The sequence below is a fragment of the Lygodium microphyllum genome, chromosome 13, assembly GCF_053477565.2.
Source record: "Lygodium microphyllum isolate KBCC chromosome 13, Lygodium_microphyllum_v1.1.10, whole genome shotgun sequence".
Taxonomy (NCBI): Eukaryota; Viridiplantae; Streptophyta; class Polypodiopsida; order Schizaeales; family Lygodiaceae; genus Lygodium; species Lygodium microphyllum.
Genome location: NC_141147.1, coordinates 113,238,321 through 113,310,409, shown reverse-complemented (window position 1 = coordinate 113,310,409; position 72,089 = coordinate 113,238,321). Strand labels below are relative to the sequence as shown.

At 41.2% G+C, this 72,089-nt stretch overlaps 1 pseudogene; it reads right to left on the bottom strand.

The window, feature by feature from the left end:
- Positions 1 to 27,439: 27,439 nt before the first annotated feature.
- On the bottom strand, positions 27,440 to 29,562 carry LOC148027082 (protein CELLULOSE SYNTHASE INTERACTIVE 1 pseudogene; annotated as a pseudogene).
- Between the last annotated feature and the right edge of the window lie 42,527 nt (positions 29,563 to 72,089).

Sequence of the window (72,089 nt, the reverse complement as noted above, 5' to 3'; positions counted from 1 at the left end):
GATAGTGCTTGGGATTTACAGTTATGGCTTTCTTGCTCCTCTGTTGTCTAGCTTCTATGCTAGTTGGGCTCCTGTTTCCCGTCCATGTTAGAGAGCAGATGCTATGTATGCTTACCAGTGTATGCACATGGTCTACTATTGTATACCTTAGAGAGCCACTTATTTGGATGTTGTTGTATAGATGTTTGGGCTTCACCTGGAGCTTGACTCTTGTAGGATGCTTTTCCACTTGTCGGTCTTTACTTGACTTGGATGTTCCTTGGTGGCATGATGTACTTCAGAGCTATGCGTATGCATATGGTTATAGGCTAATTTCATGGCTGAATATCATATGCTCTTATGACAGATGTCTTATGCTTTACTGTACTGTGGTTGGTTATGTCATGTAGTTGGCTACGACTCTTCTTCATGTGGGAGCTTTTGCATCCTTGATTGATGCCTTTATGTCCTCCCATCCATTGAGGTTTCATGAGCATTTGCAGCATGCTTCTACCATTGATGTACTAGCAGATGATTGTCTTTATGAGCAAGTTCCCTATGTTGGGACAGCCCTCGACTGCTTGAGCTTCGTGGATGCTATGGATAGCCCTATTCATGATGACTTGGATTCCTTGTCATCTTCTACAGGTTCTTCTACTTCAGATGTTGTTTGCTTCCATTGTGGGAAGCTTGGGCATGTTCAAAGAAAATGCTTTAGACGGATTAGAGAGTAGTAGAGATAGAGATAAACTCGACATGAGCAGAGAGTGAGTGATGCAGCAGGTATTACCACTCTTTCTAGTAGTGAGGTACATGCAGTTACCCATGATGATGCAGTTGAGCATGTCCTCCTGTCATCTAGTTACTTGCTCAATGATCAGGCCCATGCCTTTGATTGGCTTTTCGACTCTATGGCATCTTGTCATGTTACCCCTCATAGAGCATGGTTCTCTTCTTATAGGGAGTTGATAGATGTATTGATTTGGGCCTTAAGCAGACTTATGCTATTGTTGGTACAGGGAACATACACCTAGCTTTGCCTAATGGGACTTCTCTTATGCTCAAGGATGTTCTACATGTTCCCTTGCTCAGTAAGAGCCTGATTTCTGTCAATCAGTTGCATGATGCAGGTTACTCTATTTCTCTTTAGGATAGGTCCATGCAAGATCTGTCATAGTTGCTTGGTTTTGGCCAGAGGTTCTCGAGTTGGTTCTCATTACCCAATGCATGTCTCTCATGTGGGAGATTCTATGGTTGTAGTTATTCGGATACCACATGCATTGTTATGGCATTATCGCCTAAGCCATATACACCATAGAGAGACGGAGATCTTGTCTCGTTCAGACTCATTGTTGCCTCCTATGTCACTTATACATCTTGATGCTTTCCCTAATTGTACTCTTGGTCCTTGCAGAGCCCCCTTGGCTTATGGCAATCGTATGAGGCATGCTCCTCTAGATCTTGTCAATTGTGTAGTATATGGACCTATGCCTTCCCAGTCACTTGGTGGAGCATCATACTTTGCGACCTTTGCTGATCATGCTACCCATCGTGTTTGGGCTTTTCCCTTGGTGACTGCTCTCTGCTGTCTTATATGCGCCACGTTGATGCTATGCGTGACTCTGATGCTTTATAGCTGTATGCTGATGAGTTGTGCTTGCTTCATGAGAAGCATTCTTGGATTGCTCTGTTGTATGGAGCTGCGTGATCGCTTATCTCCTAGATGTCATGAACTCGAGGATGCTTGAATCTTATTCTACAGAGGTTCCCGACACTTCTTGCACAGCTCGCTTTTCGATTGGGCGTTGGGTGAGATGTTATGATTCCTCACCTTATCTTTTTTTTTTCTTTTCTTTGTTTTCACTCCCTAGCCACATTGGCCTTTTAGTGGGAGGTTGTTGGGGTAAAAGGCCTTTGGGCCTACCCGTGTATACTGTGATCGCCCATTCTTTATTCATATATAATATGATAGTGCAATAAGGCTATCAGTTTAGTTGGATATCACCTACATTGTGTGTGCTCTTCTCTCCCGCATCTTCCTCTTCTCCTTCTCCACTACCATTGCATCCCCTTCATCCAATAATTCTTTGAGAACGAGGTGGACTCATCCTTTTGTGGTGACATGTCTATCGAACTTCTAGTGTATGCCGAGTTGTGTCAGGAGATTGACATGGGACCATAGGATACTTCATACTTGGAGCATCCACTTACTCAATTCGTTGACTAATCGCTTATAAGGGTACATAAGATATGCATTTTAAGTGAGATTATTTTTTTAGGATTTATATTACCGTGCTTTGTATGATTTAAATTGATTATGCTAACATCATTTTTTGTCTGTGCAGGTGACCTTTTCAGGATGAATCAAGGGATGAGCGATGAGGAGTTGCAGGATATCTTCACGCGCATGTCTCTAGATCAAATGGTGAGATTCAGAGACATGGCAGACCAGGAGCTGTCTCAGACATCGTCAGGCCGCTCTATTAGATCTACTTTGGCATGATCAGATGCTTTAGCTTCGAGCAGATGTGGTCAACGCTCCAGACTTGGGCCAGAGGGAGGGAGTGCTTCAGGGTCAGGGGGATGCTGTAGAGATACGGAGGCAGTGAGCTCGTGGTCGGCATGGGATATAGGTGCGACTCCTAGCTCTTGTGGCAGTTCCAGGGAGCGTGGCTCAGGTGGTTGTTGTGGAGGCACGGCGCGGTGTCTCCGTCTCATTGTTCTACTGGAGTTGAGTCATCTCTAGGATTTTTCACACCTATGGGGACATCAAATCTAGTTACTTCAGCTTTTGCCCAGTCGTCTACAAGTGGCACCCCTATGGGTGCTAAACCAATAGATACTATCCCGGTTGGTATACCGGATGTACAAGGGTCTCCTGGATATGCCCAAGAGCGTGGATGCTGGTGGGGGAGGACCCATCTTAGGCATACCCCAGAGGGATATGCCTATCTTGTCGATGATAAGTCAGGAGCCATCATTATGAATGATGAGGAGAGGAGGGTGATGGCTCGCATGAGAGAGTTGTGCCAACAAGTTTTTCCACACAATGTCTTAGATCATTGGAAAAACATACCGGAGGGGAGTAAGGACTACATAGTAGCATCCTTGCATGATGAGCACCCATGTCACACAGACGATTGGACGCATGCAAGGCACTCAAGAGTGGGGCTGCAAAGCCCGAGTGGCTAGACGCAGACAACTGGCGGCGACTGAGGGAGGAGGCCACAGATTCTCCAAGATGTTGAAGTCAACAGCGCGAGGCAGCGAGGGCACGACTAGAGGTCGGAGTGGTCCATCATCTTGGAAGTGGCAGCCACAGGACATATCTGGAAGACTTTGTAAGTTTTTCTTTTGTTTTGCTTGCTTGTTTTTTTGCAATATCCTATGTACTGACAATCATGTTTCTAACAATTAGTATTTTGTTTTCTTTGCAGCACTCCATTACAAATCGTGATCCGACCGGCCTTGAGACTCGATATGTAGAGAGGCACGGTCTCACTGCATTGATCGACCGATTGTATAGACGCGGCGGCCCTGTAAGTCAATCATCTTTCTTATCTATAGTTATCATGTTTAATTAGAATGCATTATTGTATGGTGGACTGATGTGTAGTTGTTTCTTTTTTTGCAGAGTCCGTTCGATGATCCTTTGCAACGGGATGAGCTTTCGGATGGCGAGGATATATAGCTCACCCTTGGATCTCTGGAGCTCACACACCCTTCTTTTTTGGTCGCTTGATCTATGTAGACATTTCCTATATAGTAGTGATACCTTGTCATGATTGTACCAGTCACTTTCATTATGTGATCATGTATTTATTTCATGTATAAGTGTTATGATTTAAGTACACTTTATTTTTGTTTACACAAGCATTGTACACAGTGCAGAAACTATTTTGTATGGCCCAAATAAAGCACATAGTGATATATGTGGCAGTGCAGCTTGCTGCCCTGCCACAAAATTTTTTCCCCTGTTACCATCGCTATTAGCGTCGCAAATTTAGTTGCACGCATCGTTATTTGCATCGTTATTAGCATCGCAGAGCGTGGTTATCAGTGTCATTATTTGCGTCGGTATCAACGTCGCATCGAACGCAAATAGCAACGCTGATAACGACACTGATACTGATTGTTCTATGGCGTCACCAATAACGACGCTTTTGGCGACAACGGGGAAAAATTTTGTTATTTACATTTTCGTCGCTTTTAACGTCGGTGCCTATATCTTGCAGTGAGCTTGGGTTTGACATTTTCATATACACACTTTGAGGCATGATCAGGTGTATACTTTTCCCCACACTTGAAACATAAGCCTTTCTCCTTTCTTTCTTTGTAAAGATCCATAGGAATAGACTTAGGATTCATGTTGGTTGAAATGGATTTAGGCTTGCTGTCCCCTTGTTTGAAGTCAACTCTAGGACTGTTTGCTGTCCTGAAATTACTTTGAGGTATAGAAGCATTGAGTGGTGGATAAGTTGGTACCCGTAAGCTCCCATTTGGCACATGATTGCTGCCATAAGTTTTACCAACTTGCCCCTGTTTAAAAACAATCCTTGGCTGTCCAAAACCAGGCTGAAATGAAGATTCTCTTCCATAACGCTCCGCAAGCTCAATAGCCTTAAAGAGGGAAGTAGGGTTTTGTGCCATGACATCAGCTAATAAAGATGGCTCTAGACCATACATATACTTGTGGAGCTTAGCCTCATCACTGATGCTTTCTACATACATGGTTAGGTTGAGACATTGGTTAGTGTACTCTCTTACACTTAGGCCTCTTTGTTCCAAACCATACCATCTCTATGCCAATTTCTCTTTTTCAAGAGGGGAGACAAATACTTTAGCCATAAGTGCCTTGAAAGCTTCCCAATTCTCCACAAGTATGTTTTCTTTTTTTATATACCTCCACCAAGTATGGGAAAATCCTTCCAAATGCAAGGAAGCATAATGAATCTTCATGCCATTAGTTTTAGGGAATATATAAAAATAGGATTCCATCTTAGAGGTCCATTCCTCTAAATCAGATGGTGAAGATGACTGACCATTAAATTTGGCTAGAACAATCTTTTCCTTTGGCTCTCTTTCATGGAATGGTTGCTATCCCAAAATAGGCTGATCGTGAGTATAATGTATGGAACCCCCAAATTGAGACGGAAATCTCCCAATAGGTGGCTAAGAACCACTATGCAATCTTCCTGTTGGTAGAGGACCCCTAGGAATTTGAGTATTCAGCCCAAAAACTTGAGAGTTAGCTCCATTCAAACTACCCAAATAGTCATCATGCCTTTGTGAAGCCTCACAAACTTCATATTGGCTATTTGGGATACCTTTTCTTCCAATAATCCCATGGCCATGACCATTTTGGTTAGATGGAATCGAGGAAAAGGTGGATGCATAGGAGATAATAAGATAAGAGAGGTGACCCTCCCTCACTATCAAAGATCTTAATGGGGTGCAATCAAGGAAAAGGTGGATGCATAGGAGATAATAAGATAAAAGAGAGGTGACCCTCCCTCACTATCAAAGATCTTAACGGGGTGCAATCAACTAACTTGGGGAGGGGGGTACTTTGTCAATCCCTTGGTAATTCAAGCCCAATGTAGAATGATTCATCCCTAAGATCATTTGGAAAAAGTTCTTGAAGATAAGTGTGAAATAGGAAAATTATAGGTAAAAGCAAGGCATTTACAAGTCAAAACATGGTGCAAGTCTATTCAAAACAACTTCAATTTTGGAGCTACATAAATGTTTCCTTTTGAACAAGATAGTGAGCTTAGGTACTCATCTTGAAGAGGCCATCATAACCTTTGATTTGAACAAAAAATTTTGGGAATCAAATTTACCAAGTTCAATACATATTGATAGATGATCCTATAGACAAGATCCTAATGGCATGCTACTAGAGTAAGAACATAGCACATGAGGACCTATGCCAACAAATTAGAGAATTAAAAAGGAAATTCAGCACCCATGGGACCTAATAACACACTTGAACACAAAGGAAAATCAATACATTGAATGCCACATTGCATTTTATGCATGAAGTATGCAACAATGAATTGGTTTCTAGGATAGATCAAATAGTCTTAATTAGATCACAAACCAAGAATGCAATTGAGAAAATTGTAAAGACTGATGTACTTAATTTCTTAAATTTCACATTGAGTAGCACTTCAAAGGGCTGAGAAAGATAATAGAGCAAAGTCTCAAGTGGGCATAGATGGAAGACCTCCATTTTAGTCTCACCATTCCTTCAACCACTTTATTCTAGCTCTCAATAGGGTATCATTTCTATGAGTCAACAAAAAATGGAAGAGCATTGTAATGAAGAATATTGTAATGAAGTATTTTAGCCACTTCAACCACTCAAAATGTGGTCAATTCAACTATCCCAAGCTAGCATGGATGCATATGGGATGGAAGAGAAGCCTAGAATGGGTGCGAATGAAATGGAAAAGCAATCTCAATACAAAAACCATGAGGGAAGCATGCATGTGTAAAGAGATCCATAATCTATGGATAAATTTCAATCTACCATTCCACTTATCAATGCTATTTAGCCCATTATTCAGCCAAGATTGGAACAAAATGACATCACTATAGAGGAAAATTTGTGAAAATTTTAGATGGAGCTACGTGAAGCATACCCAACCCTAATTCTCTTAGGGAGGGTAGCTTGGCAGTCATCTAAGGATCAATCCTAGCCACCACTATCTGCACTAATCTTGAGCATGTAAACCTAGGTGGCTATAGGTTTACCTCACATGCAAAGCATCCAACCTCATCCCACAAGGATCGACCTACAAGTTCCTAAATATACAATTACAATCTCTATGAGCAATCTAACATTGAGCTTAAAATGAATACATTTTGTGAATCGTCCAAGATCAAGGCAAGTGAGCACTGTCCTTGGTTCAATGAGAGTGATAAATGAGGGGGAGTTGAGCATCAACCCCTCTACCCCATAAGGCATAGTCTCACACCAGCCCCCTAAAATGGTGCTTAACTGATTTTAGGATTGACTCTTAGGAAGGTCATGCTTGTTACTCTTTACTCTAAACTTGGGAAAAGCCACTCAGCTAACTCGGTCCACCTTACTATAGGATAATTTTGTTGGGAAATCATCCACCTACTTCCCATGGTATCAAGGCATATTTTAGTGTTTCAAACAAGTATGATACCATGTTGTGATGATACATACAAATAAATTTGTTAATAGTAGTGTTTACCAAATGTTCATTGGTATGCCCTTAAGGTATGAATACTAAGCAATCCATTTGAAAGACATGTATTTTTTACTTTTATTCTCATATATATAATCAATTTCAAAGTGAATCAACCCAAAATTGGGCTATCACCCTTGGCCTAACATATTGGGCCTTCTAATTCTCAACTACATTGTGCTTGTATTGGTTTTCAATCCTACTTTAGGTATGGGACGGAGATTACAACTCAAACTAAAGTCCAATTGGTTCTCACTTGCCATAAGGGTGAACCTTTCTGTTCGAGAGACCAAACATATTGAAGGGATGGTTGATCACCTTGGGTAGTGTACAAATACTCCGGTTGAAGAGTAATTGAAATAGACCTAGGGATGGCATCATGCCTCATTTCCATTTGGTTGTTGGAGCCATATATGTGATTAGTAGAATTCTTTTCATACTTTAAAGAAACCACACTCAATCTCTAGTTTTCTATTCCTCATTTCTTTCAAATAGAATTTTAATAAGTCAAATCAATGAATATAAATTTTTTTATAATTTCTCAAACAAACAAGGTTCATTTTGGTGCATTTGCATGTACTTGACTTATGTGTATGCAAACACACTCTATTTCTTATTTTTTCATTCATGAAAGTATATAAATTATTTCTATGTTTGTGAACACACTTTAATGCAAAAAATTTCAATAGCAATTTGAGTATTTATTCCAAATTTTCCAAGTAATAAAATAATATTTAAAAAATACATTAGCTAAGAAGATATGATTTTTATGGAGTTAATTTTTAATTTAAATGAGTCCGCGCCGGGAATGTGGACCGAACCCGCCGCGAGAGGTCTCTCTATGGAAATTACTTGGAGTAGGAGGACGCTTGGGTGCCAATGGGGGATTTGGCCATAAATCCCAATGCCTCTGGGCCCTACACAAGTGTTCTACGTGACTCGAGATGGGATCTCAAGGCCTTGATACTAGTTACAAGGTGGAATCTTGGGAGGATAAACCTTCGGGTTTTATTGCCGGGAAATGGAAGGATTTTTCTGCGGAGGCAGAAAGGAACACTTAATTCTCCTCTATGGGCAAGAGACAAACATTAATCTTAAGATAAATTAAGAAAGTGTTTGATCTTGTTTTATCTTGTCTTCATGTCAGTGTCCTAAATTACGTAAAGGAACTTGTGACTAACAGGTTAATTAAGGAAGCTGCTTTTATGTGTCAAACATAATGTGGTAGGTAATTAGATAACTAAAACAACCCCCGAGGGAAGCGTGGTGGATGTGACAAATAGATCTATCCTATGGAAGGGTGGTCTCGGTTAGCCGAGAGCTTTCCTCAAAAGGAAATGTTAGCGAGGAATGTTAGGGAAGGTTGGACGATGACCTTAGACAATGTTGGTTAGAACCCTGATCCATACCGTTTTAGGGGACCGGAATGGGGCTATGCCCTATGGGCAGAGAGGTCGAGTGATGTATCCCTCTCATTTCCCATTTTCTTTGAACCAAGTGCAGTATGAGTTTGCTTGGGTCCAGCTATATCTACGCAAAGTGGAGCGGCTGGATGCTAGAAGGCTGTTAGGAAGACTCGACTGCTAGGAACCCGGACTGTAGGTCGATCCTAGTGGGAACGGCCGGATAAGTTCCATTGCAAGGCAGACTCAAGAGACCCTAGTTGGCAAACCCCATGTCATTCCTTGGGAGTGTCGGGCGGCGTCTTCTAGATTGATCTCTCGATGTGCTGCTAAGACGTGTCCTGTGATTGAGGGGCGGGCACGTTACATATTCTTAGCTAGGTAAGCTTACCATAGGTAGTTACTATTGTAGTACACTTGATTAATTAGTCCCCATGTATTGCTCTTGACTATTAGGTTGCAGAGGAGGTATGGTTTAGGTTGCAGAGGAGGTATGATTAATTAGTCCCCATGTATTGCTTTTGACTATTAGGTTGCAGAGGAGGTATGGTTTAGCAAACCTCCCTCATATACTCATTTGCATATCTTTGGTTGTAAGGCTTTCTGTGATGTTCCCAAGAAAAAACATAATAAGTTGTTGGATCCCAAGTCTATAAAATGCATCTTTCTTGGTTATGGAGATTCAGGTGAGATGTGCTATCACCTATGGGATCCGCAAGCTTGGAAGGTTATGTGCAACCACGATGTTGTTTTTCATGAGGAGAAAATGCATAAGCAGCCTAAGCATGTCATTGAGGTATACGAGATGATATTTCAAAAGGAGTCTCCTGCTACTATAGATCTAGCTAAACAACCTATAGTAATAGTTGATGCTCCAATGGGCCACTCCATAGGATGTACATGCAACATAGCTTGTTTTAAGGTGAGGTGGTCTACTAGAGATAGATAATAGCTTATTGAGTAGTTTGCGCCCTCGATGGATTATGTTATGGTGACAGATTGTGGTGAGCCTCTTACCCATGATGAGATCATGCATAGAGGTGATAGTCACTATTGGGAGAGGGCCATGCAATTAGAGTACGACTCACTACAGAAAAATCATATATGAGATCTGGTTTATTTGCCTAGTGGAAAGTGTGCTTTGCTAATGAAGTGAGTGCACAAGTTGAAAAGTGCCCCTAAATGCCCCAAGTTGACATATAAGGCCAGATTGATTACTAAGGGTTTCAAGTAGGAGTATGGTGTGGACTTTGATGAAGTCTTTTCTCATGTTATGAAGATAACTACCCTACACTTGGAAGTGGCTTTGGTTGCTCATCTTGGCTCGGATCTTTATCAAATGGATGTTAAGATAGCTTTTATTCATGGGGACTTGCATAATGAGACTTACATGGAGCAACCTGAGGGCTTTGCAGATCCTGGTAGGGAACACTTTTAGTGTGCATATTGGGAAAGAGCCTTTATGGCCTTAAGCATGCATCTAGGGAATGGTATCACAAGTATGATGCTTTTATGCATTCACAAGGATATTCTTGTAGTGTTTTGGATCCGTGTTTATAGAGAAAAAGACTCATGATGGCAGCCTTATAATTTTGATCTTCTATGTGGATGATATACTGATTGTTAGGAGTGCTCATGATGAGTTGGATGCCTTGAAAGGTCAACTCAAGAAAAAAATTGAGATGAAGAACATGGGACAAGCCTCATATATTCTTGGGATGTGCATTACACACAATCTCTCTAAGGGGCTCCTTTGCTTGTCACAGAAGGAGTATATCCAGAAGGCCCTTGATCAGTTTCATCTATAGGATGTTAAGCCTATTGGATATCCTTTACTTATCATGTGAAGGTTGGTCAGGGTTTGTAATCTAATGAGCAAAAGGCCAAGATGGTCAATATCCCTTATGCATTTGCAATGGGCAATTTGATGTATAACATTTGCAGTGGGATTTGTGGCATGCTATATGGCTACACCCGGCAGACAACATTGTGATGCTGTCAGGGTATCATGAGGTACTTGAAGAGCACATCAACTATGTGCATCTGTTATGGTGGCCATAGGATACAGGAGTCACAGGGGGGGTACATTGACTATGATTATGAAGGATATATAAATGATATGAAGTCTACATCTGGCTATGTCTTCATCTTTGTTGGAGGTGTTGTTTCTTGGATGCCCATGGTAAATAAATGCATGAACTTATCTACTACAAAGGTAGAGTACATTGCACCCACTGATCCTTGCATGGAGGCTCTTTGGTTAGGATGTATGGCAGACCTTGGCATTATTGATGTGGTCCCTACACTGTATTTGGATTCTATGAGTGCTATTTAGTTGGCCAAGAATCTGATCTTCCATGCAAAGATGAAGCACATTGAGGTGCATTATCACTTTATTGGAAAGGTCATTAAGGATAAGTCCATTGATGTTGAGGATTGAATTGTCTTTTTTTTAGTTGAGTTTTGTTTTTTTGTGAGCTAAATGGTTGATTTTGAGGATTTATTGATTGATTTTTGTTAACTTGAAAGTGTTTTGGAATGTGTTGAGATGGGTTGAGTATGTTTGAGAAGTTCATGATGGTTTTTGGTTGAGGTACAATGCTCTAATAGGTTCTATAATGTGTATGTTTTGCCTCTATTTTGGTATGTTTGTGAGGTTGGGATTATAAATGAGTCTTTTAAGGAATGATTAAGAGTGGATTGAATGGTTTTTGATGGTTTAAAGTGGTTTTGATTTGAGTTATATAAATTTTGTGCCTTTTGTTGACCCTTTGTAGTAGTGTTCTGTAGAGCTTTTATCTCTATTTTGTAAGCCTCTATTTGCTTTTGTATTTGTTCTGATGGATGGATATTTAGCTTGGGCAATGTTTTGCAATCTTGGAAGAGGAAGAATACAAGCTCAAAATAGCTTGAAGAAGCAGAAGAAGTAGCTAAAGAAGACTTGAAGTGAAGACTGCAGTGATAGTGATAGTAGTGAGCTCTCAAGGGACACTATAGAAGTAATTAAAGAAGACTTGAAGTGAAAACTACAGTGATAGTGATAGTAATGAGCTCTCAAGGGACACTATAATGGTTTTGGCGACTCTTCATATCAGACATATCTCTTCGGAGGGGCATCCATGACCAAGCATCCATGACCAAGAGAGGATTATGGAGGATTATTCATTTTTATTCCAATGTACTATTATGAGAAAGCATATATGAGTGAGATAGTGTATGAGAGATAGTCAATTTTCTATGAGAAACAATCTACATGAGAGAGAGACTATGAAGACTATAAAGATGATGAAAGATGAATACTATGTGATGAATTTCATTCAAAGTTGATCTTGGAGAATTGCGATATGATGCTATGTGAAGATTTGTGAAGATTGGTGTTGTTTTTCTTCTTGTGATTGATTAAAATATGAAGAACATGCTTGTTGATGCGACGATATAGATTTTCTTGTAGTAGATTTTCCTTTTTTCTTGGTATTCCTCTTGAGGATCCATGTTTTTGGTACGCAGCCAAGGAATTTTGCTATCAACAAGCACCACCACAAGCTGAAAATGAAAGAAGTAACACTGTTAAAGAGGAAGAAAAGTAATGGAGGATTGTAAAATTCCTACTACTATTGAAGAATTAGAAATTTCATTGCCAAAGCCACTTTCTACAAGAAGTGCATCCCTCAATGGCAGAAGTATATGAAAGTAGATGAGAGATTCGATGGGGATGCACAACAAAAGGTGATTGAGACATGGATATGGAGGCTCAAGCTTTGTTCATTCTCTTCTTCTTCATTCTTCTCATTCTGTCTTCTCTACTATCCACTTTTCCAAGTATCTTAGAAAGTGATAGACACTTTGACCTTTAGGACACTTTACACAACCTCTCACACACTTACTTAATGCAACCATAGGATAAGGCTTAGGCTATGCCTTATTTCTCAATACTTCCCCTCAAGCTCAAAATGAGCTTGCAAAGATAATACTCCAAGTGCACTCCTAAAATACTCAAACTTATCTTTACCTAATTCTTTGGTAAAGATATCAACAACTTGGTCATTTGTTTTTTGACATGGACCAAGTCAACCTCTCCATCAATGACCTTCTCTCTAATATGAAGTGATAGTGCACTTCTACATGTTTTGTCTTGACATGGTAGACTGGGTTCTTTGCCAACATAATGTTGGTAATGTTGTCACAATATATGATGACGCCACCATCAATTTTGATCCCCATGTCAACATAAAACCAATCTCAACTGTGTGTCTTCTCACATGTTGCCAATGCAATACCTCGGTATTTAGCTTTTGTACTTGATAAAGCAATTGTAGGTTGCTTTTTGCTGCTCCAATTTACCATGGGTGATCCAAATGAAAATGCATAACCATTGGTGGATCTCCTATCCATAAGATTACCTGCCCAATCTACATCAGTATACCCAAACAAGGTAGGCTTTATTCCCTTCTCATAGAATAAGCCAAATCCAAGTGTCTTCTTCACGTGCCTTAGAATTTTCCTCACTGCATCCACATGTGATTTACATGGTCTTTGCATAAATTGGCTAATCAACCCAACAACATAACTCAAATTTTGGACATGTAATGGTTAACTAGATAAGACTACCAACCATCTTTCTAAACATAGTCACATCTTCCACACATCGCCCATCATCAATCATTTTGATGTTCTGATCCAAGGGAGTATCCACTGGCTTACATCCTGTCATGCCATACTTCTCCAACATCTCCAAAGAATACTGTCTTTGTACCAACCAAATACCATGAGGTGTATCAATGACCTCAATGCCCAACAAAAAATATCTCAACAAACCAAGTTCCTTTATTTCAAATTCTTTATGAAGACCAATGCTTAACTTTAGCAATCTCCCTCTCAAGTGTATCTGTAATAATGAGATCTTCAACATAGATATCAAGAATGCATTTTTCACATCCATTTGATACCGTTTCTAGACATATATTGATCTCATTGTAGTCATCTTTGCCACTAGACTAAATGTCTCCTCATAATTGAATCCATATGCTTGTGCATGGGTTTTGCAATACCTTTCTAGAGAAACCTCCGATTTGCACTTGACTTTGTACACCCATTTGCAACCAATTGATTTCTTTCCACGAGGTAATTGCACTAAATCCCATGTCTTGATTTTCTTCAATGCATCCATCTCCTCATCCATAGCTTGTCTCCATTCTTTGCTTTCCACTACTTCCTCAAAGCAAGTAGGTTCCACATCTTGTACATAAGAAACCATAATATAAGCATAATGCATCTTCATGAATCCATTATATGTCAATATATCAACATGATATCTAACCCTTTCTGATCTCCTCAATTGAGGTGCACTACTTGGTGTCTCAACTGCTCTTGCATGTGGTTGCACATATTTTCCCACACTTCTAGTACCCGAAGTATTTACATGAGGAATATCATACTCATCATTGATAGATTCATCCCATGAAATTTTAGCCATAGGCCTCTTGCCTTTTGCAATTTCCGCACTCTTTTGTGAACTCCTCAACCTGCCACTCCGTGGACTATAGCTGCCACTGCTTTCTGCATTCTCTTGAGGTCCATACATATATTGTAAGTGCTGATTTCCAAGCTTACCATTTGCTGAAATTTTCCTCCCATGAGCATCATCATCACTACTCTTATATGAATCCAATTCCACTGCAATCTTGGGCTTGTACCATGACTCATACTCACTGAATCTAACATCCTTTTACTGATGTAAAATTCCTTAATCATCGAATCATAGCATTTGTAACCCTTCTTCTCATCAGGGTATCCAAGAAAGATGCATTTTATAGCCTTTGGCTCCATCTTCTTCCTCAAGTCATCAGGAACATGAATATAAAAAACACATTCAAAAACCCTAAAGTAAGTAACACTAGGTGTCCTACCATACATCTTTTCATATGGTGATACATGATGAGTCAATGATGTAGGTGTCCTCTTCATGATATGTACTACAGTATGCACTACCTTTGCCCAATATGTCAATGGCATATTTATTTGGTTCATCATTGCCCTAGCAATCTTTGCAATGATACAGTTCTTCCTTTCTGCCACGTTATTCTGCTAAGGTGTGTACCTACATGTCACATGTCTTTTGATTCCATGATCTCTCAAAAAATCTGAAAATTCATATGACATGTACTCTCCTCTATTATCAGAACTCAAGCATTTTATGTAACAACCAAACTATTTTTTGACCATAGCTTTAAAATCCAAAAATCTTTCAAAGACTTCACTTTTATGCTGCATGAAATACACCCAAGTCATTTTGCTAAAGTCATCAATAAAGGTGATATATAACTTGCATCTCCCACTCAACGAGACATTCTGACATGGACACCAAATATCAGAATGCACCATTTCCAAAGAATAACTACATATTCTCCCCCTCTTTGGAAATGGTAATCTAGTTTACTTGCCAAATTGACAAGCCTCACACACACGATCATAATTAACATAACCAAAATGGGAAAAACCACTAACCACATGTTGGGTTTGTATTTGTTTCAGTCTTTGCAAGTTTACATGTCCAATTCTCCTATGCCATAATTCAACATCCTTATCTTGACCATGTCCACTTTCAACATACATAGAATTCTGAAGAACGGGAGTACTTGCATCTAAGGCAATCAATTTGCCAGGCCTTTCATCTCAAAATTCCTCAATGAAACATCCATATCTATTGAATGTCACCTGCAATCCTTGCTCTGCATTTGTCCAACTGATGCTAAGTTCTTAGTGATGGTAGGTACATAAAGTACATCCCCAAGCTTATTTTCCACTCCATCTCTAGTGACAAGTGGCACACTACCAATATGAGTAATTTTATGCAAAGTGTCAATAGCTACATATTCTTCATTCTGGAATTTGTTGCCTTGTGTCAAACCACTCAACATGATGAGTCATGTGATTTGTAGCCCCTAAGTCCAAAAACCAATCATCCTCAATGGGACGGTGTGTCATGCTCCCTATTACATGTTCCATGGCAAATAGATGGCCTCTAGCAGCCACCTCTCGATCCATAACCTGCACCTCCATAACCACCTGCATAATGGTTATATTGAGTCCTTCCTTAAACCCTAGGCATAGCATTTTTCTTGTGGTAACATTCCCTTTCAAAATGTCCATATTGCCCACAATAATTACTTGCACCATCTCTATGTGGAGGAGTAGACCATCCTCGACCTCTAGAGTAAGCTCTCCCCCTTCCTCTAGGCATGAAATCACCAGGACCAAAGGTACCTTGACCACGTGCAAAGCTATCACCACCATGGCCATAAGATGAGCCTCTAGCTCTGACTGCCACGCTCTCTCTGATGAAAAAAGACACTATCTCCACTTGCATTCTTGATACTGCTAGATGCATTCAAACCCAACTTTATTTCTTCTATGAGTAGCAAAGCAATCAATTCTTTATAGTCATCCACAATACAATGATGCAAACAACAACCCTTCGTAGCTTGCCTCTCTTGCCTGTCATGTTGTATTTGCTCTACTTTGTGTATGCTTGTTTGCTACTCCATGTGACATGGAGCAAGGACGACACTATCCGGATAGTGCTTTCCTATGCTCATGTCATATCAGCTTCTCCATGATATAGAGGGAGTAGAACTCTTGCAAAGCTAATGCTTACATTGTCACACCGTATCAGCTCCTCCACAATATGGAGTGAGGGCATCTCCTGCCACACTAGGGTAACACATTGCCACGATTGCACCATATTGTCTCCTCCATGATACGGAGTGAGGGAAACTTCTCTGGGGATAATGCATCACTGCAATCACACTGTATCAGTTGGTTTATGATATAGAGCAAAAAGTGCCTTTCTTGGATTCCAGTTTTCCACCCTTGGACCATATCTGCTGCTCCATGATACAATGCAAATAAGACCTTTCAGAGATTACATTTTGCTCCTATCCAATAAGTATTTCTGATTGGTCTTCCTATAATTTTCTAACAAGTGATGGCAATGTCAAAGCAGACATCAAGGAAAGTCTATATAGAGAGCAAAGATAGTGAGAAAGAGGCAAGGCCATTAGAGGTTCCACAAGCTTTCCCTCTTGAGATCCCTCCTATTCCTAGTTTTCCTCAATCTCCTACCATGCAATCAAAGCAATCAAGTGCAGAGACTATGTATTTTTGTGCTGCCCAAGGCAACATCCATGTGGTTAATGAACAACCCTATGATCTTGTTGGATAGTCCTCTCCTACAATTGCTAAGTTTCCAACCTCCCCTAGAGCACGGGATCACCCAATAGAATAACCTTGATGTTGTTTTGCTCATGGAGGTGAGCCTTCCAAGCCAAGGAGGAAGAGAAGGTCTAGGTTTTACTATATCTAGAAGTGCTTTAGTGAGATGAGGAAGGCCTAGAGAGCTACACATCATATCAATCCAAAGGTAGCTTTTGTCAGAGTTGTCAATGATATTTTTGATAGATTATCAAGAGTGTTGCGACTGAAACTAGCATGCAAAAGAAATGGCAGCTTGCAGCGATTCTTTGTCCTCAAGATGTAGCTGAAGACTTTATTATTGACTTTATGAATGATGTGTACATTGCTGCTACTCATGCTCGTAGGATCACCTTGATAAACAAAGATTTTAGTATGGTCAGCAGAATCAGTGTTAACGGTATTTTGAGAAGACTGCAAAAGTGGAAGTGCCGCTACTATTTTTTTGTGGATATTATTTTTATGGAGCTCTAGTGCATTATTTTTGGGAACTTGGATTATATTTGAACTTCATGGACATCACTACATGATCATGGATGTATTACTTTGTGAGAGTCAAAGGTCACTCCCATGCACATTGTATTCACCACCTACAGTTGTATTTGTCACACTTTGCAAGTGTTGCGTGGATTTCACACATGTATTTGTGATTAGAATATCTTAGGCTTGGTCTAATTAGGCTAAGGTATAAGCATGCAATGATGATTGACCAAGCTAGAGCCCACTAAATGGGTAGGATGCCCAAGAGACGATGCAAACCCTAAATGCAAAAGGGGCGCAAACCCTAACCCTAATCCTAATTCTTGGTCTATATAAGGGTGGAAGGTGTCATTTGTATTAACCCAATTTGGCACATCCATGCTACGGAAGCTCTATCAGTGTGACTACTCAAGCTTTCTATTCTATCTTTCCATTCTATCATCTTGCTTCCACTATGTTGAGAGTGACTGAGAGGGAGATAGTGAGAGGTGTGTTGAGTGAGGGACTGAGAGAAGGTGAAGCTCTTCGCCATCATCTTGCTTTTCTCGCCTTCTCTACTAGCTCTTTGACTCATTGGTGTGCTTGGTTGTGGATGAGAAGGAGCGACAACATTGGATCGTGTCGATCGTGCTTGTGGAACCATCTTTGAGCCTTCGACTCATCAAACACAAGAAGGTAAGTTAAGTGATTTCACTACAACTCGAGCTGGTCTTGTGTTCTTGCTTTCTTGGGTTGGAGAGGAGGATTCTTGGTTAGTTAGAGTGGACTGTTGAGAGACAAGGCAAAGAGATAATCGCCAAAGTGAGTTGTAGCTTCTAAAATAATAGAAGTCCATCGTTCAAAGTCCCGATTGTTGGTGCTTTAGGCTCAACATTTTGGTTTCGTTTCCAAGACCTAGGAGGAGCAACCAATGAGGTTCTCACACTCTTATTATGTGGCAGAATAGGAGGCTTGTGCATGGGCATGGATGGGATTGATGGGATTCTGATAATCCGTGTTTGTGGCTAGCATTTTGAAACCCATGTGGCTTGGTTAGGAAGGCTAAATCGGAAGGAACCGGTTCATTGCATTGGGATTGTGAAGATAGGCATTGTTAGGGTAGGAAAAAAATACAAAACACAAACTTTTAAAAAACACCAAAAAAAAAAAAAAAACTCAAATCTCAAACACAAAATGTAAACTCAAGGTACTCTTCTTGTTGGGCATGTTGTGTAGCAAGTTTGCTTGATTGCTTGTCCTCATCGGTGGTTCCATACTACATGTTCATGTTTAAATGCAAATCAAATTTGTTGCTTATCCTCGTACTTGTCTCATGAAGATCTTGTCTTGTTGAGGTAGAGAAAGAAGTGTAGAAGAAGGTATAGAGAGAGTAGGTGAAGAGAGTAAGAAGGAGAGTACTAAGAAGAAGAAGGTAGAAGAAGAGGATATAAGGGTAAGAAGAGGACAAGAAGAAAAAGGAGAAGAAGAGAAAGATAAGGAGGTAGAAGGAAGATGAGAGAAGAGAAGTAGAAGGTGAAGGAAAGAAAGAAGGATGGAGGAGATGGAAATAATAGGAAGAGAAGAAGATTAGAGGAGAAGAAGAAGAGTCATTATTTTATTTTATTTTTTAAAAAACATGAGAAAAAAATGAAGTCGGCATTAGGATATATATATATGTATATGTATATATATATGTATGTGTGTTGGTTCTCTCTACGTGATGACGATAGGGAGGTGGCAGTTGTTAGGTTGGGGCAGGCTAGTGGCTATTGGATGAGATGTTGTGGTGGCAGTTGCCCAAAAGGCAAGATTGATGTGGCAGTGCGACGTCTGGTGGTAGAGTGACGATGGTAGCAGGTGAAAACATGACAACATGTAAGTTTTTTTATTCTTCTTTTCTTAAAAAATTCTATGTTCTCCCTTTCTTCTCACTCCCTACCACTAACTCACACACACACAACACACACACTAACACACATATCAACACACTCATAACCACACAAAGATACACACACATAAACACTCACACACATTAAAACTCATCACTAGCATGCAACACACACATACATTACTACACACTCCTTCACCCATGCAACACCCGTTCACACACAAGTTTTCACAGACTCACTCACTCATATTGCATATCCTCACTCATCTACACACTCATTCTCTCATACTCAAACCCTAAAACTCACACTCACTCCCACACATCCATCACATCCTCTCACTCGCACCACTCATTTGCACCACCTCACTCGTAAACATGTACTTTTAATTAACACACACCTAACACTCTATCATCCCTCACTCACTCATACTCTCACTCTCTCATCCCTACCCACTCATCCCTCACTCACATTCACTCACTCGCAGTTACTCATTTCTCATACTCATCCCTCATCACTCATTCTTCACTCATATCCACTCACTTATCCCTCACTCACACTCGCTCACTCATACTCATTCTCCCATACTCATCCCTCACTCACTCATCCTCATTCACACTCACTCACACTCATACCTATACTCACTCACTCATACCCATAACACTCACATCTCACTTATCCTTTCCTTCACACTCACACCTCTCTTATCCCTCACTCATAGCCACTCATTCACACTAACCAATCACTCACACACTCACTCACAGTATCACTTATACACCTCAAGGCTCACTCATACTTGTCTTACTCATATTCTAAGTTTGAACCTTTTTCTTTATGTATTTGCATCAAAGTGCTATCCTTACTTGCCATATTGTTAACATGACATGGTTGTGATACTTTGAGGAATTTCTTGCACCCATACACGTTGAATTGGAAAGGAAGAAAGCCTAATTTTGCAAACCTCACTCTTGAGACTTTTTGAATCGAAGTGTTGCAAAGTGCCTTGATAACTTGTAGGTTTTGAAGTCAAGCATTCAAAGTAAATATCTTAATGAATTAAGAACTCAACAAGGAGCTTGTTAGACTAAGTAACCACCTCATCATATTGCAAGGACATGGCACAACTTACACATAGCACCTAGGCAACCTCGGCAACACACACTGGGCTGACATTACCTTAGGTCATTTATGGTCATAGTGCACAACCATAAGAATCACTTTCACATCTATGTATAGGACACATTGCAAGTCCTTAGGGGGGAAATCATCCAACCAAGCCCACCATCATCATGTGCTCCATTCCAATCATTACAAGGGCCCAATGAGTAACCAAGCTGCCATAAATCCTAAGCCCCCTTTGAATCTGAGCAATTATGTGATGAGAGGGGTATTAAGCATCAGTTGACCGCCCCCTACACCCCCTCCCCCAAAATGGTTTGGCTGAGCAGATGAATAGAACCATCCAGGAGCGTGTATGCAGTATGCTTAGACATGCAGGCCTACCACAGAGCTTTTGGGCTGAGGCAGTTAGTACAGCTGTGCATATCATAAATAGATCACCTTCTAGAGGTTTGGATTTCTAGGTTGCAGAGGAGGTATGGACTAGAAAATCTCCCTCTTATGCGAATCTCTGTGTCTTTGGATGTGAAGCATTTTTCCATGTGCCTAGGGACAAGAGAAGTAAGTTGGATCCTAAGAGTGTCAAATGCATTTTCCTTGGTTATGGGGATGCAGGGGAGATGGGTTACCGTCTCTGGGATCCTCAGGAGCACGGAAAGTCATCCACAGTCATGATGTAGTCTTCCATGAAGACAAGATGCATAGGCAGGCTGAGAGAGTTGTTGAGATCCGCAGGGTCATATTTCAAGAGGATCCGAGAGTTCCCACATAGCCAGTTGGACAGCCTACAGCAACAATAGATGCTCATGGTCAGGGTGTTGGAGAGGCAGCTGGCAGCGAGCCTATCGTGAGCGGTCTGCTAGAGACAGACGTCCACTTGATAGATTTCAGCCCTCAATGCATTATGTCTTGGTTACAAATGTAGGAGAGCCTTTCACTTATAATGAGGCTATGTGCAAGGGTGAGAGGGATATGTAGTCTGAGATAGACTCATTGCATAAGAATGAGACTTGGGATTTGGTTTCCTTGCCTACGGGCAAGAAGGCTTTGCCGTGCAAGTGGGTGTACAAGCACAAAAATACCCTTGGACACCCCAAGCCGGCATACAAGGCTAGATTAGTAGCAAAGGGTTTTAAGCAGGAGCATGGTGTGGACTTTGATGAGGTATTTTCTCTTGTGGTTAAGGTGACCACCTTGCCCTTAGTCTTGTCTTTGGTTGCTTAGCTTGACTTGGATTTATACTAGACGGATGTCAAGATGGCTTTCTTACATGGGGACTTGCATGATGAGATTTATATGGAGCAGCCTAAGGGCTTTGCAGAACCTAGCAGGGAGCACCTAGTGTGCAAATTGAAGAAAAGTATTTATGGATTGAAGCATGCACCTAGGGAGTGGTATCATAAGATTGATGCCTTTATGCAATCACAAGGCTACCGCAAGAGTGCTATGGATCCGTGTCTTTACACGAAGAAAGCTCATGATGGTTCTTTATTGATTTTGGTACTCTATGTGGATGATATGCTAATAGTAGGGAAAGCTCATGATGAGCTAGATGCTCTTAAGGCTCAGCTCAAGAAGAGCTTTGAGATGAAAGATCTAGGATAGGCCTCTCACATACTTGGTATGCGCATTAGACACGACAGGCATCAGTAACTCCTCTACTTGTCACAAAGGGAGTACATTCATAAAGTCCTTGAGTGCTTTTGCATGTAGGATGTAAAGCCTATTGGCTGTCCATTGCCTTCTTATATGAAGGTATTATAGGCTGATTGTCCGCAGACAGATGAGTAGAGGGCCGAGATGGCCAAGATTCCTTATGCATCCACATTGGATAGTCTTATGTATGCCATGATAGCCACTCGTCCAGATATTGCCTTTGCAGTTGGTGTTGTGGCGCACTCTATGGCTATAGTTGGCAAGAAGCATTGGGATTCCGTGAAGGGTATCATGAGGTACCTGAAGGGAACCGCAGATATGTGCATATGCTATGGTAGGCACGATATAGGAGTCATGGGGTACACTGACTCTAATTATGTAGGACATGCAGATAGTAGGAAGTCCACTTCCGACTATGTATTCACCTATGTTGGAGGTGCTATTTCTCGGATGTCCAGGGTGCAGAAATGCACCGCCCTGTTTACTACAGAGGCCGAGTATGTTGCAACCACTGAGGCTTGCAAGGAGGCCATTTGGTTGGGTTGTTTGGTTGCTGACCTGAAGAGCACCCTGCCACGGCACCATGAAAACCACGAACCGGCCAAGAGAGGCTGCAAATACATTTGCTGGCCACAAAACCTGCAAGAAAACTCTTCTTCTTCTCACCAAGAACCATGCTCTCCAAACACACAAGAGGAAGGCACACAAGAAATTGAGAGAAAGTCTTCCATCCTCACCCTCTTCCTCTTCCTCACTCTCCATTAGAAATGAGCATGAAGCACAAGAGAGGGAAACAAGAACAAGAAGGCAAGAGTTGTGCCAAAATGAGAGAGGAAGAAATGAACCGTGAGAGGAGAAGATAAAGGAAGAGAGAGTGTAACCACCTCAACCTCCCACCTCCTCAAATCCCACGGCTGCAACCACCTCCTTTTCCTTTCTTGAATTATAAAATTCAAATTTGCATACATTGGCTAAGGTCTAAAGACCCTTCAATTTTTAGCATGAGACAAAAGAGTTTGACCTTTCCTTTTCTTAGGAATATTTTATAGTGTGTCTCTTTTTGACTACACATTTTACATTGCTTCATATTTGATTTTTTCACAAGATGGTACAAAAGCAAAGTGTCAATTTTCAAAAAGTTGTTTCCATGTGAGCACATTTTGGTGCCTTTATTTGCACTGATTTCCTGGTTATCATTCCTCCCACACTTAAGTGTGAAGCGTCCCCGCGAACAAATTTGAAGAAGAACCACAATCAGCTCTTTGACAAACTTCATCTTCAATCTTCAATCTTCAATCTTCATTTCTTTTCTTCAATCTTCTTTGAATTGTCATTGGATAGGGGAAAAAAAAACACACAATAGAAAAACATAACTAGGTCGTAAAGCCTAGGTCACACCACATAAAATCATACATCACGCAAGAGATAGGGCTTTTCACACAATTTGCACATAAAGACATCACACTTAGCATGAACTAAAAGATAACCACTCATTAAGCATAGAAAGAGAACTCGAAAAAAATATCACAATAAAGCAAATCCTCATGAAAGATATGGCAATGATGTACTCCACCGAGTTTAATTTTAGAAAGGAAAAGGAAAGGAGGTAATATTAGGAATAAAACAAAAGCTAAAAGGAAATTCATGGAAATACTTTGTGTATACTAGAGAATAGGCTTGGTAAAAGAAGGTGTGACTTAATGCTTAGGAAAGTATGCATATGAACCACCATCAAGAAGGTATTTGTTCAAAAGATTATCGATTAAAGTGTGGATTTTGGATGGATAAGACGATGGAGCTGTAACTGACGCACATTCGAGAAGAAAAGAACATGAGGTGCAGATCAGAGGGTCGCCCGTGCTCGTCGCACACCACCTCCCAGATGGCCCTTGGCCCAGTTTTCACATGGCTTTGATCTTCTAACAACTCATTGGCCTGCACAACAGCGATAGAAAAGTCTCCGGCAGAATACCGTGTGAGATCCTTGTGCCAGAGGAGAGCATCATGCCGGCCTTCACCGACCCCCACACCTAATCCAAGGTAGCGCTCCAGGGGCGAACAACAAAAGGACGTCATAAAAAACCAATCAGTGTCCCATATGGCCCAGTTGTTGCCGGCGCCGGTCTGGCCGAAGACGAAGTTGTCAGGGCGGAAAATCTGGCCGTAAGGCCCCGAGCGAACGCTGTCCATGGTGCCAGGCTCCAGGTCCATCAACACAGCGTGGGGCACGTGAGGCATAGCCCACCGTTGGCCTCGTTTAAAGTAGACTTTGATGCACTCCATTTGCAGGTCCGAGTCACTGTGGTATGCACCCGTGGGGTTGATCCTGTGCTCATCGCACACCACTTCCCAGAACAGAGCAAAACACGCTGATTCACCATCTTTCTCGATCCTTCTTGAAATCTCTTCAAATTGAAACTACATTGTAGGCTCCTGAAGCAAACCTTGGTGGCCTATGAACCTCTCCGTGTTCATTTCTTCTATTTGACCATCTTTGGCTTCAGATTTGCAATGGTAGAAGCCCATTTATCCTTGCAAGCTCCATAGCCACCCCAATTCCCGGCCAGTGCACCAAATGAAGAGCACCCTGCCACGGCACCATGAAAACCACGAACCGGCCAAGTAGAGGCTGCAAATACATTTGCTGGCCACAAAACCTGCAAGAAAACTCTTCTTCTTCTCACCAAGAACCATGCTCTCCAAACACACAAGAGGAAGGCACACAAGAAATTGAGAGAAAGTCTTCCATCCTCACCCTCTTCCTCTTCCTCACTCTCCATTAGAAATGAGCATGAAGCACAAGAGAGGGAAACAAGAACAAGAAGGCAAGAGTTGTGCCAAAATGAGAGAGGAAGAAATGAACCGTGAGAGGAGAAGATAAAGGAAGAGAGAGTGTAACCACCTCAACCTCCCACCTCCTCAAATCCCACGGCTGCAACCACCTCCTTTTCCTTTCTTGAATTATAAAATTCAAATTTGCATACATTGGCTAAGGTCTAAAGACCCTTCAATTTTTAGCATGAGACAAAAGAGTTTGACCTTTCCTTTTCCTAGGAATATTTTATAGTGTGTCTCTTTTTGACTACACATTTTACATTGCTTCATATTTGATTTTTTCACAAGATGGTACAAAAGCAAAGTGTCAATTTTCAAAAAGTTGTTTCCATGTGAGCACATTTTGGTGCCTTTATTTGCACTGATTTCCTGGTTATCATGACCTTGCTATTGATGCTATCCTTATACTGCATTCGGATTTTATGAGTGCTATTCAGTTAGCCAAGAATCTGAGCCAAGAATCCGGTCTTCCATGCGAAGACAAAACACATTGAGGTGAGGTATCACTTCATACGTGGGGTCGTTGAGGACAAGTCTGTTGACCTTGTCAAGATCTTGACTGACCAGAATCCTGCAGATCTGCTCACTAAAAGCCTCTCTACAGAGCACTTTGCCTTCCTCAGGAGGTTGATGGGCATGGGATGAGATGACCTCTTTCCTCATCCTGTTGTACATGTGTACAAATGTTGTACTGTCTTTTTTTTTCTTTTTTTATTTTCACTGCTCACTAGGGCAAATTCGCCTTTGAGTGGGAGGTTGTTGGGGGTAAAGGCGCCTTCGCCTAGCCGCCCGTGTATTACTACACTGATAGTCACCACCACTGCACACTACACGTGGCGGGAGCCCATCACTGTCACTTTATTCTTTATTCTTTTAGTGATAGTTTGAATAAATGAAGGCCCGGTCACACATTGTGACTATTGGAGTTCCCATTTCTTGTCTCTCTCTTTCTTGGTCTTGCTCTCCCGCCATAGCTCTCGTGTGTAAGCTTCGATCCTTCTCACCTTTCAGAGAGTTCTTAATGAACTACTCAAGGCACACGAGGACAAGAGAGAACTGCTCAATAGGAACCCTCCTGGAACCAAAGGAAAGACCTCATTTACTAGAAACACTACCAAAGCTTCTCAAGCTATTGGAAAAAGAACTGCATCTAGAAGGGGGAAGAGATCTAAGGAAAGTAATCAAAAGCATCAATGGAGAGCTAGCACAAGGCCATGATGGGTACCCAAAGTGTTGCTCTATGTTCAAGGGTTTTATGAAGGAAATTGTTGGATTTGGTTACCAAAACCACCCACAAAGCCTCCTCCACTGACTGCCACAGACCATCCACATCCAAGAGAAAGTGAAAGAGACCCACACATAGATCTAGGTCATGGAACAAGACACTTGAGGAGACAACACTAGATAAGTTAGTGTTTGACGAGCTAGTTCCTGTGACACTTGAGCCCGCAATTCCAAAAGAGCAACCACTTTAAGTTGTTGCTAATCCACATGAGGAATTGGTAGTGTCTAAAAAGTCATCAAGCAAGAAGGAAAAGCTAGAGCCAAAGCAGCCACTTCCATGTGAGGTTGCTCAAGTTGGAAAATGGAAAGTCCAAGGATAGATGAGATAAATATCTCAAGTGTTGATAAGAAACAATCCTAGGTTGTTGCTAGTTCTTCAAAACAACTAGTCTCCTCAAAACCAAGAATCTTTGTTATCCAAATTAAAATAGAAAATTTGGCAGCAACCTAGTGTAGCTACTCAATCTAAGAAAAAGGATCCACGAGGGGGACATCTATGAAAACATCAAAAGAGCTATGAACTCCCTCTATGAGTGTTGTCACAAAAAAATCTAGAACTACTAAGACCATGAATACTTCCACTCAGTTGGAGGATCGAAGTGCATAGTCATATTTGATTGTCACGATTGACCACTCCACTAAATCAAAAGTTACTACTTCCAATTCTGAGATGGAACCCATACAATCACAACCCTTGGCTATTGTTAAGAAACACAGATCTAGAGCTAGTTAGCTATGGTGGACGCAAATCAAACACACGATACATTATCAAAATGAGAGATTGTAACTCAAGTGAATTAGGTTCCAAGATAGATTAGCTTGGACTCATAAACACAATCTTGAGTGAATCAAAATGATAGTGCCATTATATAGAATGAGTGACAAGTGCATGCCTTTATAGCTTTTTGGATAGTACCACTGTACCTCACTGTGCATATGGGATTTTGGACATCTCTTCTTAGAGCTTCTAGAGCATACATCTTTGTCATATCTCTCATACAAAGCCACTTATGGGAAAGCCTCTTTTGGGCACACATTCAACCTCTATGGGCATACATCATTTGCTATTCTCAACACCCCCCCTCAAATGATGAGTCTCTACCCTTGCTGGCTTTTGCCCCCCCTACATGTAAACATGGACCACGAGACTAGCTCTTTGGCAGCCTAGTCAAGTTAAGGCTTGAAACTTTACATCTTTGGTAGGGTTTTTACATCCACTATGGAAAACAAGATTCACTATGGGAAATTAAGATCCACTATGGGAAAAAATTCTTTGTTGACAGTAGCGAAATTTTTTATTATTATTATCCTCTTCATGCTTTTTTTTGGGCATCTTTTGTACTCTTCAATTTTTAATCCTCTTGGACACCTTCTTGGTCTTCATGCTCTTTGCCTTCACCATATCTAGTTTACAAAGAGGCCTATCCTTTCCTAATTTTGTTAGTGCACTAATTGCAACCTCATGCAATGGATAGTTGTCACCAACCATTAGCCCAACAAGAGGAACAACAGCACCTTGCACCGCAACTAGCTCAGCATGTTGCTCATCATCAAGTAAATTGTCCAATGCCCTTGCACTAGCATGTTGCACGGTACTCGAGTCTGCACTCAAAAGGGCTACCAAAGACTTAATGCAGTTTGATGCAGTGGGAGTGGTGCGAACCCTTGAGTTAGCAAAGAGGACTCGACAAAGCTCTGCCGCATATTCTTTCAATTCCAATGAGCAATCTGATGACAACACTCGACATAAGCCCTCAACTGCATTAGCTCCAGTGTCTGCAATAGCTAGTGCTTTTTTAGTATTATCTGCTGATAAACTAGTCAGTGCCCCAATAGCAGCACGTTGCTTCTTCTCAGAGCCTGAATTTAGCATCTCTACAAGGGGAACGATAGCTTGCTTCCCAGCTTCTCTTGCCCTGATATTCTCAGCAGTAAAAAGTCATTGTAATGCCCTTGCTGCACTATACCTTGAGGCCCTAGTGCCCAGACGTTGAACTGCAACGAGATGGTTTACAGCACCAACAGTTGATTCATGTCGTCTAAGCTTAGGACCGCTAAAAAGAATCCTAAGTAAATCAATCGTAGCCTCTTCAATTGCATCTTGCGGACCCAATGAAAGATACTTCGTTAAGGCATCCAGTGCCCCAGCTTCTGCCATGGCCAATTTCTTTGTATTGCTGTCTACTACTAGCTGAGTTAGTAAACTGAGAGCTAGGGAAGGTGCACCAGGCCTTTTTGGAATGGGATTTAACAACTCCACCAAAGAGGGTATAGCTTTCCGAGCAGTTGCACCAACTCTGATGTCATCCACTCTGAATAATCTTTCAAGTGCTACCTGATCAGGATTGGGCACCAATGAGAACTCCTCTGATAAAGCAACGAAGTTTGCTATCTCCGATTCTAGACTTCCAAGAAACGGTATCAGCCCACCTGCTACTCCAGAATTTGCTACAGCAAGGAGGGTCCCACAGCTTCCATTACATACAAGGCTGGAAAGTGCTTGCACAGCAAAATACCGATCAATAGCTTCCTCGGATCTGCAAGGCTCCACTTTTCTATCAGAAAGAGGACAGTGTTGGGACTCGCCCAGAGCACTAACAAGATAATGGATGTGTGGATGGCTTAAAGAAATTGAGAATGGAAATAGGATATAAAGTATGCAGGGGAGAAGTAAGAGGCGTCCAATAGCTATCTAGCTCAGCCAAGGCTCTGATACCATGTTAAGAAACACGGATCTAGAGCTAGTTAGCTATGGTGGACGCAAATCAAACACACGATACATTATCAAAATGAGAGATTGTAACTCAAGTGAATTAGGTTCCAAGATAGATTAGCTTGGACTCATAAACACAATCTTGAGTGAATCAAAATGATAGTGCCATTATATAAAATGAGTGTCAAGTACATGCCTTTATAGCTTTTTGGATAGTACCACTGTACCTCACTGTGCATATGGGATTTTGGACATCTCTTCTTAGAGCTTCTAGAGCATACATCTTTGTCATATCTCTCATACAAAGCCACTTATGGGCAAGCCTCTTTTGGGCACACATTCAGCCTCTATGGGCATACATCATTTGCTATTCTCAACAGCTATGACCAAGACTGTCACTTTAGATGAAGGACAAGCCTCTAATACTTCAATCTCACACAAAGATATAAAATCTAGTGTAGAGAGCATAATGAATCCATTGATTCACAAGTCATGTTCTTGTCGACCGAAAGCTCCAATACACTTGAAACCAGCTAAATGATTGGTCATGGGGATGTTAGAAAAGAGGGGGCAGCATAGAGATCAATCAAAAGCTACGAGTTCTTAGGAACTAGATGAAACACTCTTGAATTCACTTGCTCGTGTATATGTTCACATCGGCCTTGGAATTTAGACTGCTAAGTATTAAGACTCTTAGAAAATCCTTTGACATGGTCAAAGCAATCACAAATTTGTTGGATTTACCCAACAGTCATGGGAGAAGTTATAAAGTGAATGACCAAGGCAGAGTAGGAGAAGCATCGCTTAATTGCGATATTCCACATTAGGAAGCACACAAAAAGTTGGGAAGATGTTGCAACATTGGCCAAGAAAGTAGAAGGACAGAGTGAGTTTGAACAAAAATGGTATTCTTGTCGATGGTTAGTTTCCTAATGACTATTGTTGAGCAAAGAAAGGCACTTTGGACTTCAATGCATGATCCTACATATGCTGCTCCTACATCTCTCCAAGTACTTGCACTTGTCTGCAGTGCCAACATTTCTAAACTGGCTAAACTTGATCCATTGTGTGACAAACTTCTTTCAGAGGAAGAGCTACACATTGCAAGTCAATTAGGAAAATGAGACATGATGATTGATGTCACTAGATATATCTTTTGTCTCACCCATGACCCACAACTTCTTGATGAGCATGCTTCATTAGAACACACTTCTAATTTTTTGAAAGGTTTATTCTAAGGCTGAGTTCCACAACACCAAATCTTACCTCTGCTTCTAGTACTACAATGACTAAATCTTCATCAAATGATGTGAAGTAGAGTAATGTACATAAACCTTCTACTAACCCAAACACAGTGGCTAGAAGTGGTGTGCTTGCAACTCCAAATCCTAGGCACAATGCCACTGATGTCCCTACCTCACCCCACTAGTTAGTCCCAAATGAGCTCATTAAACCCCAGCATGCTCCACAGGGGAGGTTGCTCAGACACATCTCGAAATCAGCCCTACTAACCCTCCTTCTCACATCAAGCCTTTGCTAGTACATCGACCATTGAGTACCATGGCTACTCATTTGGTAAAGAAATTCAATTCCTCAGAAATAGAATGGCTACTCCAATTTGAGGACATATACGCTACTTATGCCAAGTTATTTGCAATGATTGATCTAGGCCTAATGAGGTAGTTCATGTTGCTTTTAAATAGCATTCCACTTGGGAGGACAATGAACAACTTCTCGATGAAAGCCTATTGATTCAAAAGGAATATCTTAGGGCTCTCCCTCAGGATCACTCTCGCTATCATGCCAATTGATTCCTTCTTACGCTTTTGTGACCAAAATCCAAGACAGTACTTGATGAGCTTGACTAGAATTGTCATTCCTCAAGTCCATTCTTGCAAAAGTGGTTTTCTCATTAACTTGAGATTTCTTGTGATGGCAATTGTCTTATGACCGTAGCTGAGCAATGCCATATAGTTAGTACACTTCAAGTTGATCCAAATTATTGTGAGACCACTTCACTGCACTCTTTCATCCTAGCTCAAAAACTTGCCTTTCCACGAAAGTTGATATATAATCCATTGCTTGACAAGATTCTGATAGAAGAGGAACTACACATTCTCAATCACTTTGTAGAACCCTCTTTGCTTGGTGATCTGATTACTTACATTTGTGGACTAGATACCAAACCATGTGACTTGGATGCTTTTGCCAAATTGGAGTACAATCCAAATTTTGTATGACTTATGGATCCCAAAAATTGCAGAATACTAACTCTTTTTTCTTCCTAGTCTTAGTTTCTTTGTGCACTATTTTCTTTAGCTCAATTTGTTTAACTGAGAGGAGCAAAAGTCCCTCTGACTTTAGAAACAATGCTACATCTTATGCAAGGGAAAAAAGGAAAAAAGAGATACAAGCTCAAACCATGTCACTCCTCATGTGATGGTGCAATTCAAAGAAGAAAAAAAGTTGTTCGTAATTCTTTCTATATTTTTCCCTTGAATCCACTGCATGGTACTCTCAAAGTTTCACCAATTGAATGCAAGAAAACAATAGGTGACAAAGCAATGCAATGAACCTCAAGGCTTCAAGACAATGTCATCAACAATAGAAGCTTTCCATGAATATCCTAAGCTACAGCAACATTAAATACTTGAAGTTGACACTAGCATCAAAACCTTCCTGAAGATCTCAAGCTCAAGAGGAATCACGTCAAGACATCAAAGGCCAATCAAGACAACAAGTTTATCCTTGAGCCTCACTAAAACAACACAAAACTTAAAGAACCATCAACAATGAGGTTTTGATTTCTTCAATGACAACATACCTTGACTACAATATCTAATGGTCATCTACTTCCTTCGAAGCAGTTGCAAATTGCTTTATTAATGAGCATACAAGTCTTCATTGGGACAAGTTAGGTTCTTCTTCAACAACAACTTCATCAACAATATGGCATTGTCTTGTGCTTCAACGTCTAGGCTCAATGTTCAAATCTTCATTGTATGCATCTCAGTGCACCAATCATCTTATGCACCAAGTTTTATTAATTGTAGTTAGCCTTCTGATCTCATACTTCCATTTCTCCTTGTAAGATAGCATGCCTTATTGTGTATAACTATTATTACTTGACTTTCCAAAAGAAAAAAAAGAGAGAAAAATATAAAAAAAAGAAAATAAAATGAATTTGCATGCAGGTGCACTGCACCACACCTAGGGATCCTCAAGTTGGATGCATCTAGCGACCCTGGTCAACTGGCTCTGTCTCTAACCCCCTAGCCCTTTTCCCATTTTCACACACCCTTACTTAGGGCACATCAATGTCAAGACATACCTAGGAAGTCTTGGCTCGCCTTGGTTGACCTATCTCCTTGAGTCACTTGCACATTTTATCCCTTCATTTGATTCACCTAGTTTTATCAATCCTTACTTATCAAAAAGGTGGAAAAGGTTCTTCACTTGAGAGGGTCACCTTATGGAACATGTAATATTGTAACGTGTCCACCTGTTTGCTTGCAGGACACATCTTAACAGCCCATCTGGAAGAGGGTCTAGAAAGCTCCGCCCGGCACTCCCATGGAGTGTTACAAAGTTTGCGATCTAGGTCTTTCCGAGTCTACCGCGCAGCGAAAATATTACACTCTCTCTCCCTTAGAGGAATCGAGATGTCCTCATCTCAAGAGGAATTGGGGATATTGTTGGTTGACAGTACTTTCATCCATCCAAGTGGCATCCTCCTTGGGATAATCTTTCCACTAGACGAGACATTCTCTCAAGGTTCTGGATCTCAATTGTCTCTCCCTAACATCTAAGATCCTGTCAGGCCGTAGCTCAAGGACTCCTTGGCTAGGCATTACAACTTGTTGATCATCAAGTACATGGCTAGGATTAGGTACATACTTCTTCAGTAGAGTGATGTGGAATACATTATGAACCTTTGGGTTCTTTGGGAGTTGCAGTCTATAAGCATTGGGTCCTAGGCACTTGAGGATCTTGTAGGGTCCACAATACCTTGGACTTAGCTTCTTGCATTCTCTTAAGGATAGGGAACTCTTCTTTGGGCGTACGTGAATGAAGACCATATCTTACACCCTTAATGTAATATTTCTGCTCCGAATATTAAAGAGCTTGGGTCACCGCACACCCATAGCTAAATCCTTACCCCACACGCACAACAATGAGGCCATCCACATTGTGCAAGTGAGGCCGGGGTTTAAGACTGCAAAGCCGTGGGGGAACACCCTTTTTGAAGGAAAAATTGGATAATGATGAAATTTAGGCAAATTTTTACTAATTATCCCTTCCCCCAGCCGATGCATGGCTGGAGGGGAGGGAGTGGGAGAAGGAGGTGAAGAGGTGGAGTGCATGGGGAGAAGAGAGGAGCATGAGAACTCCACGTCCCTTGCACTATATAACCTCCCCCTTGGGCATTGGGGGGAGGCACAACCAAAGGGAATGCTGCCGTGCTGAAAGAAGGCCGTCGCCTCATGTGAGACCGCCACCATGATCGTTGCTAGGCTGCCGTTGCAGCCGCACTGTTGTCCTGCCCAACCTCCCGCCGCCATATCACCATAGTCACCCCCTTTTCATCGTTGAAGCTTCTTCTCCAATCATTGCATTTCCTCCCACGTCACGTCAGTGACAGGCTAAAGAAGCTTCCTTAGAATCTTCTAAGGATAAGGCTACTTTAGGCCTTGTGCACATGGGTTTTGGCCCGGGTGCTTATAAGCCACACTCGTAGCTCCAATTCCTATGCAAGAGAAAAGGTATCGACCTACAGGAAACCTCGGAGAGCGAGAGTAAAGGCTAGAAGGAATCCGGGAGTCCATAAACACACTACGTCTACGATGGCTCTCAAGAAGATGCAAGGCGCACCCGTGGGAGGTTCTTCCCCAAACATACACGTCGACATCCCCACGAGCCCACAAGCCTAGGTTCCACGATTTTAATTTCACGTAAAAGATATAAGTTGAGCACGATAACTTTCATGGAAAGGAAGCACTTATGCATAAACACACTACATCTACGATGGCTCCCAAGAAGATGCAAGGCGCACCCGCGGGAGGTTCTTTCCCAAACATACACGTGGACATCCCCACGAGCCCACAAGCCCGGGTTCCACGATTTTAATTTCACGTAAAAGATATGCGTTGAGCACGATAACTTTCATGGAAAGAAAGCACTTATGCATGTTTCTAATCACCTAGCCTAGTTAAAATGCATTTGGGGAAAATTACCTACCCAAACGATTTACTAGAATTAATGCATGACATGCAATTGGGTTATTTGCATTTCCAATGTTATGAATGTAAATTACCTATCCATCTTACGAGCTTAATAGCATGTTCTCTTTTTGTGCATTTCAAAGTGTCAAGCCTAAATGCATATTGCCTAGGATTAAAAGATGAAGTTGTTAAGTGCATCCTTGTTTGGCCGTGAAAGAACAAGCATATCTTGCTTTTAGTCAATAACTTCCTTGTTATGACTCGCATGGAAAGAATTGTTAACACCCGTTGCATAGCATGGAAATGGGACCATAGACTTGCACATTGCATGGGAAGATGTTTGTCGAACGGATTAAAGGTTGTATGTCACATGAACTTCATTAACAATGTTATATCTAGAAAAGGTTTGCATGTTACATATTCATCATGCGAAAAATTCATTTTGTCAAGATTTGCATTTAGGAAAGGTTGCATGGCTTATCAAAAGCATGAAATTCAAATTCTTAGACAAAAGGTTGTAGGTATAATTCCTTGGTGTAAATCCTAGTAGGTCCTATGTAAGCTAATTATCATTCATCGTGACTTTAGTAAGAAACGTAAAAGGGTTATTGCAAACCTTATAGAACATAGATGTAACAAATTGCATACTTGTACAAAATGTGATATCTAGCAACTATTTACACCTTTAGAACAAGGTTAGCACCTCTAGGAAAGGATCGTCCTTGTCGCAATACAAGTAGATCAATTTAGCTAAATCACTTGTACTATTATAACAGTTAGGGATTCATATAGACATAACTAGTCGATACGATAAACACCTCAAGTACTGACTAGGGCTTGGCGCGTTAGAAATGCAGCCTAGTACCGTACTTGGACGCCAAGTCGAAACCCTCAAACCCAAAGGTCCTACCCACATTCACGGAATATTTGGGTCAATTGGATGCCCATACAAACAACGATCTAGGGTTTCTACCCTAAGGATCAACTGACTTAATGTTAAAAACTCGGATTGAGTTTGGAAACCCTAGGACAAGCCTAGTACTTGATATCGATACAAACTTGTCCTTTTCAATTAGGTTAGTTAGAGGGACAGCAATATCAAAGTAATCCTTGATAAATATTTGATAAAAATTTTCAAATCCCAAAAATCATTGAACATCTTACATAAATGAAGGAGTCTCCTATGGCCCATAGAAATTCCCTTCTCAAAAATGATATACCCAAAAATCGGACTTAGTTTGATGGAAATAACACATTTCTACTTTTGCATATAAGCCTAATTCTTGCAATTTATTTAAGACTATTTTGACGTGATGCAATGATTCTAGTTCTATGAGGAAATAATTACAATGGTGGTATAGGAGATTAGAGATGTGATATGAGGAAAAAGAAAAGAAGTCCAAAATCTCTCAAGTAGAATTTATAAGTAGGAAAATATATGAAGTGAGAAAAGCAAGATATAAAAACAACACATCTAGAAATGCCACACAAAATGGTTGGCAATCCAAGAGAGAGATGGCAAGAAATGGAGACCTAGATAAAGATAATACTTTTGATGTATTTAGAGTCCACGAGAGAGCATAGGTACCCAGGAAATGACACATCAATACTCCTATCTTTAACATGAGATGTCTTGCAAATTTTGTTTAAAATTTCAAAGGTTTGTCACTATGTTTTTCGAAGTCAATTTTGAACTATGTTTTTTAATTTTAAAGTTCATTTACACCATAATAAGTTTAAAAGTTTTGTACTTAAGTCAAGTCTCTCCTTTTATTTTTTCCCATTACTCTTCACTCTACCCTCCACCTTTCTATCCTTCATCATCACAACCATCACACATTCCAAGCTTCCTATCAACAAGGCGCCTACAAGAGCAAGAGCTCAACACTTTTCCAAATCTAGTGAGCGTATTGTGAGTGACAAAGGTCCCTTGGTGGCCAACAACGGTGGCCCTACTACAGCTAATAATGGTGGTGCTACTATGTCCACAATGGTGGCCCTAGTGTGGTCAATAATGATGGTTCGCCATTTTCCAGAAATGGTGGTCCACATGCTCCAATTGCTCCACCTCCCACTATTGCTCTAGTTGGTAATACACGTCCTCCAACACATAAGAAGCGGAGATGGAAACCAGGCACAACTACGCTACATGAGATAAGAAAATTTCAGAAGAGTGCCAACTTGATTATTCCTAAGGCACCATTCTCTAGGTTGGTGCAAGAAATACTACAAGCTCTACAGTTAGAGCATCATCACAAGTTCTTTTCAAGGAACTAGGCAAGGAATGTGGGGCAATGGTCAAGCCAAGCCTTGCTTGCTCTCTAAGAAGTAGCTAAAAGTTACTTGATTGATCTAATGGGTGATTCTCAAGCTTTAGCCATTCATGCCCGACATATCACTATTAAGCCCATAGATATGGTTCTTGTTCGTAGGATCCGCAAAACAACAAGGATGCATTTAATATTAATGTCAACAATATGCTTTGAGAAGCTACTGGGTAATTGGATCTATGTTTTTAGCTTAGGTTTGGTTATAGATTGTAAGGAGCTTAGTTTTGATTTATCCTTCCAATAGACTTTCAGTATTTGATAGCAATGGTCTACAAAATGAAGCTAAAATTTGCCTAGCTCTAGTTGTACTTAGTGCAATGCACTATCTACCGTGTATTTCATGGTTTCATAATGCCAAATCTGATATTTGATCTTCTAATTTTCCATGATTCGCATTGTGCGTATTTCCAAGTTTCTAATTTTGAAAGTAGTTTTGTTAAGGATAAATTCAATGCGCAATCACGCACATATCATTGATCAGTTGTACATGGGCCGATGCACTATATCTTTACTGTATTTTGTGATTTGGCAACACTATATCCGATATGTAATATTCCATTAGACCCATGACTTATTTTTTGTGAATTTGTAAGTTTCAAATATTTCATGTAGTTTGGTTGACAACACATTTAATATGCAGCTGCGCACACTCGGTGCGATGGTGAGTTTTTTTTGTTATCAATGAAGTATAATCCAGTTAATGCATTTTCAAAAAATGATTGAACCATCATTTTTATAAATCAAAATCTAATGAAACTTCATCCACATATCGGGCATCATAAAAACTCATGGAATTAAAAAATTGGCTTCATCAGAAGGATTCAGGGCCCCAGATGCGAGCCTCCGAATAGGTGTCCCGGAGACTTTTGACGAGGCCAAATTTTTTTTGGGTAATTGATGTACCCTAGAAGAGTCTAGAGGTAAAATTTCATTTCAATCGGATCACTGGTCATATTTTTCCAAAGCCTAGATACATTAATTTAGCTTTAAGGGATTTTTAAAAGTTTTGCTATAAGTCTAAAGTTTCACCTCATTTTACACATTTCACTTTTGAGTTTTGAGCTTTCTCTCCTAGAAGACATGGCATGCACTAAGCAAGCAGCTCGGAGACACCCCCTAGAAATCCTATACAAAGGCCACCTCCCCCACCTCCACCACCACCACCACCACCACACTAGCATCACAATCATTGATGGAAGCTAGGCACATTGGCTCTTCATGAGATCTGTCATTACCAAAAGACCACACACCTCCTCATACCAAAGGCTCCATTCCAGAAGCTAGTGTGTGAGATTATGGATGGCATACTCATTAAGAACAACAGGAGGCACTTCCGAGATGGAACATGCTTGCAACAACTCGATCGCTAGACTGCCTAAGCCCTCCTTGCACTACAGGAAGCTGCCGAAGCTTACGTCATTGACTTGTTCGGAGACTCGGTCTATGCAGCAGTATATGCAAGGAGAGTCACCGTCATCGATAGGGATTTGCCGATAGTGAGGTTCTTTTGGTGATGGAAGGATAGTCCTCGCAGAGATCAACAATGATAGGGGTTTACTACCAAAACATATATGGAATGTAGCTTCCAAAGAGATTTCGTAAAACCCTAGTTGTAATGGATGCTATGTAAAATGTTATGAATATGAATACAATTTTTTTGGCACATCTTATTTTTGTTTATTCACTTATTATTTGTTTTATTTATGTCATTGACTTATCATTACATGCATTTGAACGAATGCATATTGCGCACGAACTCGATAAAGCACTACATATTACATTGTAACATGTCCACCTGTTCCCTTTCAGGACACGTCTTAGCAGTCCATCGGAAAGAGAGTCTAGAAAGCTCCGCCCAACACTCCCATGGAATGTTACAGAGTTTGTGATCTAGGAATTTCCACGTCTGCTACGTAGCGGAAGTATTCCAGCCATTCCCACTTAGGACCGACCTGAATCAAGGTTTCCCCTAATGGTCATTTTCCTAAACTGTAATTAGCGTCGAACCCAAAGTGAACTACTTTACGCAGAAACACCAGGGACGAAACGCATTCATGCTGCACTTGGTTCAAGGAGAATGGGAAACGAGAGGGATACAAGGCTCGACCTCTCTGCCCATAAGACATAGTCCCATTCCATTCCCCTAAAACAACATAAATTGGAATTCTAGTAACCTAACTCTAGGTCAGCACCCTTGCTGCTCATTTCCTTTGACAAGATCTCCTTGCTGTCCATTACGATTGAGAAAAGTTCCCGGCCAACCGGGACCACCCATCCGTAGGATGGACCCATGGCCACATCCACCGCACATCCCTCAAGGTTGCTTTAGTTTTCTAATTTACCTACCACATTTAGTTGGACATGCATCAAGCAGCTTCCTTAATTAGCCTGTTAGACACTGGTTCCTTCACTTAATCTTAGCATTTGACATAGAAAAGCAGTGTCAAACAAGTTCCTTTTCAACAGGTTATCATATTTATCTTTGGAATACACTCATAAAGTCCAGCGAGTAGGCTAATCCATAATCCGCCCGAACGCTATCCATAATCTGCCCAAAGGCTATCTAGCAAGCCACAGGGATTACTAATCCAAGATTCCGCTTGTAGACTAGTATGCGAGCCTTGAGATCCAATCTCGAGTCATGTTGGCCTCTTGTGCAGGGCCCGGAAGCCAGGGGATTTACGGCCAGAGCCCCCTTGGCACCCAAGCATCCTCCTGCTCCAAGTAGCGCTCAACGGAGAGACCTCACACGGCGGGTTCGGTCCACGTTCCCGGCGCGGCTAACAACCCCCTTGGTTAGGGTCAAGTAGACAGTCCAGGGTAACTGAAGCTACCTCTCCCTTCAAGCCTTCAACCTGAAGCATTAAATATCTTTCCATCCTTTATTTCCTTGAGCAAACAATGCAAGCTGTTACAAGCACAATCATTTCCAGTGTGGTTGTTTATTTAGCCAACCGCTAAGGAGTGAATCCTTCTCTCCGAATGCATCTAGCATTCGATCTGGGATCAATTGCGACTTGGCAAGATCCCCAAGGGTTTGTTTGTTAATCCTTTTGTACTTGGGTTAGGGCCATAACCTGTTAACCCAACTTAACCAATACCTTAGGTTTCATACATTAACAATAAATCCTGGCCACCATGTCGCTCCAAATTGTTGACAGATCCTTTGCTTCCAAGCAAATACATGATGTCCCTTAACTTGGCAAATTTTTCCCAAGAAAGGTGTTATAACAAGATGACTACTCACCCTCTTGCAAGTTAAACTTGCGCAAGAACCTACCAACCTCATTCCAAGGAATGACAACTCTCTTGTGATCAAACCACAAGACCATGCGACGTTGCAACTTGTTGCACAAGTGTCATATCTATTTCATAGGATCATTTTCACCCATTGAAAGGTGTTTTCTAGTCAAGAAATTATGATTAGATAAAAAATAGGGTTTAGGGTGTCATCTTACCCAACCCATTCTTAATTGCACTAGGCCGACAATGTTGGGTCCTAGGGATTCCAACTCAATCCTAGTTTCATCATTTGAACGAGTGATCCTTAGGGTAGGAACCCTAGATCGTTTCTTGCAAGCGCGTCCAATTGTCCCTACATTCCATGAATGTGGGTAGGACCTTTGGGTATGAGGGTTTCAACTTGGCAATAAGTGCGAAACTAGGTCAAGTCCTTAACGTGCTAAACCCTAGTTAGCACTTGAGGTATTTATTGTATCGATTGAACCATCCTATGCGAATCCTTTGCAGCTTAGGTGATTTAGGTAATCCAGTTTACTTGTCTTGCGACAAGGATAAACCAATCCTAGGGATGTTAATTTGATCTAAAAAGGGGAAACTAGTTGCATTACGACACAATTCTCGTAAGCACACGATTCATTACCTCTACGTACGATTAGATTCACAATCCCTAACTTTTCTTGTTAAGGCCAAAGCGCATGTTAAATTTCAGCATAAATTCCATTGATCCTACTAGGACATGCATTCACGATTCATGCCACTAAGCTTTTAAGATTTTATGCTTAAATGAACCATGCAGCCTTTCCCTATCTACATCTCTTGATGAATGAAATTCTTCGTACGATGAATGTGCATTATGCAACCCTTCCTAACTACTGCGTAGTTAAATGAGATTCATGCCAATTGAAGCTAGAGTTAACCTATTTCGTGCAACCCTTAGAATATTTTCCATGCTTTGCTATTTCCTACGGTTGATAACAACTTCCGTAATGAATCATTACAAAGGAGATTTGTCTAAAAATGTGACATGTGATTGGCAAGATCCCCAAGGGTTTGTTTGTTAACCCTTTTGTCCTTGGGTTAGGGCCATACCCTGTTAACCCAACCTAACCAATACCTTAGGTTTCATACATTAACAATAAATACTGGCGGCCATGTTGCTCCAAATTGTTGACTGATCCTTTGCTTTCAAGCAAATACCTGATTTCCCTTAACTTGGCAAAATTTTCCCAAGAAAGGTGTTATAACAGGATGACTACTCACCCTCTTGCAAGTTAAACTTGCAAAGAACCTGCCAACCTCATTCCAAGGAATGGCAACTCTTTTGTGATCAAACCATAAGACCATGCGATGTTGCAACTTGTTGCACAAGTGTCACATCTATTTCATAGGATCATTTTCACCCATTGAACGGTGTTTTCTGGTCAAGAAATTATGATTAGATAAGAAACAGGGTTTAGGGTGTCATCTTACCCAACCCATTCCTAATTGCACTAGGCTGACAATGCGGTCCTAGGGATTCCAACTCAATCCTAGTTTCATCATTTGAACGAGTGATCCTTAGGGTAGGAACCCTAGATCATTTCTTGCAAGGGCGTCCGATTGTCGCTACATTTCGTGAATGTGGCTAGGACCTTTGGGTATGAGGGTTTCGACTGGGCAACAAGTGGGAAACTAGGTCAAGTCCTTAACGTGCTAAACCCTAGTTAGTAGTTGGGGTATTTATTGTATCAATTGAACCATCCTATGCAAATCATTTGCGGCTTAGGTGATTTAGGTAATCCATTTTACTTGTCTTGCGACAAGGATAAACCAATCCTAGGGATGTTAATTTGATCTAAAAGGGGAAAACTAGTTTCATTATGACACAATTCTCGTAAGCACACGATTGATTGCCTCTACGTACGATTAGATTCACAATCCCTAACTTTTCTTGTTAAGACCAAAGTGCATGTTAAATTTTGGCATAACTTCCATTGATCCTACTAGGACATGCATTCACGATTCATGCCACTAAGCTTTTAAGATTTTATGCTTAAATGAACCATTCACCCTTTCCCTAACTACATCTCTTGATGAATGAAATTCTTCGTACGATGAATGTGCATTATGCAACCCTTCCTAACTACTGCGTAGTTAAATGAGATTCATGCCAATTGAAGCTAGAGTTAACCTATTTCATGCAACCCTTAGAATATTTTCCATGCTTTGCTATTTCCTACGGTTGATAACGACTTCCGTAATGAATCATTACAAAGGAGATTTGTCTAAAAATGCGACATGTGATTGGCAAGATCCCCAAGGGTTTGTTTGTTAACCCTTTTGTCCTTGGGTTAGGGCCATACTTTGTTAACCCAACTTAACCAATACCTTAGGTTTCATACATTAACAATAAATCCTGGCGGCCATGTTGCTCCAAATTGTTGACTGATCCTTTGCTTCCAAGCAAATACCTGATTTCCCTTAACTTGGCAAAATTTTCCCAAGAAAGGTGTTATAACAGGATGACTACTCACCCTCTTGCAAGTTAAACTTGCGCAAGAACCTGCCAACCTCATTCCAAGGAATGGCAACTCTTTTGTGATCAAACCATAAGACCATGCGATGTTGCAACTTGTTGCACAAGTGTCACATCTATTTCATAGGATCATTTTCACCCATTGAACGGTGTTTTCTGGTCAAGAAATTATGATTAGATAAGAAACAGGGTTTAGGGTGTCATCTTACCCAACCCATTCCTAATTGCACTAGGCTGACAATGCGGTCCTAGGGATTCCAACTCAATCCTAGTTTCATTATTTGAACGAGTGATCCTTAGGGTAGGAACCCTAGATCATTTCTTGCAAGGGCGTCCGATTGTCGCTACATTTCGTGAATGTGGCTAGGACCTTTGGGTATGAGGGTTTCGACTTGGCAACAAGTGTGAAACTAGGTCAAGTCCTTAACGTGCTAAACCCTAGTTAGTAGTTGGGGTATTTATTGTATCAATTGAACCATCCTATGCAAATCATTTGCGGCTTAGGTGATTTAGGTAATCCAGTTTACTTGTCTTGCGACAAGGATAAACCAATCCTAGGGATGTTAATTTGATCTAAAAGGGGAAAACTAGTTTCATTATGACACAATTCTCGTAAGCACACGATTTATTGCCTCTACGTACGATTAGATTCACAATCCCTAACTTTTCTTGTTAAGACCAAAGTGCATGTTAAATTTTGGCATAACTTCCATTGATCCTACTAGGACATGCATTCACGATTCATGCCACTAAGCTTTTAAGATTTTATGCTTAAATGAACCATTCACCCTTTCCCTAACTACATCTCTTGATGAATGAAATTCTTCGTACGATGAATGTGCATTATGCAACCCTTCCTAACTACTACGTAGTTAAATGAGATTCATGCCAATTGAAGCTAGAGTTAACCTATTTCATGCAACCCTTAGAATCTTTTGCATGCTTTGCTATTTTGTACGGTTGATAACGACATTCTTAATGAATCATTACAAAGGAGATTTGTCTAAAAATACAACATGCAATTTAATCTTTCCATGCCTAATCAAAGGTGTACTTTAATAATTTCGACCTTGTAAAGATAGACAATAGGCATTCTAGACTTGTCACTTTGCAATGCACAAAAGGCAAGTTGCTAATAAGGTCCTAAAATGCATAGACACCTTATGTTTTTTTCGTTCATTCCATTGAAACTACCAATGAACGATTTCGTATCATGAGTTAATTCTAGTAAATTCTAAATAACCAATTTATTTCCAATTTCATTTAGCTAGGTGGATTTGACAAGCATAAGTGCATCCTAGTCCATGAAATAACCTTGCATAATTATAATACTTCTACGTGAAATCAAAAATAGGAAGAAAACCTGGACTTGTGGGCTCGGTGAAATATCCACATGAATACTAGGAGATGATCCTCCTGCAGGCGTGCCTTGTGACTTTTTAGGGGCCATCGTAGGCGTGATTTCGACTTCTGGTTTGCCTTCGCGGTTTACAAATTACTCGCCTTGGTACATAGCCTTAAGATCTTTGCCCGTCTCCCTCGTACGCGGAGATCCCCTTTGAAGTACGGATCCTTGAAAGAAGTATCGGCTTATGGGATTTGGCTTATGGAAGGCCTTAGGGTTTGGATCTTGGGCCTTATGCAGGAGAGGAGGGGGTTCACGAAAAGGGCTCTCGTGAATGGCCTTGCGGCAATGGAGGCTATGAGAGTTCTTCCTCTTCTTCTCTTAAAATCCCAAGGCTAGGGCTAGCCTTATGGGGGATTAGTGGGAAGGGGGATTTAAAGCTTCCTCTTCTTCTCTTCAAAGTCACCGGGGGGGGGGGGTAGGTATGGACTTATGGGATCTAGTGGTGGGAAGGGGGCTTAGGGAAGCCCCCTTAGAAGCTTCTAAGAAGCTTCTGGGGTGTGCAGATCCGACGTGGAAAGACAAAGGGGTAGTAACGTTGAGGGGGGGGGGGGATTTTTGCAGTGGCCTGACGGCTTATGGTGGCACAAGGCGGCGGTGCTGGTGGGGTTGGGTTGGGCAGCGATCTCCACGACTGGGTAGCATCGGCTATGGCTTCCTCTCTCTCTCCATGACTCAACATGGTAGTTCCCTGCTTCAACCTCCTTACCCCCCCTCCACAAAGGGGGTTTTTATAGGCCAAGGGGGGAGAGGGGACCTCCCCCACATGGCCATTGCATGGCTCTCTCCTCCCTCCTCATGCAGTCCACATCTCACTAAGCCCATCCCCTTCCCTCAGCCATGCATCAGCTTGGGGAAAAATAATAAGAAAATTTGCAATTATTTGCACCTTATCCTCTTAACCTCCTCCCAAGAGGGAGTTTCCCCGTGGTTTATGCAGTTTTGAACCCTCGATCTCGGTTTGCCAATGCGGAGGCCTTGATTCCTCGCTTGCGGTTTACAGTTACACTGCTAGTAATTCCAATACTGAAAATAACCTTTGCATGAATTTCATGCAGTGTGCGGGAAGTCGGGTCTAGTAATATTTTTAAGTGGAAATATTACATTCTCACCCCCTCGGAGGAATTGAGATGTCCTCATCTCGAGATGAACTAGGGATATTGTTGGTTGAGAGTGCTTTCATCCATCCAAGTGGCATCCTCCTCGGGATAATCTTTCCACTGGACGAGGCATTCTCTCAAGGTTCTAGATCTTAGTTGTCTCTCCCTAACATCTAAGATCCTGTCAAGCCGTAGCTCAAGGACTCCTTGGCTAGGCATTACAACTTGTTGGTCATCAAGTACATGGATAGGATTAGGTACATACTTCTTCAATAGGCTGATATGGAATACATTATGAACCTTTAGGTTCTCAGGGAGTTGCAGCCTATAAGCATTGGGTCCTAGGCACTTGAGGATCTTGTAGGGTCCACAATACCTTGGACTTAGCTTCTTGCAATCTCCTAAGGATAGGGAACTCTTCTTTGGGCATACATGAATGACGACCATGTTTCCTTCCTTGAAGGTTCTATCTTGATACTTCAAATCTGCATATGCCTTCTGTCTATCCTTGGCGGCTTGGATGTCCTATCTTATTGACTTCATTTGGTCATCCATCTCTTCTAGCATCTGCCTTGAAGCTTCAACCCACAAGGTTGGATTTGAGAAGTTTAGGGGACTTCCACAGTCATGCCCATACAATGCTTGAAAAGGGATCATCTGAATGCTTTGTTGGTGAGAAGCATTGTAGGCAAATTCAACCAAAGGCAAGTATTGAATCCACCTTTTTGGTTCATGGCAGTAGTGTGCCCTTAGCATATTCTCGATGACTGGATCGACTCGCTCCATTTGGCCATCATTTTTGGGATGGTAGGTTGTACTAAAACAGAGCTGAGTCCCAATGGCTTCAAAGATAGCTCTCCAGAAGTATGATGTGAAGAGAGAATCACGATCACTAATGATTCTTATGGGCAACCCATGTAGCTTGAATATCTCCTTGATAAACAACCTTGCAATGTCTGAGGCTTTATAGTTTGTCTTAACAGGAACAAGGCGTACAACCTTAATAAGCATATCGATCACGGCCATGATGGAGTTGTATCCTCCCTGAACTTGAGGTAGGCCAACAACAAAGTTCATACTGATGAATTCCCATTTCATTTGGGGAATGTCAAGTGGTTGTAAATTTCCTGGCATTTTGACATGTTTGGCTTTGATAGTTGACAAGACAAACACTCGGTGACATATTTGAGAACGTCACGTTTAAGCCTCTCCCAAAAGTAAGTCTTCCTAACTGCATTGAGAGTCTTGGCATAGCCGAGATGTCCTGAGAAAGAGGAATCATGTGCTTCCCATAGTATCTTATGCTTGAGTGACTGGCTTGCATGTATACATAATCTCGTTCTATAGTAGACAAGTCCACTATTGATAGAGAATTCATGATACTTAGCTTGTAGCTTTTGGTCCTGGCCCTTGATAAGGATCTCCCTTAGCATCTTTTGATAGGTTGGATCATGGCATGCTTCTTTTCTGGCTAGCTCAAGTATTGGGTTGTTTGGCATGGATACCTTTGTGACTAGAGATCTAGTTGTTGATGGATTTTACAAGATTAGAGAATTAAGGAATGCCTTGTGTCTGAGTGCATTGGCAAATACATTTTCCTTTCCAGGTCGGTATTTGATTTCAAAATCATACTTCTCCAGCACTTCAATCCACTAACGTTGCCTCATGTTGAGTTCATTATGGGTAAAGATCCACTTGAGACTTTTATGATTCATCACTAGGGTAAACTTGTTACCTAGCAAGTAGTGCCTCCAAAGCTTGAGAGCATGGATGACAGCTAACAGTTTTAGATCATGGGTAGCATAATTCTTCTCATGGTTCTTCAATTTCCTTGAAGAGTATGTTATAGGATGACCTTTTTGCATGAGCACACATCCTAAGGTAAGCGTGTTAGCGTCAGTTACTACTTCGAACTCCTTTGGTCCGAAAGTTTCAGGATAGGTGCTGATACCAAACTTTGTTTTAATCTATCAAAGCTAGATTGTTCGGCAGTTGACCATGCAATGGATGTTTGCTTCTTCAGTAGATCCGTCAGAGGTGCTGCAATCAAGGCATAGTCTTTGATAAAGACCCTATACCATCCTGTCAATCTAAGAAAACTGCGTATTTCTTTGACAGTTGTTGGTATTGGCCATTTTAGAACATCTTTGACTTTGGCTGGATCCACTAAGATTCCTTCCGCTGATACGATGAATCCCAGATATTCAATCTGACGTTTGAAGAATGCACACTTCTTCATCTTAGCATAAAGCTTGTGTGCCCTCATTGTCTCAAGGACAATCCGTAGTTGGGGTTCATGATCTTCTTCTTCTTTGGGAATAGACTAAGGTGTCGACGAAGAAGACAAGTACGAAGCCATCAAGATATGGCCTAAAGATATCCTGCATTAACCTGTTGAAGGTGGCAGGTGCATTCGTCAGCCCGAATGACATGACTAGGAACTCAAAGTGTCCATATCTTGTGTTGAAGGCCGTCTTTGGGTTATCTTCTTCCTTGATACTTATCTGATAGTAACCAGACCTGAGATCAATCTTGGAGAAAATCTTTGCACCTTGAAGACGGTCAAGAAGCTCGTCTATTCTAGGAATAGGGTACTTGTTCTTAACGGTTGATTGATTCAACCCTCTGTAATCAATGCACAGTCAAAGCATTCCATCTTTCTTCTTCTGGAATAGCACTGGAGCTCCCCATGGTGAACTGCTAGGACGGATGTAGCCCTGATCTAACGGCTGCTCGAGTTGCTCCTTTAGCTCAATTGCTTCTGGGATGGACATTCTATAAGGCCTCTTTGCGATTGGCGCAGCTCCTGGCACTAGCTTGATCTCATGTTCCACTTCCCTTTGAGGCGAAAGATCTGTCAGCTCTTCTGGAAATACGTCCGTGTACTCCTTTAGCCATGAAGGTTCTTCACTAGACTCCTGCTTCTGATCTAGCTTATTAAGCTTAATCAAGTAGAGAGGTAGTCCCTTTCTAACTCCCTTTACAATCCGAGATGCTTTGGCCAATTGAATCTTCAGCTTTCCAGCCTCTCCTTGAGTTGTGACCAATTCCCCTTCAGAGTTTCGAAAGGAAACTTGGCCCTTTTCACAATGAATGTGGGCATCATTAGGTTTAAGACAATCCATTCCGAGTAAGCACTCATGGATACCTAGGTTCATGACCCTGAATTTGACCGAAAATTCAACTTTCCTCCGAGAAAGAATTCCACCTTAGCAGTTTGCCTAGTACAAGTGACCTCATGACCATTTGCTAATTCCACAAGTAAGGTAAGTGCTTCTACTATGGCTATTCCTAATCTTCTTGCACAAGGTGGTGAGATAAAGGAACGCCTACTGCCACAATCAATCAAGGTTTTGAAAACTTTACCTTGATAGTCCGATGGTGTCTGAATCATCAAAAATTGGCGATTTGGGCCTTTCTTGTGAAGGGCGGCATGGACTGTCGCCCTTTCAAACTCTGCTTCCATGGTCGGATCTTCTTCTTCGCGCATTTCCCTGTTGGCAACACAGGCGGTTCTTCCTCTACCTCGGGAGGCGGCTCCCTGGCCACGGGCAGTTCCTTGGAAAGGAACTTGATGTTGTCCTCGGCCAAGCTTGGGACATTGCCTTTTGAAATGACCGAGCTCGTTGCAGTGGAAACAACGAAGATTGTGGCCATTGCTTTGGGTAGGGACAATGTTGTTGACATTATTGGTCCTTGCTTTCTTTCTTGGTCCCCGGTTTTGTCCTTGAACTCTCTTCGCTTGGGGCCTATATGTTCCTCTCTTCTAATCATTATAAGTCCAAGTCTTGTTACTTCTTGGCCTAGCCTGCACCTCCTGAATTATCGGCGTAGCTCGAATGAGTGTGTCCTGTAGATCTGTTGGGCGCATAGATTCGAGGTGGGTATTCATAGGTGGATTTAAATTGGCAAAAAATTTCGCTGTGTCATATCCATCTGTGGTGCATACTTCAGAAGTGAGACAAACCTTGAGTAGTATGCGTTAAGAGTCAACCTAGCTGCTTCAGCTCGTAGAACTCGTTCATTTTCTGCGTGCCATACGTAGGTGGTAAGTATCTTCCTTGCACGACTTTCTTCAGCTTTTCTCAGGTAACGGATCCTTCCGAGATCCCTTGATCTCTGCACTATTGCTTCCACCAAAGCCTGGCTTCGTTGGTGAGCTTCAGCTTGGCAAGCATAGCCTGGTTGGCGGGTGCAGTACCAACCGCTTCAAAGTAATCTTCCATGGACTCTATCCAAATCTTAGCATCAGTTTGGACCGTCCTTCCTTTTGCGTCAAATTTTGGTGGCTTGATCTGTTTGAGAAAAAACTTCTTCTCCTGGATCATGGCCATACTTGATATAGGGGGCGGACTGGGAATCTGTACCTGGGGTTGTGCCTGAATAGAGGATTCTTAACGTTACAACTCGCTAATCGTTATGATTATATTTCATACCCAATTCAGCTTTCAGCCAAGAAACCAAGCCATTTAACTTTTTATAAATTCTCATAGATAAAACATCATTGATAAAAAGAGGTCTTATTTCATTTATATGGGCATAGCCCTTTCGAAGTACAATATTTCTTGGGATAGTAAAGCAACTGGTACATTAGTTCGGGGAGAATAATGTTGTGTTACATTTGGCCACGGGAACTGGATAATAGTATGGTTTCGGGTCATGGATCTTCAGAAATTGATAAGTCATCGGAAGATTAGGGTATCCCTTCCTTTGGTACCCATTCTTCTCGTAGTGTCTCAACACCTTGATCTTGTCGGCGGGAATTATGCGGGTCACCTCCTCATATACATATAAGTTTAGCCCAACCCTCCAACCCTCGACATGTAAAGTTGAGTTTATGTGAGCTTCCACAAAAATGAACAGCTTCACAATCTTCAAGTCCTCCAACCACTTGATCCTCTTTAGATTGGTTCAAAGGTACGCAAACCGGTGGACAGCTATGTAGTAGATTCCTGAGTCACCCGTCCACCTCCATTCCACGTACAAAGGCGATGGATTATAAATACGGTCTAGGATGTTCATCATATCGATCCTTTGTCGATAATCTGAGGAATGCATCACGGTCATGAACATGACTCGGAATACTAAGAACCTGTTTCATGCTTCATAATTCTGCAATACAGCATCAAAAGTAAGGAAATGTTCTTAACAACAACATTTGCTTTACTTCCTCTTATTAAGATTTCTTATAAAGACAAATCCTTCGTTGGTTTGCTCTGATACCAACCGTAACGTGTCCACATGTTCCCTTTCAGGACACATCTTAGCAGTCCATCAGAAAGAGAGTCTAGAAAGCTCCGCCCAACACTCCCATGGAATGTTATGGGTTTTGCGATCTAGGACTTTCTGCGTCTGCTACGTAGCGGAAGTATTCCGGCCATTCCCACTTAGGACTGACCTAAATCAGGGTTTCCCTTAATGGTCATTTTCCTAAATAGTAACTAGTGTCGAATCCCAAGCAAACTACTTTACACAGAAACACCAGGGACGAAGCGCATTCATGCTGCACTTGGTTCAAGGAGAATGGGAAACGAGAGGGATACAAGGCTTGACCTCTCTGCCCATAAGGTGTAGTCCCATTCCCTTCCCCTAAAACATCATAAATCAGAATTCTAGTAACCTAACTCTAGGTCAGCGCCCTTGCTGCTCATTTCCTTTGAGAAGATCTCCTTGCTGTCCATTACGATTGAGAAAAGTTCCCGGCCAAGCGGGACCACCCATCCATAGGACGGACCCATGGCCACATCCACTGCACTTCCCTCAGGGTTGCTTTAGTTGTCTAATTTACCTTGTTGAGTGTTGAAATGACCTATTTTTTGGCTGATTTTTGTTGTTTTTGAGAGCTAAATGGTTGATTTTATGAGATGATTGATTGATTTGGAAGTGGTTTGAGAGTGTTTTGGATAGATTGGAATGGTTTTATTAAGCTCATGATGTTTATTAGTAGAGATGTGAAGTTCTGTTGATGTTCTGATATGTTCTGTTTGGTCTTGATAGCTTCTGTTGAGCTTTTGTTTTGTTCTGTTTTCTCTCTGTATGGAAGGATTACGTATTGATTCATAGGGTTTTAGATTGTTTGAAAGCTTATTGAGTGATTTTTGATGGTTTGGAATGGTTTTGGTATGAGTTATGTGGTTCTGATGCTTTTTGTTGACCTTCTGTAACTCTCTGATGAGCTTCTGTGAGCCTATATAGACCTTCTATATGCCTCTGTATGTGTTCTGTTGGATGAGAGTGTAACTTGGGAAAGTTTTTTAGCCTTGGAAAGAGGTGAATACAAGTGAAAAAGAGCTAAAACAAGTCAAAGAAGTAGCTGCTGAAGACTCAAGTAAAGACTGAAGTGAAGTGACAATGGTGAGCTATGAAGAGTCACTGTAGTGGCTCTGGTGCCTCATCATATCAGACATACCTCTTGGCAGGTTCATTCAAGACCTAAGAAGGATTATTGAGGGTTATTATTGAGTGATTATAGTGAGGAGATGATGTACTATTGATGGAGAGAGAGAGAGAGAGAGTCAGAGATAGTCAAATATATCAAAATAGTGTGATTGTATGTGAGAGATTGAGACAGAAGACTATGAAGATATTGAATGTGAATAATATGTGATTGATTTCCATTCAGAAATGGTGTATTTCTTTGCTTTCTTTGTTCTATTGATGTATTTTGTGAAGATGTTGAAGAATATGGTTGATTCTATCAAATCCGTGGGAGATCTACATGATGTTGCATGAAGATTTGTTGTGCCTAGTGTTCTTTTCTTTATTGTGATCATATAAACCCTAATAAAAAAAGCTTGTTGATGTTACAAGATATATTTTCTTGCAAGATAATTCATTTTTCCTTGGTGTTCCTCTTGGGGCTCCATGTTTTTGGTGCGCAGCCGGGGAATCTTGCCATCAACAAGCACCAGAAGAGACTGAAAATGAAGGAAATGGCATTGCCAAGAAGAGAAAAATTCAATGGATGTTTGTAAAGTTACTTCTTCCACTGAAGAGTTGAAATTTCTCATAATCAAAGACACTTTCCACAAGAAGTTCATCCCACAATGGCGGAAACACATCACTATCATGATGCATGCTCTATGTGGTGGACAGTTTCCTCTTCCTGTTGAAGCAGCAGAAAATTGCATCTTGGTGGCAAACTGTTTGGGAACAAACTGAAGAGCAGAAACAGAGAGAATGACCATACATGGAAGATTTGGTATTCATTGAGAAGTTTCCAGACATCATCAAGTGGGAGATTGTGAAGAAGCTTCAGGAGTCTTGGTCTGTGGAGGTTCACAAAGACAAGAAGGAAAAAAGTTGGAATTTGTTCATGGATGCTCAACAGCAAGATACATGGGATGCTTGGTGTATTGATAATCTTCTGTTTGTTCAATTGGTAACCCACTGGAAGTTGGTAGACAGAGTGTTTTTCACAACATACACTGTTGAAACCATCAGAAGGTGGCATTACTATGATGATGGCACCACCACAATGCTTAGACGTATGCATTTTAACACCTTCAGAACCGAATACCTTCCTCTGTGCAGTGGCATGAAAGCAAAATTCAGAGACGTTGAAAAGGAAGAAGTAGAAGAAATGTTGGCAAGAGAGTCCTCCAGAGACTGAAGCCTTCTGTTATCCCTCTGTGGAGCACTAACAACATAGTGGAGCCAACCCCCTGATGAATGACGCAATAAAGAGGCAAGCATTAGAACGAGTCCAGAGGTACGTGAGAAGAGAGAAAGCAAAAATCAAAGCCGAGAACGAGCTCGCAGGAGAAGCCGCCTTTGACACCCTTGCGGAACTCTTTACAGAAGTCCCAATGGCACATCAAGCCCTTCCTGCTCCTACTGGAGATCCACTTCCAAGCCAGATCCATCCTGGAAATATTGATGATAGGCCAACGAATGTAGTTCCATTGCCAGTTTTTAAGGGAGAGTACAATGAAGACCCCGATCTTCATGTAGCAGAGTTTATGGTAGCATGTGTGACTAACAATTCCAGAAACCCTGAGCATTGGTTAGCAATATTTCCCGCCACTTTCAAGGGCACAGCGTTTCACTGGTATGAGAGACAAGCAGGAGGAACTTTTGGCACATGGGATGACCTGAAGTTGGTCTTCCTCACTAAATTCAGGCATGAAGGTTTTGAAGAGCGGATGCAAGACGAATTTATGAATTTAAGTCAGCCCTCTGGAGAAAGAGTAGAAGCTTATGTCTCACAAATGGAATCCATCTTGAAGAGATGGACTAACCATAATCTAGATGATGGCATTCAGAAGGGAGTGTTTCTCAAAGGATTACAACCAGAAGTCTGTAAGTTTGTGGAGCTGCAAAGACCGGCCACACTGCAAGCTGCAACAGAAGGTGCAAGACTGTACGATGAAGTGGAAGCTAGATTGGCGATGAATCCAAGAAGAGGAGTCCTACCTTCTCTGATGCCAGGAATGATGTACCCACCAAATGTAGTCCCAGGGACAGTCCCCTACCCCTACCAACAGATGCCCCCAGTATCACAGTACAGTGCACCAAATTCACAGTGGCCACCATCAATGCCTCAAATGATGGTTCAACCACAACAACAATGGTCCCAACCAATTTCCCCAATGCCAAATCAGCAGCAACAGTGGAACCCTACCAACTGGAGCCAACAGCCAACAGTTCAAACAGGAGCTCTGAATCAGAATCAGAACTCAGGAGGAGAAAGCTTGAAGGATTACTTATCCAACTCAGTTGCAAATATAAAAAAGGAGTTGATGGATGTGATTACCGAGCAGCTACAGACACTGAAAGTGAATACTACTAACATATCCAACGTTGCAAGAGCAGGAAGAGATGTGATGCGGTCAAATACTTGGTGTGGTAAGTGTCATCAAGCAGGACATTTAGCCACTGAATGTATACGAAAACCAGCCATTCCTGGAGCCTTCTATTCCTACTATTTGCGGAAGAATACCATACAGAGGATATTTGCTCTCTGAAGGAGATGCGTGATAGGAGAAGGAAGGAAGAAGACACAAGATTCAACTTGCTAGAATCCAAAATGACAACACGAGATATTGGACTCAAGCCTAGAGAGTTTGGTCCTAATTTCGGTCCCAGAAGATTTCCATCCCAAAGTTATAGAGGAAGACAGTCTGGCAGTGGTCAGAGATCAGAAGTGGAGTGTTATAGATGCGGAGAAAAGGGACACATTTCACCAAATTGTCCAAATCCCAGAAGGTCTGTGGATTACAAGCCCTTATGCAGTCGATGCAAAGGAGAAGGCCACACTGCAAAAGACAGTCCAAGCCTAGCCCCAGTGAAAAACAATGCTATTGATAATCCGGCCAAGGCCCAAGAGCCTACCTCCAATTTAGTGGAATTGGAAGTTGCTGTCATCACGCGTGCAAAGAAGAAGGAACCACCTATCCAGAAAGAAAATAATCCTCCTACCAGAACAGTGAAGTTTAATCTTCCACCAGAAGAACAGAACAGAACAGAGCCTGACAGTGCCGTACAGAGCATTACAGTGCCACAGACAGTTCTAGAGACAGGACCAGATGTCCAGGAGATAGAAGAGGAGGAAGTGCCACAAGTGGCAGAAGAAGTCCCCATGATGCCCCTGTTGGAAGAAAAAAGGAAAATGAAAATGGGTGTTGCCCCATTCCCTAACCGGTTAGAGAAGCCAGTGGATCCTATTAAGGAATACGATTTGGTCAAAGATCTAGATACCTTTAAACCAAACCTCACATTCCGACAATTATTGATGTTGTCTCCCAGTTGTCGAAAAAGGTTCAAAAGTATACTGACAAGAAGACGTGGCTTAAGGATTGCTCCCTCAATAGCAACAAAGTCCAACAAACCTCCAGAGCCTGTAAAAGAAGTGGACGTGGCTAACGCCTTCCTAGATCCGGGTACCCCAGAGACTAGCGTGTGGATAGAAGGATGGTTTAATGCAAATGCACTGATTGATGGTGGTTCATCAGTGAACATTATGACGGATGTGACAATGAAGGATCTAGGCTTACAAGGTGTGCAACCCACCCAATGGCTCATCAGATTGGCGGATCAGAGAAAAATCAAGCCTTTGGGCATTCTCCCATATGTGAAGACTACAGTGGCTAGAAAAGATTATTGGCTAACCTATCTGGTGGTGAAGCCAAACTCTTATGGTACATCCTACCCCCTATTACTGGGCAGACCACGGCTTTTTGAAGCCAAAGAAAGGACAGATTGGTTCAAGGGAACCTTGACCTTGGGTAGAGGACCTAATAAAGTGGTGCTGAAGCTATATGGTTCTCAAAAAGGACATGGATCCACCTCCTTGGAATTATCTTCTGACTCCCCCAATGAGGCTACAGATGGAACATCAACAGACGAAGATGCTGTCAAACAGATCCTTCCCAAGAAAACAGTGGCAAAGCCAACTCCCAAAATATGCAAAGCCTTTGACAATGGGTGAATACTTCCTGCCTGAACCAGGAATGACTTCTGAAATTACCTCTGATAGTGAGATAGAAGCATGGATGTACTGCTCTCCCTGTTACATGGCCATAGCAGAGCCAGAGATAGAGGCAGAAGGTGAAACAGAGAGCCTGTTCTTCTCTTACAGAGTTCCTACAGAGACAGAGACAGAGACAAAGACAAAGACAGAGACAGAGACAAAAGAGGATGGAGATGATATTGAAGAAGAAGGTTATGAAAGCGAGATGGAAGAGTCTATCCCACCTGAAGAGTATATATATGAAGAAGAAGTTTCAGAAGCAAACGAGCTCATGCTGTGGGGCAGAATGGAGATGGTACCATTTGGTCTGGTAAATGGATCTTCTCATATGCAAAATCTTTATAAGAAATGGTTAAAGAAGACCAAGCCATCTTTCAGCAGTGGCTCATGCCACCCTCACCCACCTTTGCCAAGAAAAGATGATGATGATGCACCATGCCAACAAACACCAATCTCACAATTCCAACAGGCATCAGGGGGTCCCTGTTATGTGACATTCCTGGATGCGTCATCAGAAGATGAGTCTTCAAGCCAAGAGATAACTAATCTTGAAACCAAACCCGAAACGGCTCTAATCCCATTTCAATATCTCAAGGAGCAACCTAAGTCTCCACCAGGAGAAGAAGTTGGTTCTAGTGGGACATCAGAAGAGGATACCACCCCCTTGAAGGAGTCAGATCTGTACCCAGAATCAGTCTGTGGGACCTTCATCCGTGAAGTAGAAGGTGAAAGGCAGTTAACATTTGTAGATGCAGATGGCATTGAACGCCATTTGAAGGTGGGTAGTAGCCTACCAGAAGAGGAGTTGTCAACTTTGTACAACTTGTTGAAAGAGAATTTGGATGTGTTTGCGTGGTCCTACAAAGACCTAAAGGGGATTGATCCCACAATATGTCAGCATCATATTGACTTGGAGCCTGATGCCAAGCCAGTATGGCAACGACAAAGGCGAATGAACCCGAATTATTTGACATTGGTGAAAGTAGAGCTGTTGAAGCTTCCGAAAGCTGAGTTTATCTATCCAGTGGCAAATAGTGAATGGGTCTCACCCATCGTGGTTGTACCCAAGAAGAATGGCAAGCTTCATATATGTGTGGATTTCCGCAAGTTGAACTCCAAGACCAAGAAGGATCACTTTCCTATCCCTTTCACAGACCAACTGTAGGACACAATGGCAGGACTGGTGCGCAGATCGGATGCTGTACGCTTGCGTAGTGAATGCCGGAAGGTCCCCAAGAACAATAGAACTCTACTTTTTGCACAAATTACAAGGTAAAAAGCATGAATGACAAGAGCAAGAGATCAATTGGGTGGAATCTCCCCCCATGCCTTGTGTGAGCGCTCCACAAAGCATGTATTTTATGTATTATTCATCTTCAAGCTCAAATAATAGCCCAAATTACAAAATAGCAAGCTTTTAGCTTTTGAGTTCGCTTTAGCACAAAATAGAAATAAAGCTAACGGACGGTGCCCAAAGAGTCTGGCATGCCCAATACAATGTCCAAATACAAATAACATAATCATGCACCCATGCGCATAATAAATATCCAATGCCTCAATAAATAGGCGTGACAAAATATAGGCATCATGCCTAAGGTATGCGCCCATCAAAATATAATCAATAAATCAAATACTCCCTATCCTCCAATGCTTTCCTCCGCCACTGTTGCTATCTCTACACATCAACAGAAGCATTCACAATCGTTAGTAAAATAATACAATTAAACCGACAAAAGTGAATACCTAGCAGTCTTCAGCTACATAAATAAATCAACTGGTTAGAAATAAATCCTAACCTTAATTTATTACGAGTGCGCACTCTAAACTCATAAACGTTTATTAATTTAATATGCATTTTGCGGAATCACCCGCTATGGAATCACCCATGGACACACTAAATTAATGAAACGCCCGAAAAGGATAGGCGTCCCCATCAACTTCTCACAGAAAGAATCCACTTTGTGTATGAGCCCTGATCATCAAAGTTTACGGAATCCACCGTAAAACCTCACGGAATCCACCGTGAAATATGCCTCCTGGCATCATACCCCCGGACTGGGATAGCAATTGATCTCAATTGCTATTAGCTCAATGTGGAGCTAATAGAGTGGGGAAAGTAGTTAAGTCTCTAGCGTGCATCCATTGTGCTTCTTCTACAGGATGGTTCTTAAATTTAACTAGATATCTAGAATATCTTCGGCCAGTTCTAGTGGTTAGAAAGTCAGTGTCTATTATAGCTTCTGGTTCAAGTATTTCAGTCTCTTCCTCTAACAAAGGTGGGTTTTCATAAACAGGGTGTACAGGTAGTTGGCCTCTAAATGGTCTTAATAAACTAATGTGAAATGTGTTGTGAATTTTCCTGTGAGGTGGTAATTCTAACTTGAATGCATTGTCATTAATTTTATGAATGATCCTAAATGGTCCATAGAATCTAGGGGCTAATTTCACAACTGGGTGTCTATCTACACTTTGTAGTCTACGTTTTTCTATTCTCAACCAAACATAGTCATCAACTTTGAAATTCATTGCTTGTCTTTTCTTATTGGCTTGTTTGGTATATGATTGCTGGGCTTTGGCAATCATGTCTTTAACCTCATCAAAAATAGTATTATGCATACTAGCAATATCGTCAGCACTCTGAATTCTATTTGACAAAGATGCAACATGTGTAGATAATCTATATCCATAAATCACTTCAAACGGTGCTTTCTTTGTAGATGTGTGTGGTGTATTGTTATATGCAAACTGCAATAAATGCAAATGTGTGTCCCATGTCTGAGGTTTAGAAATAGTATATGCACGTAAGAGATCTAGAATAGTGCTATTAGTGGCTTCTGTTTGTCCATTAGTTTCAGGATGAAATGCAGATGAGAAATCAATCTTTGTGCCTATGTTAGCAAATAGAGTGATCCAAAAGTTGTTACAAAATCTAGAATCACGATCTGAAATAATAACTTTTGGTAATCCATGGTTAGTGAAAACAGTTTTCAAAAATAATTGTGCTGCTTGTGATATTGTTAAAGTTTTCTTACATGGAATGAAATATGCTTGTTTACTAAATCTATCTACTACTGTCCAAATCATATCATGGTTAGATTTAGTATTAGGTAAACCAGTAATAAAATCCATAGAAATTTATTCCCATGGTCTAGATGGAATAGACAAAGGCATAAGTAATCCATATTGTTTACCATGATGTCTCTTAACTCTTTGACAAGTCAAACATTCAGAAACAAAGTTAGATACATCAGTGTCCATATGCGGCCAATAAAAATCTTCAGTTAATGTATGTAAAGTAGATATGATACCTCTATGACCTTGATATGGGGGACAATGAATCTCATTCAAAACAAAAGATCGGAATGGAATTGTAACACACAATCTCTTTTCATAAATCATAAATCCATCATTATATGACAATGAATCAATAGGAATCAAGTTATTTTGAAGTAATTTATTCCAATCAGCATGAAAAGTAATATCCTGATGATAAGTATATTTCATAGCAATCAAAGAATCAAAAGATATAACAGAAATATTATGAATAGCAGGTCTTCTACTTAATGCATCAGCCACTACATTTTCTTTTCCGGGTTGATATTGAATGATAGGATGAAAACTCTGAATAAAGTATGCCCATTTGATATGTCAGTCAGATATTTGAGGTTGGCTAAGTAAATGTCTAATACTTTGTTGATCGGTCTTAATCATAAATTCCAAACCCATTAAGTAGTGTTTCCACTGTCTTAATGCTTGTACAATAGCTAATAGTTCTTTGTCATATGTGGAATATTTCAGCTTTGAGGGTTTCAGCTTAGAACTAGAATAGGCTATGGGATGATTGTCTTGCATTAGTACGGCTCCTATTCCTGATCCGCTAGCATCAGTCACTACTAAAAAGAATGGTCTATTAAAATCAGGCAACTGTAGGACAGGGGCATGGGTTAATGCATGTTTCAATAAGTCAAAGGATTTCTGTTGATTTTCGGACCAATAATAGACAATACCTTTCTTCAGAAGTTTGGTTAATGGTAAAGCAAGTAATGAAAAATTACGCACAAACTTCCTATAAAAACTAGCAAGACCAAGGAATGATCGTAACTCATGCACATTTTTAGGTACAGGCCAAATCAATATTGCATCTATTTTCTTAGGGTCAACTTTAATTCCATCAGATGATACGATATGACCTAAATACTCAATTTCTGTTTTAAAGAATTCACTCTTTTCAAGATTTGCATACAGTTGATTATCTTTTAGTAACTGGAAAACCAAGGACAAATGCTCATAATGTTCTTTCTCATTTTGACTAAACACCAAAATATCATCAAAGAAGACAATTACACAATACTGATATTTCAAAAATATACGATTCATCATTCTACTAAACGTAGTAGGTGCATTAGTCAATCCGAAAGGCATCACTAAAAATTCATAATGACCAAACTGTGTCCTAAATGCAGTCTTGAATATGTCTGACTTATCTAGTCTCACCTGATGATAACCAAACTTAAGGTCTATTTTACTAAATATAGTAGAGCCTTGCAGTTTGTCCATAAGGTCATCAACTCTAGGAATGGGATACCTATTCTTTACAGTGATCTTATTTAAAGCTTGATAGTCAATGCACATACGATAGGTATTATTCTTTTTCTTGACTAACATAACAGGTGCACCAAATGGAGAACTACTAGGTCTAATCAATCCTCTATTTAGTAATTCCTCAACTTGACTCTGAATTTCTTTTTGCTCTATCTGGTTATGCCTATATGGTGCTTTACAAGGTGGTTGTGTGCCAGGAATTAAATCTATTTTATGGTCTTCTGGACGTGAAGGAGGTAAACCAGGTGGTAGGTCTTCGGCAAAACAGTCTTTAAAATGTGCAAGAAATTCTTTATGCCTAGGATGCATATGATTTTCTTTAACTTACAATTTATTTACCCAAATGAGATAAGATTTACTACTTTTGCGTAATGCACGTTTAGCTTGAGTATGCGAAAGCAGTGGAAAAGCATTAGATGCATGCATACGATACAATGTAATAAGTTTTCCTTGAAATTTAATATTAATTGAATGTGTGGAATAATCTATATCTGGGTTATGCTGATGACGCCAAGGCATACCTAAAATAATGTCACTCGACTGTAATGGAACAACTAGAAAATTTCTTCTTTCAGTGTATTGACCAATTTGAATTTCTAAGTCATGCACTTCCTATGTACTATTATACCTAGTACCTAAGAATGCTGCTTTGATGCGATAATGCGTAGGTATAGTCTGTAACTTCAATTCCTTTACTAACTTTGCAGAAATAAAATCATAAGTACTACCATCATCATGCAAAATAATCTTTTCCTTTCCATGCACTAAACATTTCATAGTCAATAAAGAATGTGGAGTTGGCATACCTGGTAAAGTATTCGAAGGAGTAGTAATGTCGTCCTCATCTTCTGTGAAATCATGCATATCTTCATGTTCTTCTTCTTCCATTGCTCCAAGGTAGTTGATATGGGCAGGTGGCTTCTTTGAATGGCAATTTGCTACTAGATGTCCAGGCTGGTGGCATTTATAACATACTATTGGCTTGGCTTTGGTTACATTGTTTGTAATGGCAAAAAGTCTAGGTACATTAGGATTTGGCTGTGGAATAGACTTGGAATTTTGATTGACATTGGATGGTAAAGCAGGTGGTTTTGCCCAATTTTTACGGAAAGATGATGAAGAGAAACGACCTAGATTAAATCTTCTAAAATTGGAATTGAATTGCTTAGATCCATAGTTACCATTGTCTTGGAATTGCTGTGGACGTCTGTCTCTACCTCGCAACTTGTCTTCAGTGTCGTGAGCTAATGAAATTACGTCTTTAAGAGTAGCAGGCTTGAACATATTAACTTCAGCGTAGTAATGCCCAAGGAGTCCAGACATATACTTGCGCTTGTGTGTCGCTTCAGGTACGTCTTCAAGCATGCGTAACTAGAGTAATGCATTCCAAAATGGCTCTGTGTACTAAGGAATTGGCTCACGATCCCGTTGCTGAAGTAGATCCCATTGCTTTATGGCTTTCTCATGAAATTGTGGAGGAAGGAAATTCTGCATAAACTTCTTCTTGAAATTCTCCCAGGTAGTGGAACAATCTATACTTTTGCATACCACAGTCCACCAAAGAGATGCTCTATCCACTAAATGATTAGTGACACACTTGATTTTATCTTTTTCTGCATAGGTTTCCTCATTGAAATAGTCGTCAAACTGACTAATGAATGCAAGAACAGTTTTTCCCTCTCGAGTGCCATTGAAAGTACGGAATTTGAAATTCCTTTTACTTATCTTTGATTCCTTGCGGATAGATTGAGCTTCGAGAGTCGTGTCGATGGTACGTCGTATAAGATCTTCAGATTGAGGTTCTTCTTTGTCGGTAGAAAATCTTTGTAAATTTGCCAATTGTACTTACAATGCTTGCCTAGCCTGTCGTTCTTCATCCAATTGCATCATAATTAAGTCCAGCTTTTGCTCCATCGTAGGTTCAGGTAGGTCGCCTTCAGCCATTAAATCATCCATATGTGGTTCCGTCATCCTGCAAAACTCAAAAGACCTCTCACTCTCAAAATCAAGTTAGTGGGATGAGCGTAGCTCAAGTTCGGGAATACAAGGCTTATGTATTTTTGGGTGTGGCTTTCACAATCTTCGAAAAATTTGTGTTTTATCCTTCTTTGTATGCTGAAAATGCTTCAGCAAACCTGTGTATGGGTAGAGTACCTTCCAATGAACAACTTTGCAGTTCGGAGTTTCTGTGTAGGAACAACCCTTCTATGAGTTTTGAACAGAAGTCAGTTTTGACTCCAGTTGACTTGTCTGAATTGCAGAGTACCAGACTAATGTGACTTGCAGAGTTTGTAGACTTGCAGAACTTGCTTGCTTTATGGAACTTGCAGAACTTCGACTTGATAGACTTGCAGAATCTGATTGATTGTGTGTGACCTATGTGGCTTATGACTTAGCTTAGTAATGTAACTTATGGCCTACTAAGCCCAATCTGATTTTGAGGTATCGCGGCATGCTGTCGTCGCGTTTGAAGATGACGAGTTCATATTGACGCCGCCCGAATTGAAATTTTGGTTATTAATCTTCTTAAAGCTTAATACTAAGCTTTATAATTTTTGAGTTTTAAGCTTTTTTTAAGCTTATAGTTATGAAACTTATCTCTGGTTCTTGACGACTTGTATGTGAGGATGTAGGAGTGGTCCTCCGCCTCTGCAGACCGGTCCCTCGTAGTTTGATGATGGAAACAGGGGTTCTTGATCGCCAGGAATCTGCCTGTATCGACCGTTCACGATGAGATTGACCGTAGAGCCCGATCATTCCAGGAGCTCCGCCTTCGCTCAAGATGGGTAGCGATTGGAAGCTCTTGTTCTCAGCTTCGCTCTAATACCACTGGTGCGCAGATCGGATGCTGTACGCTCGCGTAGTGAATGCTGGAAGGTCCCCAAGAACAATAGAACTCTACTTTTTGCACAAATTACAAGGTAAAAAGCATGAACGACAAGAGCAAGAGACCAATTGGGTGCAATCTCCCCTCATGCCTTGTGTGAGCGCTCCACAAAGCATGTATCTTATGTATTATTCATCTTCAAGCTCAAATAATAGCCCAAATTACAAAATAGAAAGCTTTTAGCTTTTGAGTTTGCTTTAGCACAAAATAGAAATAAAGCTAATGGACGATGCCCAAAGAGTCTAGCATGCCCAATACAATGTCCAAATACAAATAACATAATCGTGCGCCCATGCACATAATAAATATCCAATGCCTCAATAAATAGGCGTGACAAAATATAGGCGTCATGCCTAAGGTACGCACCCATGAAAATATAATCAATAAATCGTATACTCGCTATCCTCCAATGCTTTCCTCCACCACTGCTGCTATCTCTACACATCAACTGAAGCATTCACAATCGTTAGTAAAATAATACAATTAAACTGACAAAAGTGAATACCTAGCAGTCTTCAGCTACATAAATAAATCAACTGGTTAGAAATAAATCCTAACCTTAATTTATTATGAGTGCGCACTCTAAACTCATAAATGTTTATTAATTTAATATGCATTTTGCGGAATCACCCGCTATGGAATCACCCATGTACACACTAAATTAATGAAACGCCCGAAAAGGATAGGCGTCCCCATCAACTTCTCACAAAAAGAATCCACTTTGTGTATGAGCCCCGGTCATCAAAGTTTAAGGAATCCACCGTAAAACCTCACGGAATCCGCCATGGCACGGAATCCACCGTGAAATATGCCTCCTGGCATCAAGGACATGAGCTTTATTCCCTTCTGGATGGATTCAGCAGATATAACCAAGTGCAAATAGCAGAAGAAGACCAATTCAAAACAACCTTCACCACAGAATGGGGGACCTATGCTTACCGAGTGATGTCGTTTGGACTCTACAATGCCCCTGCTACTTTCCAGCGAGTCATGATGGCCGCATTCCAAAATCATCTGCACAACTTTATTGAGGTCTATTTGGATGACTTCTGTGTCTATAGTTTGATCCTGAACACTGGGGACATTTGGAACAATGCTTTGACCGATGCCGGGAGTATGGGATTTCCCTTAACCCCGACAAATGCATCTTTGGGGTCTCTTCTGGAGTTCTATTGGGCCATATTGTCTCTACACAAGGGATATCAATAGACCCTGCAAAGATCGAAAAGATTGCAGCTCTGACAGCACCCACCAACCTCAAACAGTTGAGGGGATTCCTAGGCCACGTGGGTTACTACAGAAGGTTCATAGCCCATTTTGCAACAAAGGCAACCTCCTTGCACAAGCTTCTGAGGAAAGATGCAGAGTTTATTTGGACGGAAGATTGTGACACAGCCTTCAACACTCTGAAGCAGTGTCTGATTGAGGCACCCATTCTGCAACCTCCTGATTGGACGAAGGAGTTTCATGTGCACACTAATACATCCATTGACGGCTTAGGCGCAGTTCTATGTCAAAAGGGCCCCTCGAAATTAGATCAACCGATCTACTACGCAAGCCGAAAAGTCACTGATAGGGAATAAAACTATACAGTGACAGAGCTTGAGTGCTTGGCAATGGTGTTTGCCCTAGAGAAGTTTTGCCATTACCTACTGTCTACCCATTTCAAATTTTATGTAGATCACGAGGCCCTGTCCTTCCTGATGAACAAATCAGACATGAAAGGACGAATGATGAGATGGCTCCTCTTATTCCAGGAGTTTCTTTGAGGTAATTACCAAACCTGGTCATTCCCATGTTCTGGCTGATCATCTGTCGCGTATCCCGCAAACTGTAGACGAGGAGCAGGATGATCCAGACCTCCCTGATGCTTCCCTATTCCTGGTAGAAACTGTAACCCCCTGGTATACAAACATCGCCAATTTGCTGGCAACCCAACAGTATCCTCCTTGCATTTCTAGTCGGGAAAGGAAGAAGCTTATGTTAGAATCAGCCCCCTACACCCTGTTAGGCAGCGCACTGTACAAGAAAGGAAAAAGATGAAGTGCTCAAAAGATGTGTTGTAGGAGATGAGATTGGGATTGTTTTGAAGGCTTGCCATGATGAGCCATGTGGAGGCCACTTCGCAGGAGAAGCAACAGCGAGGAAGGCTCTGTTAGCAGGATACTGGTGGCCGACAATTCATAAGGATGCCTATGATTATTGTAAGCGATGTGATGCTTGTCAGAGAATGGGGAAACCCACCAAGACAAGTGCTATGCCACTGCAACCTATTCTTCCCTTGAAGCCTTTCGAGAAGTGGGGCATCGACTTCGTAGGCCCAATCGATCCTCCCACCAGAAGGAAACAAAACAGATACATCCTCGTATGTACGAATTATGTCACAAAGTGGTGTGAAGCTAAAGCCCTAAAGCGGGACGATGGTAACAGCATGGCCCTGTTCATGTGCGAGAATATCATCACTCGTTTTGGTAGTCCCCTAGAGCTGGTAAGTGACAGAGGCACTCATTTCATTAATAAAGCAATGGAAGAGTTGACAGATCTGTATAAGATCCGCCATCGCAAGTCCACTCCTTATTACTCCAGAGCCAACGGCCAACTCGAAGTCACGAATCGCATCCTCTGCTCAATTCTGACAAGAACAATTTCCGCACATCGTCTGATTGGGATGATCGACTTACAGAGGCCCTCTGGGCATATATAACCTCCCATAAAGTAGCAACAGGACAGACACCCTTCCAGCTGGTGTATGGTACAGAAGCTGTTTTTCCTGTTGAACTAGAATTGCCCTCTTTGCGAGTGGCTATCAAAGAGCATTTGGGGGACAATGATTCACTACAACGCCGTCTCCTGCACTTGGAATGTTTGGATGAAACTCGCAGGATGGCTCTACAGTGCATGGAAGCCACGCAAGCTCGACGTAAGGCTTACCATGACAGCTTCATCAAGCACAAGGAGTTCAGAGAAGGTGATTTGGTCCTAGCCTATGATTCACGATTTGGCAAGTTTCCTGGCAAGCTCCAACAGCGGTGGATGGGCCCCATTAGGGCCAAAAACGCTTCAAAAAATGCACTTTTGTTAATCACGGGATTAAGGAAAGGGCTAAAGAGAGTTCGCCACGTGTGCAAGAATATGGTATTCTTGTCTCCTCTTTTTTAGAGATAGTGGAGTCCATTTCGTGATTCTCTCTTCTTTTTTAGCCAAAACCCCTAAAGTCTGACATGTTTTGGAGTCCCAAAGACGTTATTTACTTATAAATCTGACAAAATATGTGACAGAGATGTGATGAAATTAATAATGAGTTTTTTGAAAGTCGGGAGATCTTTCAATATTGTTTTTGGCGCCCAATACATACTCATTTGGGTTCTTGGCGCTACTTTTTAGTTCATTCACCCCTCTTTGAGCTTCTTTCTCTGCGCTTTCATTCTTTTCATGGCTTCCTCTAGGCGCCCTTCTCGTTTAATACACTCTTGCATAGTCTATAGCCAGGGAGTAGATGGAAATTTTGAGCCCAAAACCTTTGCTGTAAACGATTGGGTTACCATGTTGCCATCTTGCAAGGGCTCTCATAAGGTGAAAAGAAGAAAACGAGATGATATAAAACATCACTGGAAGGTGCGTATCATTGCCTTCAAAATTATGCCCGAAGGCTGGTTTGTCAAGGTGCAACATGTTTACATGGCCAAGGATATGCACTTGCCTCCAAACGAACATGTTCCCCAACAAACACATTGTAAGTTATAAGTTGAATAACGTATATAATTATTTTCCATTTATGCAAGTTCTAACAAACGGTTCATCATTGTAGATATCTTTCCGTCAACAAGTATTGAATGGCAATCTGTGGAAAGCCTAAGTGGGACTTTCCATGCCATTCATAAGGTATTGGCAGACATTATTTATGCCGATCAAACTGTGTCTTTTTTTAGTGAATGCAAGGTTTTTATATATTATGCACAGTATGTGGTTCCCTCTAAAGCGGATAGGTATGGGAATATCGAAGATTTGCCATTGCCAAGTCTTTCATCTCTAAACTGGGAGATTCCTGACAAGGTAATGGTGCAGAGTTTCAAATTCAAAATATCTCAGGATATTAAAAAGTCCATGACAGCTGGAAGGATCTTAAGAAGAATACATTTATCATGGTTTGTACCCCTCCATATCTTTGTGGCTTGCTTCAAAACAGCAAATTTACAAAGAACGAAGGTATCCTGGCTAAGTAGAAACTTTTCGGAAGAGGATTTGGACAACACTATAGGGACGCATTGGAAATCTAGAGAGTGCGACCATAAGGGTGATATCTTGAGGTGCAGTGCATTCCCTCAATCCTTGGCTTTGGCTTACAGTATCCCTCGCCAAACTCTTGCTTTGGGCTTTGATTATAGGAGATACAAACTAAGATTGGGTATTTGGGTTCCCTTGGATTTCGATACAGATTACACACCATATAAACTTGCGGTGCACGTTTTGCCGCATGAAGAAGTAAAGAAGGTGAATGTTACTTCCAATTGGAGTCTGAAAGATGTGAGGGATACCTTGGAATTGCTAGACAATACATTCCCTAGATATAAGTTCAAAGTGAATGGTGTAACAATTGGTAAAAGAGCCGAGCGCTCTTTCTCTTGTACAAGTTGTTTGTCTCCCACAATTGTGAGTTTTGAGCCTTGAGAATGAAAACTTGGCAGGAATTTATCTTAATAGACTGTCCTTAAGATATTTTTTAATGGGAACTCATAAGCTATCATGAAGCAAGTTGCCTTTCGAATGTGTATAAATAAAATGTACATTACATTCGATTTATAAGTGAAAATTTTCATTACACAATGAGGTACAAAAATTTCATATAAATGTACAAAGCCAAAATAATAAGGCTCGTGTATGCTTATGTTTGCTATTTTGATTCTTTATCGATTTCTTCAAATATATTTTTCCTCACATGGCCTTTCTTTGATTGTTGAAAAAATTTCACCTTTACAAGTAGTCTCTTTTCTCGGGGCTTAAGAGGGGATGGATCAAATTTCAGAGGAGAGAGCATTGGCATTCCTTTTTTCTTAGACTCTGCAGCAGTGGTCCCATTGCCTTTGCCCTTGCCCTTGCCTTTACCATTGCCATTGTCCTTACCCTTTCCCTTGCCCTTTCCCTTGCTTGTGCCCTTGGCCATTGAAGTTTTGGGAGGAAGAGGGGAGTCAAGATCATATGGTGTGATTGCCTTGTCCAGAATCAGCTCAATGCATCTCTCCCTTATCCACCAAACATATGATTCAGGATAGTCTCTACACTATAAGAATAAATGCTATAAGTTAGTGAAAAGAAATCATGATAAGGGTTACACAAACATCAAATGAAATTAACTTACATTCACTCCTTCTATTTGTAACAACTTTGAATCCATTGTTCTACAAATGTTTGAGATAACTCTCAATCCACAAGAATGCGCATCGCTTTGCAATGGAACTTCTTGTAGAAGAAAAGTATAAGGCCTTTGAGGATCAGCAAGATCCTCGTATGTTGTATCCAAAAATGTAGAAACGAGTCTACTAGCACTGCAAAAGGAAGCTTTGTAAGTTCAAAATATTTTTTATAAATAAAATCAAAGTAAGTAATTTTCTTTCAACATACATTCGTGCTTGACCATGAACACCGTTGAGAGAATTCATAAATATAATTTCTCTTGAAAGACAATTAATGTAGATGAGACTCCAATGCCCTCTGCAAATTCATAAAAGAGGTGAGTAGAAGGGTGAAAGCAAATGAATATAAATTTTCCTCTACAGAAAAAGAAAAATACCTTTCTACATAAGGGAAAAAGATGTGGTAATTTGACATACTATCGAAGCTACGAAAAAACGGTGAAATATTAGAACCAGATTTTGCAAATAGTTCCATAGAGAGAAGTGGATCAACGATATATATGGTTCTTCGGATATCGAGAGTGAGAGAGGAGACCAATGCCGTGCAGTCAATAGCAAAAGCTATTCAATACAAATTTCATCCAAAATATACTTGAACCTATAAGACTTAACTTACGCAAAAAATAAAATAAAAAATAAGCGTTACCTTATGCAACAAAAAACCACGGAGTCAGATAGTTGGACATCCCTTTTTTCCAACATGGGCTTGTCCTCGGGAGATATACTAAGATATTCCTCCTTAGGTTCCGCAGAAACATTCACAAGAATCTGCCTATACACTTTGCCCATCCTCTCGCTGTTGATGGGAGCAAGTGATGCGGCTTTCCTCTTGTAAACATCGTCTTCTGTTTCAAACACCTCCTGATTTTTTTCACTCAAGAAAGACTCCTGCTGGGTGGCACCCCTTGTAGAGTAAAGGTGAGTAACATCCTCAACCTTTAGCTTTTTCTCTTTCCTGGAAAATTTTGGGGGAATGTTAAGGATTTCAAGGGCTTTTTGATCATTGGAAGGAAAGGGCCTCAGCACTTTGTCAAACCTATACCTGACTCTGCTGATGATGCTGAAATCTTTATTCATGAGGGTGATTCTATGAGCATGGGCGGCAGCAATGTAAGCATCGTTCATGAAATCAATAACAAAATCTTCTGCGGCCTCTTGCAGGGCAAGAATGGCTCAGAGTTGCCACTTCTTATTTAGACCAGAGACAGTTGCCACTTGAGACAATTTATCAGAGATCTCTTTAACAACCCTTATAAAAGTAGCTTTTGGAATGACATGCTGTGTAGCTCTCTGGGCTTTCCTGATCTCACTGAAACATCTCTGCATATAGAATAACCTGGACTTCCTCTTTCTCTTTTGTGGCTTGGGAGGTTCAGTGGCTTCAACAGATGTAGGCTCAGGTGCAATTGTAGGGGATGAATCTTTCATAGGGCAAGCCTCACCCTTTGCTTCCTCAACTTCAGGAGAAGAAACATTCATGGAAGATGTTAGGCCAACACCTGGTGTAGGGGGGATTTCTGTGGTAAAATGCTCTGGGGCTTGTGATGGCCCACCTTCAGGAAACTTGAAAGAGGGCTCCTCCTCAGATTCAACAAATTTTAACTTTCTTCTACCCCCACTGTCCTTCCCATCCAGATACACTCTTCTTGCAGTTTGCTTTGTCCTTGCCATTCAGAAAAGCAAATACAACAACCAGAAGGACAATAACTGAAATAGAAAAAATAGCGATATGAACAAAACGATGAGAATGGAACAGCGCCCTCGCTCCGTATTGGAGATTACAAGAGGAGAGATACCGAAATGGCGCGATAGGAGGAATGCGTAGACGGAGGAACCACTCCCTCGCTCCGTATTGGAGACGACAATGCTGATACGGCGCGATATGGACGAAACGGAGACAGCGTAGAGACGCCCTCACTCCGTATTGGCAATGATACAAGGCCGATATGACGCAAGGGGGAGGTTACGAAAGCCTGGAACGATCGTATTCGCTCCGTATCGGCACACCTCATTTTGACCAGCGAAGCAAGGACTTAGCCAAAAGACCACCGATACAACACGAGAGATTAGAAATGGAGAAGACGCAAGACTTGTATCGCACCATATCGGCAAGCAAGGCGGGAGAGCTCGAGAAATGAAAAGTGTACACGTAGGAAAAATAACCCCTTATATACCCACGTCAATCATGACACGTGTCGGACACGTGTCCGACGCTGATTGTGCCATGTGTCTGCACATATGGTCCGTATGCTACGTGTCAACTAACGATCGGTCCACATGTTTGCCACGTGGTTATCAGCCACCTGTTGGCCAACGGCTACTGCCACGTGTCGAAGACCAACGGATAGTGCCAGGTGGCATAATTCCGCGCCTACATAAGGGTGTGTCCCTAATCCGTACGGCTTTTTTCGATTTTTTCGGGACCTCTGTCTCTTATCCTAATATGGCGCGAGAGCGACTGTTTGCCTTCTTTGCTTTCCTCTCTTCGCGTCGTTTTGGAGGTTCTGCAGAGTCTTCTTTCAGCTTTCCTCCCAAGCTCATAGTGCCCAAGCTCGTGTGACCACCGTTGTGGCTCTCTCGCTTCTTGCTGGAATCACCGATACGGCGCGAGGGGTCCCATCCGTCTGAATCGTTTCTCTCTTATTGTGCCGTATCGGCAGAAGCTGTAAACATGTCTGAACCCATAGAATTCCTAGGATCCAAGGTTCCTCCAGGAACTGGTAAAAGAAGAAGGCTTTCAAAAGGCTCAAGGGCATCAACATGTGATGAGCCTGTGCATTCTTTTTCTTCTCCATCCTCTGCCACCAGTGTGAGAATGCCAAGTAAATCTCCAGGGAAGCGAGCGTCGGTAATGAGAGGTCAAGGAGTATCAGAGCTCACTAATATCACTCCATCAGAGAGGCTACTTGATTTTATCCTTCAGAATGGAATGGATCTCTCATTCTATGGAGTTGTGAAAAATGTGTTTAATCCTGATTGGGACCTTGAAAAAGTTCTGAAATCTTGTGAAAAATATATTTTGGAGGACTTTTTGGAGTTTGAAAATCTTGCAGGTCCTTTTGTTGAAGTTGGCACAATTGAATATGTCCATGTTCCCATTGGGTCAACAGGAAATGAAAAGTCAGTATTTACTAAAAAGTGTGGTGCCCACTCTCTGGAGAGGTTTTATTCAAGAGACATATTTTGCTCCACTCATTCCAAAAACTGCAAGATGATGAGAAAATCTGCTGCTTTTATTGTTTTCATCCTTGTCAAATACCCTGTGAAAGCTGAGGAGCAACAGTTGGAAGGAGCAAAGTCTGCCAACTTTTGCATGTTAGATGATCTGGTAGATGAAAAGGAAACAAAGGAGGTTGTAGATGCAGATTTTGAGGCTTCTATTGCTGAGAATTTGGATGTTGCTCACTTCAAAGCTGAGACTATCATTGAGGAGAGCCAAGGAGATACAAACCCTCAACCTGATGAGAGTTCTCACCATATTGTTCCTTCTCTACCATCTATATCTTTCAAGGACAAGGAGTACATTTTACTGTTAGATATTCAAAAACTTTTTAATCTCAGGGAAGATTATTGTCTAGCAATTATTGCAGAGGCTTCTGATGCTGCAAATGGGATAATTGACACAGAAAATGAATCAAAGGAAGAGATTCTCAAACTTGATAAAGAAACTCTAGATGATAAGTTTATTGATGCTGGTGAGGCCCTCTCTCTTTGTTTTGAAAAGGCCAAAGCAGCTGAGAAAGAGTTGAGTATTACTGATGAGGACTTCGATCGCATTCAAAGCGAACTCGGGATTTCCAATTTTGGAAGAGAGGAGTCTGAATATGTTAAAGAATTGACTAACACCAATGAGACAGCATCATCAATTAATTTATGGAAATCCATTTAAATTGGAGTACGATGAAAATCAAGTGGTAAGATAATTTTGAATTTGCTTTTACACATTGGTAGGATTACATTTCATGCTCATTCAGTATGGGTTTTATTTGCAGTTGGAGATTGCTGATACAGATAACTTCTTGGGGCATGGCAAAGGATCGAGAGCTGCTAGTAACACATTCAAAGATATTGCACTCGGCCACTACTTGGCTAGGAT